At 42.2% G+C, this 66,677-nt stretch overlaps 1 protein-coding gene across 1 annotated transcript; it reads right to left on the reverse strand.

Annotated features, from left to right (window-relative positions):
- Nucleotides 1–9,686: 9,686 nt before the first annotated feature.
- LOC141139438 (uncharacterized) lies at nucleotides 9,687–60,360 on the reverse strand. The gene is made up of 11 exons (XM_073625513.1): nucleotides 60,158–60,360; nucleotides 48,305–48,355; nucleotides 42,901–42,966; nucleotides 39,384–39,458; nucleotides 30,939–31,007; nucleotides 30,764–30,846; nucleotides 27,800–27,908; nucleotides 27,520–27,637; nucleotides 21,634–21,822; nucleotides 20,926–21,116; nucleotides 9,687–13,795 (listed from the first exon to the last, which is right to left on the reverse strand). Exons 1-11 carry the CDS (start codon nucleotides 60,252–60,254, stop codon nucleotides 11,844–11,846), a joined length of 3,000 nt encoding a protein of 999 aa, XP_073481614.1. The 5' UTR covers nucleotides 60,255–60,360; the 3' UTR covers nucleotides 9,687–11,843.
- Nucleotides 60,361–66,677: the final 6,317 nt, after the last annotated feature.

The raw sequence follows: 66,677 nt of genomic DNA on the forward strand, positions 1-66,677 counted from the left end.
GTCTACCCGACTGACCCTCTTCACCAGTCTACCTGACTGACTTTCTTGAAATCTCTCAGGGCAAGGAACGGAAGAATTAAGCACACCTCTCTTCCATGGAGACCTGCTACATGTGGCAGTCTCCCCCCTTGTAGCTTCCTGCACAGTGCTATAGTACTCATACTGTCCTTCTTGCTCCCGCTGCTTCTCAGGGAAGACTCCTTTCAAACTTCTCCTGTTGTCACGATCCTCCCATGCCAGCACCTGAGCCCTGGTCCGAGGCAGAGCACCCCGCAAGACTAGTGGGTTCGCCTCAAGGGTCACTGACAGTCTCCTTAGCCCTGCATCTCCATCTTCCACCCGACTCCCCCGCCAGCATGACTCAATCATATTTAAAGGCTCACTTAGTCCACTGCCAGGACCATCTCCTGGGGATTGGCTAAGTGCCCTTGAATATGCAGAACAATCCTTCTAGCCTCTGCCCTCCAGCTTCCAGAACGTTCTCCAACAACCCAGAACCAGGGGGAGGCACCAGAGAGCTGTCTGTATGAGTCATGCAGCCCTGATCTAAAGTAAACCCATGACACAATTAAAGACTCACAGGTTTAAGCATGAGTCAGAATATACATTTCCCTGAGCTTACACTAGTAGCACACTAGAGGGTGCTATAATAGGATACATGCACACCACTACATTTAGAATTGGACTGTTCACCTGAGATCATTCTACTGAGTATGAAAAAAGTCAGTGGCAGTGGTTACGTGAAAGCACTTTTCCACCAAAAAGCAAAAGATTTGCAGTTAGGAGGCAGGAGATGCCCTGCAGCACTCAGACAGTTCTTGTTTCAGGCATTTCATTCACAACACAAATTTGTAAGCAGATAACTCATTCAGAGATAGTGAGTTATTTCATTTGGGTAATTTATTCATCTCACCCGGGCAGACCAAAAACTGACATTTAAAAGTATACTTGTCACAGACCTGGGCAATTAAAACTAAAGAAATAGAGGAAAAATGCATAAGCAGTGGTTACCTTCAGTGCAAGCTTTATGTGAAAATGATCAGTAGATTAGGCGTGGACTGTATGTGTCTGCAGTAAGTTGAAGTATGACCCAGTGTGTTCTGTGAAATAAAATCAGAATCATATTTCTCCTCTAAATAACCTAAGGAACAGAGAGTTGAGAGTAAGGCCTCTTTCACACGGGACGGATCCATGATGATCCACCCCGTGAACATCCACTTGCTCAGCGGGGATCGCTCTACCGATCCCCGCTGAGCAGGCAGTTGACAGGTCTGTCTCTGCACAATGTGCAGTGACGGACCTGTTAGAGCGCCGCTCTCCCCTATGGGGGATCGGATGATGACGGACCGTAGAGTCCGTCGTCACCCGATCCGAAAGAGGATGGAAAAGAAGGTTTTTCCTCCTTTACACTTTTTCAGATTGGAGCGGGTCGGATGTCAGCGGACATGTCACCGCTGACATCTGACGCTCCATAGAGGTCTATGGAGCGACCGTTCAGGTCCGCCTAAAAAACTGACAGGCGGACCTGAACGGATCGTTCGTGTGAAAGGGGCCTAATACTTTTAATGGCTAACTTCAGTTGACCTCACAGAGAGTTTTAAAAGCAAAGGGCCCCTTTTAGTGGTTTTCCCAGCCAGAAGAAATGTCTCTGTGCCTGCAAAGTGTCTTATTATAATTTCAATTGCAGTTAGCCATTAATGATAGTTCAATAAGAAAAAATATGCAACGCTTACTAATAACGCTCAGAGGTAAGTAAATATGTGAAAGCAACAACCATACCAAGAGACAACAAGACCGGAACTCCAGGTATTGATAATGTCTATACAATTGATCTTCCACTACATTGTGCAATTAAAGGTCACGAAAAAACAGTATTGCATCAAAAGATGAAATATCTAAAACAGGAGCAAGTCCTATATAATTAAACAAAATGTGAATAATCAGTAGCTGTTTCTAAATAGCCCATAAAATGTGTAACATGAATAAATATCAATAAATGATCCAATGAGTGTGAGAATAACTGTATCCACACACCATAAAGCCTAAAAGATCTTCAAAATCCACTGCTCCAATAATAATAAAAATAGGTACAAAATAATGTGTTTCCCTAAAAAAGACGAATGCACATAAAGTAATCAGTGCAACATCCAAAAAATAAAACAAATAAATAACTGGTGGATAATTATGTGTAGCAAGTGAAGCACAACTAAATTCATACACAGTGCAGCATAGATATACAATTAAGATTTTCAAAATCCACCACTCCAAAGATATTAAACATAAATGCGAAAGAATGATGTTAAACTATAAAATTACAGATGAAAGTGAATGCAAATAAAGCAATCAGTGTGGCATCCAAAAAAGAGTGTACAAGTGAAAAAACACAGCATAAAGTGCAACATCAGTGATAACACAGAATGTGAATAAAATGATACTGTGGCTAAAAAATAAAAAACAGTCTCTTCATTAATGATAGTTGTTAATATGCTTGATATTTTGACAAAAATTGTGATTCTGGATCTAGAAAGCAATGTGGCAACATTTTCTAGATAATTCTTTAAGGATATCACATTCCAAGAACAAAAATGTAACATATTGCAAATAATAATATAATGTAATATATTGCAGCCTACCAGTCCGTAGCCAGGTATGATTATGTCAGATTTTTGTGTCTCAAAGAGGTACATTGTTTTTCATAGGCCTGTAGTTCTTAGTAATAACACACTTAAATCTGTCCAAACAAGAGTCTAGTAGACATCACGGTTATGATAAAGTTTGAAATACGAAATTATAAATTATAATATAATAAATAACTATAAATAATTATAAAAAATATTAATATAATAATAAAATGAATTTCCTCACAATTCACTATTGCTCAATTCTGCAAGTGTTCTAATTTACTATCGCTGTTTTCTGGCTGGTCTAAAGCCACTTTTGATGTAAAGGGACACTTTTCGGTTGCCATGAACAATCTCAAGTTTCCAGGCAGAAAGAACAGTATATATGATGTAAAAATGCAGGCAGGGCATTGGACAAAGCACTTGGGACAAAAGGGATATGAAATGATTTGATACAGTAATGTAATTTGCAAGATTACAGTGTACTGTATGTGTTAAGTATTGTATACTTTTTTAATTTTGCCGATGGGCTCCGCCCCCATGCATCGCGACGGTCACAGGGAACGGAGCCCGGCACACAGGACATCGGGTGGAGGACACAGCAAGGGGACATCGCAGGATCCTGGGGACAAGGTAAGTATACTGGACCAGGATCCTGCAATGCAATCCCAAGTGTGGCTCAGGGTTACCACTAATGGGACTGAAATTTAACCCCGAGCCACACTCGGGAATACCATCAGGAAGGTTAAATGACACCTTATCATTTATTTTGTCGGCAGTAAATACCTATTTGATCTTGGCAGAAATGCAATGTTTTGTCACTTTCTGTTAATTAAACTAAAATCACAAACAATGTTATGTTTCTTACAAGCTAAATTTAAAATCCCCCCCCCCACCCCTTCTCATATAATGGGGATGAGGAGGAAGATGTTCAAAATCAAAACAGACTAGTTTGACAAGCATGACTCTCGCCACTTGATGGCAGCACAGTCCTTTGCCAAGTAAGAATCAAACTACAATGATACGCAATCTCTGTTCTATCACAAGCTTAATTGCTCTGTAAATGTTCCATTAGAAAAGTGATAAGCCTGAGGTAGAGGGGGATTACATAACATAGGTACTATAGGATGAACACACACATCTCTGTATAGTGGTAATCTTAAGGCTGGGTTCACACTGGAGAACGCAGCGGCTCACAGCAGGATTCCGGTGCGTCTCCATTCACCATTTCAGGTCCGATTTCAGCCCAAATATTTGGCTAAATTCAGACCTGAAACGTACCAAAAGACACACAGGACTCCTGTGCAATTCGCACCAGAGCTGCTGCGGAGATGTGTAAACCGGCTCCATAGAGAGCCAGTCACAATCTTCTGCATGCGAATTGGATGCAGGGAAACCCACATTCAATTCACAATAAGTGTGAACCCAGCCTTAAAAATCATGATTTGTGTTCTCAAATATTGGCATATAATAATCCAATTTATGTTTTATGATGAACTGATTCTACACTGTTTCTGTTGAGTTTTAGCCATTTAGCTAACATGTGGTAATCTAGGAACCCCTTTGCTTTGTCTGTTTGTAATGCAGGAGAGGTATCTTTTTTTTTTTTTTTCGTTGCATGTGATTGGGTATTCTTTGCAGAGTAAAGCTTACTGATCTCTAAAGCAAATGCCCTTGCAGAGTGCAACTGCATTTGTAAAGTGCACAGTCTATTTGCCTTCAGTAAATCAATCCTTATGTATCAAAGCCTTAGATCCCATGCACACTATTAGATTTTCTGCAGATTTTTGTCTTCAGATTTACCAAAGCCATATAAGATGAGGTCAAACCTTAAGAGTTTCAATTTGTATGCAATCAGGCAGGCCCTTGTACTACATGGTTTTGGTAAATCTGAAGACAAAAATCTGCAGAAAATCTAATAGTGTGTATGGGGTCTTAGGCTGCAATCACACCTGAGCGTTTCGTCTTCAGGCAGAAAGTCGCATGTTTTTACCACGATTTTGCACAGGTCAAAAGGTCACCAATGTAAAAAGCAGAAAAATGCCTGAAATCTGCCCAAAAGCTGATGTACTTTTTTGAGCTTCAGGCGTTTTTCTTCAGGTGACAAAACGCCAGGCGTTTTTCTTCAGGTGACAAAACGCTCAGATGTGAACAGGTGCCATTGAAATGAATGGGATTTTGCTTGTTGGGCGTTTTTCAGGTGTTTTTTCAGGCTTTTTTTGGGCGTCTTACGCTCTGAAAACGCTCAGGTGTGAATGCAGCTTAAGTGCAGTTAAGGTCACAAACAGAAAAATCAGCACAAGGGACAGCCAGTAGGATGTGTCCCTTATGATAATCCATTGTCTGTTCCTGAAAATCTGTTCTGTTTGTGATTTTGGCTGCACGTAGAACAATTACCAGTGAGATTCAAACCTGTCTTGGAAAGTTGTATTTCACTAATAATCATATCTGAGCACTTTCTGGAACTGACCAGGCAATTTCAGAATTTCAAACCAGTTGCCGGCCCCCTCTAGGCCACCATTCTGTAATGTTTTGTTAACATACAGGAAGCATGCATGATTTTATTCTTGTGAGTCATGTATGCAATATTCTGCAATGACTGGCTGGCTGCATAAAGAGGACAGAGGGAAGGAGTGCTATCTTGTGTAGGAGTCGGGTGGAGTACTCTGGGTCTCTGGAAGCATCTCTTTCCTGATCAGGGTGAGCAGAGGCACTGATAGAAGTGTGGAGGGTCTGGGTTAGCCAGCTAGAGACATGGGAAATGGGTCAATTACCTGGTAGGGGATAGGTAAGTGTCAGCCAGGTGCACTGTCTGTGTCACTTGAATGTTGTGTGCACATGGTTCCCACCTATCCACTATTGCAGTGACACTGTCAGTAGACTTGGTTGCCATCTACAGGTAACATTGTTAGTGTAACTGGAATGGCAGGTAAGTGGGAGCTAGGTGGACTGTCAATGTTACTAGAATGGTGTACACACAGTGCACTTGGCTTCCACCTATCTACCATTCTGTAGACTCGGGAACTATCATTTAAAGGATAAGTTCCCCTTTTAGAATAAAATAATAAACGCACATTTTTTTGCAGGTAAAAAAATGTGAATTTATTATTTTTTCCTTTTGGAACCTTTAAAGCATTGCACCAGCAATCAGCAGATTGCTGGTGCCATGCAGGTCACCTTCAGATCTGTCAGTATATCTGTTTGTTCATACATCCTGTACAGGCAAGCAGGTACACTGCTACTACACAGCACCGTGGTAGTTCATTGAGAACTACAAGCCAACTCCACACCTCACTATCTTGGAAACCAAAAATAGGGTTACCAGTGCCATGGTTCACGCCAAAACAGAAGCAGTTCTCCTAGACAGGGTCAAAAATTTTGAACGCCTTTGGAGACCTTGGGTCGACCATTTCCTCCCTCCCAACTTTGATAACGCTTTACTGTTACCCTGAATAGCCCTATGAATAACTCTGCCTACTCATAGGGTACCAGACCACTATCTCCCCCCCCCATGGTGAACTCCCTCCTTGCCCTCCACCCCCTTCTTCTCAGCTGCCCCCCTCTTTCTCCACTCCCCTCTTTTTGGCTCCCTCCTCTCTTCTTTCTTCCTCTCCTTTCTCCTCAACTTTCAGCTATTCTCCTCCGCATGCAAATCTTTCAGCTCTGATCAATCTATTGGTCTATCTTACTGGGACTGGACATTCCCCCCTACCTACAATCGCTCTCAAATGCTTATACTACAACTCAATCTTTCTTAGTTCCAAAGACTCTTAGACATTAGTCTGTGAGACAACTATGAGACAACTCCAACTGGAGTCCCCGGTAATCAATCTTGGTTCATAGGAATCATATTGGTTCCTGGATTTCACCTACCAACATCCTACTAAGTGTCCAGGAAACTTCTTCCCATACTGCTACCACAGGGAGGGGGGGCAGCAGCTGAAGCATTGGGAGCATGTTACATATTAAAAATGGGTGGAATACAGTCAGGTCCATAAATATTGGGACATTGACACAATTCTAATCTTTTTGGCTCTATAAACTACCACAATGGATTTGAAATGAAACTAACAAGATGTGCTTTAACTGCAGACTTTCAGCTTTAATTTGAGGGTATTTACATCCAAATCAGGTGAACTGTGTAGGAATTACAATAGTTTCTATATGTGCCTCCCACTTTTTAAGGGACCAAAAGTAATGGGGCAGATTAACAATCATCCATCAAACTTTCACTTTTTAATACTTGGTTGCAAATCCTTTGCAGTCAATTACAGCCTGAAGTCTGGAATGCAAAGACATCACCAGACGCTGGATTTCATCCCTGGTGATGCTCTGCCAGGCCTCTACTGCAACTTCAGTTTCTGCTTGTTCTTGGGGCATTTTCCCTTCAGTTTTGTCTTCAGCAAGTGAAATGCATGCTCAATCAGATTCAGGTCAGGTGATTGACTTGGCCATTGCATAACATTCCACTTCTTTCCCTTAAAAAACACTTTTGGTTGTTTTCGCAGTATGCTTCGGGTCATTGTCCATCTGCACTGTGAAGCACAGTCCAATGAGTTCTGAAGCATTTTGCTGAATATGAGCAGATAATATTGCCCAAAACACTTCAGAATTCATCCTGCTGCTTTTGTCAGCAGCCCCATCATCAGTAAATACAAGAGTTCCATTGGCAGCCATACATGCCCACGCCATGACACTACCACCACCATACTTCACTGATGAGGTGGTATGCTTTGGATCATGAGTAGTTCCTTTCCTTCTCCATACTCTTCTCTTCCCATCACTCTGGTACAAGTTGATCTTGGTCTCATCTGTCCATAGGATGTTGTTCCAGAACTGTGAAGGCTTTTTTAGATGTTGTTTGGCAAACTCTAATCTGGCCTTCCTGTTTTTGAGGCTCACCAATGGTTTACATCTTGTGGTGAACACTCTGTATTCACTCTTGTGAAGTCTTCTCTTGATTTTTTTACTTTGACACACATACACCTACCTCCTGGAGAGTGTTCTTAATCTGGCCAACTGTTGTGAAGGGTGTTTTCTTCACCAGGGAAAGAATTCTTCGGTCATCCACCACAGTTGTTTTCCGTGGTCTTCCGGGTCTTTTGGTGTTACTGAGCTCACCGGTGCGTTCTTTCTTTTTAAGGATGTTCCAAACAGTTGATTTGGCCACACCTAATGTTTTTGCTATCTCTCTGATGGGTTTGTTTTGTTTTTTTTCAGCCTAATGATGGCTTGCTTCACTGATAGTGACAGCTCTTTGGATCTCATATTGAGAGTTGACAGCGACAGATTCCAAATGCAAATAGCACACTTGAAATGAACTCTGGACCTTTTATCTGCTCCTTGTAAATGGGATAATGAGGGAATAACACACATCTGGCCATGGAACATCTGAGCAGCCAATTGTCCCATTACTTTTGGTCCCTTAAAAAGTGGGAGGCACATATACAAACTGTTGTAATTTCTACCCCGTTCACCTGATTTGGATGTAAATACCCTCAAATTAAAGCTGGAAGTCTGCAGTTAAAGCACATCTTGTTCGTTTCATTTCAAATCCATCGTGGTGGTGTATAGAGCCAAAAAGATTAGAATTGTGTCGATGTCCCAATATTTATGGACCTGACTGTATGTAACATGTTCCCAAACGTGAACTTATCCTTTAAGCCTACCCCACTTCCAGGCCACACCCATTATTCAGCACGACACAAATTGTCCAGTTAAACCCCTCCTGTCCACATTCTCAGGAGTTAAGATTTCCAAAAGTTCCCAGGTATGTTGATGATAAGCAGAAAGTAAAATTAGGGAAGTTACAAAGAACAGACTTGAGTAAGCTGGATTCTGACGGCAGTGGTTTACATTTATCTGACTTTAACACAGCTGCAATGTTTACTAGTTGACACTACAAGGTCACTAAAATACACTAAAGTGACTCTGTCGCTTCCAGACTAAAAAAAAAACAAAACAAAGACTGGTCCCTACAAAGAGTAAATCCTTGGCAATTGTACCAAACCTTTGCAGTGCAAGGTGGTTCCCCATATCAAATCCTACATAACTGCAGGACATAGTAGTAATGTAGGGGTTGGGTAGAGAAATCATTGACCACAGTGACCACGGTAAGAGACCAGGCATCTGACACACCAGAAACCTTTTTTTTTTTTAAGACTTTGCTGAAAGCCGTAAAGCTTGAGCACAGATGAGTTTGGTCTCACAACCAACTGCAAAGGTAGGTACTCATTGGGGTTGATTTACTAAAACTGAAGAGTGCAAAATCTGGTGCAGCTGTGCATGGTAGCCAATCAGCTTCTATCGTCAGCTTGTTCAATTAAGCTTTGACAAAAAATAAATAAAAAATGGAAGCTGATTTTGTCAGATTTTGCACTCTCCAGTTTTAGTAAATCAATCCCATAGTTTTCTATTTGTGGGCTCATTCTTTGGATTTTTTTTTTAATAAGCAGGACTACACATCAGTACATTTTTGGTTGTAATGCCACAAAAAAAGATGAACACAAACTTAATGGAGAATGCCCATTGTAGGATTCAAATCCAGGACTCAATGCTACTGACTATGAGTCACCTGTAAAGCTAGTGCCTCTAATTGGTGCTGCAGAACGGAGCAAAGGGTGCATATAGGAGGAAATGTAAGCTTCTAGAAGGTGATATGAGTGTTATTTACGAAAGGCAAATCCACTTTGCACTGAAAGTGCACTTGGAAGTGCAGTCGCTCTAAATCTAAGGGGTAGATCTGAAATGAGGGGAAGCTCTGCTGATTTTATCATCCAGTCATGTGCAAGCTAAAATGCTGTTTTTTATTTTCCTTGTATGCCCCCCTCAGATCTACAGAGACTGCACTTCCAAGTGCACTTGCAGTGCAAAGTGGATTTGCCTTTAGTAAATAACCCCCCATGTGTTATAAGGTATTTCAGCTTGCCTCAAGACGAGAAATGTGTGAAATATATTTCATTGGTAATATTGTAATCACTGCTGCTTAGAAAGAGCTCACAATGCTGTGAAATGATAATAGTCATTAACAAATGAGTAAAAAGAAAAAAATAGTCATAAAATAGATGAATTTATAGGTTGATATATTTGAAAACCATGGACATTTCTGAGGACAATTGTAAACAGAACACCTGCAAATAACAAACAATAAAAAGACTATAACTGTACTGTCATGAAAGCAATAAAGTACTATCAAAAAGCGAATGCAATTTGTAATCTTTTAGAACACCTCCCCAGATGTGGAAAATGTCAAACTAGGAAGATGATGCTGTGTTTTGCTCTCTCCCACTCCCCATTATTGGTCACTGAGATGTCCCATTAAATTACAAACCCAATAGAAAGACATGAAAGTTGGGGGGATAAAAGCGGAGTAAAGTACCATCTTCTTAGTTCATATAATAGACTGGCCTCAGTTTCAGGTTTTCTAAGTTACAAAGATTACAAAAAGCATGAACAAGACAATCTTGGACTTCTAACTTTGAGAGTACAGATTTGCTTAAAGTCCAGCCAAAACAAATCTTTCTTTTTTTTTTTTTTTTTTTAGTTTCAGATAGAGTAGGGAAGGATTAGGACCCCTGTCATGTTTTTACTACTCTCTGGGGCTGCATTACAGAGATACACTCACTTGGTGTCATAATGACGACAATTTCACCAAATAGATAGTAAGTGAAAATTCCAACAACATCAAAAGCAGAAGTAAGCTTGCTTTTCTATAGGGTAAAAGCTGTCTAGAAACCATGGCAACTTTTTAATGCTGTCTGTGTCCCTGCTATAGAATTTACCATACTTCCTGTTTGAGGAAATTGTTGCCACTGATATAATAAGGGCTTGTTCACACGGGTGGCCAGAGAGTGGTAAAAGCAGGCACAGTTTTACTATCCACCTGACCATCTACCTAAACAGGGGCATGCGGCTGTTCTATGCAGAATGTGAATGAGGCCATTCTGCAACCACCCTGCAACCATGTGCAATGCTCTAATACTTCAACTCTAAAACCACAACTAAGAAAAAGTTTTAATTGGACATATTTTAATGTGGAACTATGCTTTAAAGTGGTAGTAAACTCTCTTTTTTATGTTGTACCTACAGGTAAGCTTACAATAAGCTTACATTCAGGCCTACCTATAGGTACAGCAAATATCTCCTAAAAGTGCACGGTTTAGGAGATATTTACATTGGCAATAGCTGATGATGTCACCTGCGCATGCATAATGACGCTTTACATTAAGGGCACACAGTATGCCGTGGAATGCAGAGTACATCACTGTGGCCATTCAAATGGCTGGAGCCGAACACTGGGTGAAGATAGAAGCGCAGGAGAGCCTGTCATAATGTGCTAGTATGTAGTACATACTAGCACATTATGAGGACAAACATACAGATGACCCAATTTTTTTTTTGTGTGGCATTTTACTACCGCTTTAAAATGTAAAAAATTGCGAACAGGCAGCTCTTTCATTACAGAAGAGACATACTATAGGGTCTATTTATAAAGCAGGGGTTGTGACTTTTAAAACGATTCACTTGTGGAGAATCGATTAAGCAATCACATTTAAAATGCTTGGACATGGACTTTTGATTTTCCACTAGAGAATGTTCCCATTTTCTTCTTTGTAAATAAACCCCTATGTCTCTTCTGAAATAAAACCTTTTTACTTGACTGTCTGCCATCTTCTTCAGATTGTACACTAATTTGCACATGTGCAGCTCAGTTTACGCTCTCAGCATTGTAAACAATTGTAAACAACAAACTACTGTATACATATGTTGGAGTTAAGTTATCCAGGCCCAGCCAAATGAGATGGGCAAAGGTTGTGAAAGCATAAGGTAAAGATGCTGATGCAACTGCAAGGGGAAGTGAGAATAGTTTCAGTTTATTGAATAAAAAGGGAAAATTCTCTGTTCCCCTATAAGCAACTAATCAAATTCCAGCTGCCAATTTTCTTCTACTTCTTAGAAAATAATACTTCTGACTGCCAGATATGGGTGACATAAACATTTTGATCATAAGCTATTAAATAAATACACTCTTTCCTTATTCATTTAATTACCATAAGCACTGGTAATATTTTGTGTATCTTTTTGTCATGTTATATAATAATCCTTTCAAATAATTCTTAAATTGACTCCCATGTTTCAAGATGAAAAATATTGATATAATATGGCATGGAAAAATGTTAATTTTAATAAATAATATAAAAGAAAAATGTTGTAATGTTCATTTCACGCATTTTGTTTAGTCCAGTCTCCTATGTGATACTGAAGAATAAACGTCCAGGTCTCTGGATTTTCTTTAGAACTGACAGAGACATACATGTATTGACAGTTGGCTGTACTGCATGTGCCTTCCCAGTAACCGCTTTCATTGAGGACCAGAGGGAAGGAATCTTTCCCCTTTACACACACTCCAGCTACATCTGGAATCTGCAGCTTAAAGAAAACATCACTGTCCTTGGGTAGAACGCCCTCTAGGGGCTGCACCAGTTCATAGCTTTCAGACCAGTCTGTATACACCAATGGAAACACCGGCCATTTCACAGCCGTATTGGTACAAGTGATGAGATAGTTACACTGATGTTTGTACATGTTACTGTTCTTAGGTATAATATTTACATGTAAAACATAAGTTCCAGGCTGTGGGAGGCGGACCTTGATTTGCACATTGCCTTGTGTCTTTGTTTGGAAGACATGTCTGTGCACCATTTCTGGCATAATTTCAACATCATCTGAATGTAAAGTGGGAAAAATGCTTAAATCTCGCAATAATGCAAAACTGACAACACAACAACCATCTTCAGTATGAATCGTTGGGCTTGGATGTGAGGACTGAATAAGCCCAGCCTTCTCTGTCTCTGGATTTGGGCCCACAGGATTATGAAGACTAGAAGGGAATGGAGGCCATTTTACCTTGGAGTTTGAACATGTGATCAAATAGTTGCAAATATAGCCAGCAATTTCATCATATATCTGAAAAACATATGAGCCTGCACGTGGAAGACGCACACTGAACTCCAGTTTCTGCTTCTGTATGGTCTGAAGAATATACATAACATTGGGTGCAATTTCTAGATCATCCGATTTTAAGCTGGCCCTGAGGTTTAATGCCCGGTCTGTGGTGAAGGTAATGGTAAAGCATCCATCCTCAGTATTGATGACTGGCTCCAGATGTGAGGGCTGGTGCAGTCCAGCAGTTTCTATACCTGGGTGTGGACCTACTGGGTTGTTAAGCATTCTAGGAAATGGTGGCCATTTTACCTTTGGGTTAGAGCATCGTATTAGATAATTACAGATTAAGCCCTTATTTTCACCAAATATCTGGAAAACATAGGAACCATATAGTGGAAGGCGGATGTTAAACTCAACTTTATCCTTCCCTGTTCTCTGCATAATTTGGTTCGTTTTAGCAGGCATTTTATCAAACTTCAAGCTGCTGCTAAGCTTTAGTTCCCCATTAGTTTGGAAACTAATAGTGCAAAGTCCATCTTCCTGGTGAATGATCGGGTCCGGATGTGAAGGGTGAAGAAGGCCAGCTTTCTCTGTCTCTGGGTGGGGGCCAACAGGGTTGTGAAGTACTGCAGGATAAGGTGGCCATTTTACCTTGGTATTTTGACAAATTATTAGATAATTACACAGGTACACTGTCACATCAGTGTTCTCAAATATTTTGAGAACATAAGTGCCAGCCTGTGGAAGATGGACACTAAACTCCACCTTCGTGTCCTGAACTCTTTGCATTATATGGTTCGGAATAGATTTTACTTCATCAGATCTGAGGTTGGCTGTGAGTCTCAGCTCCTTGCCTGTGGTAAAGCTTAAAGTACAGCATCCATCTTCTGTGTAAATGATGGGATCTTTGTGTGATGAATGATGAAGACCAGACAATTCTGACAGCCAGCTTGGACCAGCTGGGCTATGAAGACACTTGGGAATCTTCATCTTGTTGTCCACCATTTTACAGTCTATTCTGTAGTCCACCACCAACTGGTAAGCTTCTTCTAAATCTGGTCTTTTGGCATAAATTTGTATAATCTGTTGCCCAGTCTTTGAAGGATAAACATCAATTCTGGCTTCATGCTCCATCAGCCTTAGCAGACCTTGATCTTCTGTTTCATTTAAGCTGAACATGTACAACATCTTGTGCCGGCTCTCAATGGTAATGGTAACTTTTCCTTTATCTAAATAGAGCAGACATAACATATATTTAGTTATCCACTTGAAAATATGAAGGCACCTGCATTGTATAATGCTGGATGCAAGATAAACAGCAAAAAATACAGTTGAAATATATATATATATATATATATATATATATATATATATATATATATATATATATTTTTTTTTTCCTCCCACAACTTATAACTGGACAGTAAAAAGGGAAGCAGCACCCTGATGGGCTCATCTCTGTGTCACACTGCTCTCTCCTTCTTCTTCCTGTATTTCCCCCTTTGAACACATGAGCACTGCAGCACAAGTGATCAGCTCCATTGCATTAAAAATACATTTAATAATGTATTTGTGAATATAGAGCTGCATTAATGTGCCCCCTTTACATCAGTATGGAGGCCAGATTGAAAGTGACTCTATCATGAAGATACTAGTTGCCTAGCTGTGTGTAACTAAAATACCTTTTAGTCAGATATGGAATAAGCCATTCAAACATGAAAATGTTGTATTTACTGGTAGTTCGAACCTGCCTGCTGTGCTGTTTTTATTTCCTTGTATTATTTATCTTGTTAGCATTTATTTGGTGGTGTTGGCTGCTCTTTAAGCTATATCCCTAAGTTTGCCATTGTTCTTGGCCCTTACACCTAAATGTAAGGCAAACAGTAAATAAACACAAATGAACCACATATACAGTGGGGAAAAGAGTTATTTGATCCCCTGCAGATGTTGTGAGTTTGCCCATTTACAAAGAAATGAAGGGTCCATAATTTTTATCATAGGTGTATTTTAAATGATAGAGACAAAATACCAACCAAAAATCCAGAAAAAACACATGATACAAATGTTATTCATTGAGTTGCAGTTCATGATGTGCCACTGTGATGGCACTGTGTACATGGTGTGGCACACGCCCAACTGAGGGAACTACATGTGAGTAACGAGTTTAAGGCTCCGTTTCCACTAGTGCGACTTTGGACACATAAAGTTGCATGACAAGTCACAGCCCATTGATTTCAATGGCAAACGTTTCCATCTATGCGACTTTGAAAAAATGCCTGGACTACTTTAATGCAACTTTTGATGCGACTTTGATCCAGAGTGTAGAGTTGGATCAAAGCTGCACTCTAAATTGCACAGCTTTCGAGTCGCACTAGTGGAAACGTAGCCTAGGGCTATAGTGAGACTTTGGAGTGTGGCTTTGATGCAACTTTAAGTGTAGCTTTGATCCAACTTTACAGTCTCTGGATCAAAGTCGCATCAAAGCATTGCAGGTACCTTTTCAAAGTCGCTGATTTTCAAAGTCACATATATGGGAACGGGTGCCATTGAAATCAATGGGCTGTGACTTGTCATACGGCTTTGGACACATAGTTGTGTGACAAGTCACGTTTCCACTATTGCAACCACAAAATTGCACAATTTAGTGTGCGACTTTGATGCGACTTTGAGTGCAGCTTTGATCCAACTTTACATTCTCTGGATCAAAGTCACATCAAAAGCTGCACCAAATAATTGCATGTACCTTTTCAAAGTTGCTGATTTTCAAATTCGCATAGATGGGAATGGGTGCCATTGAAATCAATGGGCTGTGACTTGTCATGTGACTTTGTGTCCAAAGTCACATGACAAGTTGCACTAGTGGAAACAGAGCCTTAGTGTGTTTCCTGTAATCCTGTAATATGATCATTGTAGACTGTGAGCTGAGACTCCAGAGCACTTCCAGCTACACTGTCAGTCCCCCCCCCACCCCCCGTGTCCAGCTCTCTTCTCCTGTGCGGGATCCTATGATCAGCTCCTTCCATCCTGTATACGCCCACTGGCTACACAGGAACAGTGTCCCTCCCAGGAAGTGATGTCACTAGCTTTCGGTAACCACACCCACTGGCTGATTTTAGTCTCAGAAGGAAGTAGATTCAAAGTCATGTGACGGCACTGGATTCTGAAAAATAAAGGTAGAAAAACTTGGATTTTTTCATTTTGAGACATAAGACTGAACTTAGCTCACATTAATGGTTGCAGGGTGAGAATTTAAGTGTTAAGGTGGACTTCCACTTTAAGATTTCTTGGCTATCGCTTGGCAACTTGAAGTTTCAACTCCCTGCATAAATTTTCCATAGGATTAAGGTCTGGAGACTGGCTAGGCCACTCCATGACCTTAATGTACTTCTTCTTGAGCCACTCCTATGTTGCCTTGGCGCTATGTTTTGGGTCATTGTCATGCTGAAAGACCCATCCATGACCCATCTTCAGTGTTCTGGCTGAGGGAAGAAGGTTCTCATCCAAGATTTTACAATACATGGCCCTGTCCATTGGTCCCTCAATGCGGAAAAGTCAGCCAGTACTATGCTTGACTGTGAAGATGGTGTTCATAGTCAGCATTTTTCTTCCTCCAAACACGGCGAAACAAGTTGATGCCAAAGAGCTTAATTTTGATCTCATCTGACCACAGCACTTTCTCCCAATCTTTCTCTGAATCATTTAGATGTTCATTGGCAAACATCAGATGGGCCAGTACATGTGCCTTTCTGAGGAAGGGGACCTTGCGGGCGCTGCATTTTCTCATGATCATGCTTACCCGATGATGCGAGATCACCAAGCTTCTTGCTGATGGTCTTGTAGCCCATTCCAGCCTTGTGCAGGTCTACAATCTTGTCCTTGACATCCTTTGACAGCTCTTTGGTCTTGCCCATGATGGTGAGGTTTGAATAGCAGAAAGAGATTCTGTGGACAGGTGTCTTATATACACATAACTAATTGTCCTTAGGAGCACCTTCTTAAATTGACAGGACTAATCTGTGTACCACATAAGCACATTAGCCAGTCTTTGGGAGCCGGACTTATTGTTGGTTGGTAGGGGATCAAATACTTATTTTACTCACTGAACTGCAACTCAATTTATAACATTTGTATCATGTTTTTTTTACTGGATTTTTGGTTGATATTCTGTCTCTATCATTTTAAAAACACCTATGATAAAATTTATAGACCCTTCATTTTTTTGGGAAGTGGGCAAACAAAATCTGCAGGGGAAAAATAATTACTTTCCCCACTGTATAGAATCTATTTCACCTGTCAAATGATTTTCTGTATTTCTGTCCATCAAGTCCTGCGAATTACATAACTCTGGCAGATAGTAGGACTAGGCTGCTGACTGGACTTTTCTCTACAGTTAAAGAGGAAGTAAAGTCTCTTAAAAAAAAAAAATACACTCTGCAAGGCAAAGGCATAATGAGCTAGTATGCATAGCATAGCCCTCGTTTGCCTCCTCCGACGGCGCCATCTATCCTGGAGTGACTTCCGGGTATCGCGGCTCCAGCGCTGTGACTGGCCGGAGCCGCAATGACGTTACTCCAGCACATGCGCGCTGGTGCCGCCACTAACGGCATGATCGCCATTAGAAATGACACGCTCAGTGAGCCTGCGCCCGATGTCTACAGCAAATGCGCCGTAGACATCGGTGTCGCTATTCCTGCAAATATCTCCTAAACCTTTTAGGTTTGGGAGATATTTCTTGCACCTACAGGGCACCTACAGGTAAGCCTTAATCTAGGCTTACCTGTAGGTTAAAGAGGTTGTAATGGGTTTACAACCACTTTAAGAACTAAAGCTTGATCACCTCCCTCACCCCAGTCTTTGATTGGACAGTGACTGAAGAGCAGCAGCCACCCATCCCTTTGTCACTTTGCTGTCTCTTCCTGTCAGCACATGTGCATTTAGCACACCCGATTGGCTCCAAGTGCTGTTCCTCCCTTCCCAAGTCAGAGTTCTTTTATATAATGAATTAGTACAGGAGGCTGACACCAAGAAAAATTCAGATACATTCATATAAAACATCACAGCTTCACCTCAAAGCTACACCTCAAAGTTGTAGAACGTCTTTAGTTCAACACATTTGACTAAATATCAGTACAATGCATACCTCTCAACAACCAATACAGCAAAAGTAATAAACATAACAGAAAGGGTATAATGCACTCCACAAATGTTTAATTAACTACTTTTCGACCAACCGCCACAGTTGTACTGTGGCAGGTTGGCACGGCTGCGCGAATCGGCATCATTGTACGTCAGCCACTTCAGGAAGCTATAGAGGGCGTGTGGGAGCCAATGCGCGTGGCCGGCAGCCTTGATGTCTGCCGGCCACCTGCAATCACTCCACAGAGAGCCAGAATGGGGATCTGTCAATGTAAACAGACATATCCCCGTTCTGACGGGGGGGGGAGATCTGCTGTTCCTAGTGATCAGGAACAGTGATCTCTCTCCTCCTCCAGTCAGTACACTCCCCCCACAGTTAGAAACACCTCCCTAAGGAACACTTAACCCCTTGATCGCCCCTAGTGTTAATCCCATCCCTGCTAGTAACATTTATACAGTAATCAGTTGTTTTTTTTTTAGCTCTGATCGCTGTATAAATGTCACTGGTCCCAAAAAAGTGTCCACCACAATGTCGCAGTCCTGCTAAAAATCACAGATCACCACCGTTACTAGTAAAAAAAAAATGATAATAAAAATGCCATAAATATATCACCTATTTTGTACATTTACTTTTGCGCAAACCAATCAATATACGATTATTGCGATTTTTTTCCCAAAAATATGTAGAATACATATTGGCCTAAACTGATGAAGAAATTCGTTTTTTTAATTTATTTTTTGGATATTTATTATAGCAAAAAGTCAATAATATTGTTTTTTTTTCAAAAATTGTTGGTCTTTTTTTGTTTATAACGTAAAAAATATAAACCGCAGAGGTGATCAAATACCAACAAAAGAAAGCTCTATTTGTTTGGGAAAAAAGAACATAAATTCTGTTTGTGTAAAACGTTGCATGACTGCGCAATTGTCAGTTAAAGCAATGCAGTGCCATATCGCAAAAAATGGCCTGGTCAGGAAGGGGATAAATTCTTCTGGTCTGTAAGTGGTTAATCACTACATTAGATAAAAGAATCTACATAAATAACTCAAAAAAAAAAATAACCCCCACCATAAAACTGACACCCAGACGAAGCTCTCCCTTAAACGAAATGCATAGATGCAAGACAGTGGCCCAGACTCCCCTACTATGCAGTTTATTGCTGTCTTTGTGGGAGCTTTTTACTGCTAGTCCCAAGGTCCTCTAGTGAGTATGCATAACTGTGGATTACCCCTGGCCATGTGTGTTTTTCAAACAAAAGATCTGCTGTTTTTTACGGTGGGGGTTTTGCATTATGCTGTTTTGGGGTCATGTATGCCGATTTTTGTATATTATGAAATCAATAATTTAAAGTCCATACATGGAACTGTCTGCTGTTTTTCTTTGAAGTGCACAAATTCAGGTACTAAAACCAGTTGCATTAAAATGCACTTACGTTTCTTAATGAATGCATAACTGCATTAATCTGTGTTTTAGTATTTGCTAGGAGGCATTAAAGTGAACCTGCAACCATGATAAAAAGGGTATACACAAGCCTCACCTATTCCTAAAAAGGTTGAGCTTCGCTCCAACCCTCCCACCCCTAAGCCTCTTTGGTGGTCAAGGAAATGCCCATTACATTAAAGGACCAATTGTGGGACTAAGAAACATAAAGGGGTTAGGCCAAACTTGACCCTCAGTAGAAATTTTGATATTTACATACAAGTTCAGCTATCTCTTTATCTACTGCTATTTTTGACACGTGATTTTCCCTCAGACCACCTTTTATCATATGTTTAGCTTGAATCACACAGGTTTGTTGTAGGTTTTATTTTGAAGTGAACTTTGAACTTTGCAGTCAATAGAGCTGCCTAAGAGCAGACTTTTCACAAGATATAACAAGAGACACCCAGCAAATTAAATTCAAAATACTAACTACAACATACAAAGCCATTCACAACTCTGCCTCCAGCTACATCACCAATCTTGTCTCCAAATATCACCCAAACCAGCCTCTTCACTCCTCAAAAGACCCCCTGCTCTCAAGCTATCTTGTCTCTTCTTCCCATGCTCCTCTCCAGGAGTTCCCAGATCCTCTCTCATCTTCTGGAACTCGCTACCTCAATCTGTCCAGCTATCTCCATCTCTGGCTGCCATCAGGCGATCCCTGAAAACTCAACTCTTCAGGGAAGCCTATCATGCCTCTAACTAATCTTTTACCATTTCCTTTGGCTCATTCCCACAGTTACAAATGGTTGAACAACTTGCCCCACCCTATTATACTGTAAGCTCTTCTGAGTAGGGCCCTCTTAACCCACCCTCTTGTATTTTATTGTATTATAACTGCATTGTCTCCTTTTTATATTGTAAATCGCTGCGTAAACTGTTGGCGCTATATAAATCCTGTATAATGATAATAATAATCTTTGACTCTCTTAAAGTGGAACTTTACCCATAACAACGTGATAAAAAAAAATATTTAAAACCTTTAGCAAGGAACATACATTCCACATTAATCAAATACCAAAATTAGTGTGTGCTGCAAATTGCCTCTAGCATTGCTCCTGTTTCTTCTTGCTGGAGGCTGCCATTTTGCTAAAGCCCAGAACCCCTGAGCTGCAGTAAATCTTTAGGCTGTCAGCAGATCGGCCTTTACATTTCGGCGAAGTGTCAAAAAATATAGAACAATCGAGCATGTACCGAGCAGGGTGAGACAGTGTATTACTGGATTTTAAATAGTATAGGGACTTTTTTTTAATGTTTTACATACCCTGTTTCCCCGAAAATAAGACCTAGCATGATTGCCGGTGATGGCTGCAATATAAGCCCTACCCTCCAAATAAGCCCCAGTTAAAGTCCTTGTAGGTCTTAATTTCAGGGTAGGGTTTATTTTCGGGGAAACAGGGTAGGGCTTATTTGGGGGGTAGGGCTTACATTGCAGCCATCACCGACAATCTCGCTAGGTCTTATTTTCGGGGAAACAGGGTAGATATACCTGCAAAAGGGGCCAACCTAAAGTGATCTAGCAGGACCTAATTTTCTGACTTAAGTTCCACTTTAAACTAGTTTCACTTTTTTAATGGGGACCTGATTGACATTCTCCTGTCCAGTCAGAGTGGTCTCATATGTTTACTCATGTGTGTTTCATCTTCCCCTTGAGCCCATGTCACTCGCGAGATCCACAATACTCTAACCACTGACAGGTCTGACATTTTATAGTAAAATCATAAAAACCTAAAAACTTACCTGTTTCTATAACAGCTATTTCAGGCTGAGCGGAAATCAGCCCTAGGTTATAAAAATGACTTTTGTGGTGCACAATCTGTTGAAAGTCTACGCGGGTCACTTTTGGATCCAGTAGTTGACAGTCTGCTTGTTCTGGATAATGTTCCCCAATGAAGAGAGCCGGATGAGTCAGGAAATAAAACTCATTGTACCTTCATGAAGGCAACAGAGAAGAGTGACATACATTAGATAATATAAATGAACTAACAGTGGTCAATTGATACAAATATTGCCCCAGTAAGAGAAAAACGTATTTAACATAGTCACAACAGAATCAGTGCATGGGCCTGTGTCAACAGACTTTTGTTTGGGTCATAACTACTTCACTACCCATAAAGTTCTTTGTGAATCCAAACACAGATTGAAGCAAGTACAATGCAGAAAGAGGTCAACTGCAGGTCATACTGACCAATCATGTACAGCATATGGTCATTTTTCGAACACCCAAACAAGATAATCTTTTTGTTGGCTTGAATGCACTCACAGATACCAAATAATCTTTGTCTGATCATGGGTTAGATAACAAGAAAAATGTTTACACTACATTCACAGAGCTTCAACGTAAGGATAGGGATTTTTATTTAAGCCGTGTGACTGTAATGTCAAATCTCATCTTAGAATCACCTTTAATATTTTGACATGAATCCTATAAATACACTGAATGCTTACTGGAAAGTGAACTTGCTTATGCTCTCCTCAACATGACCAGCGCCCCATGTTGTGTCCAGCAGATGCCATCTTCCTTCTAAATACACCATGTTCCATGTGTGGTCTGAATCCCAAGATATTGCTTGCCCTGCCTTGTATGAGGTTCCTTTGGAAAAGCCGTTGATTGTCTTGCATTGAATAGCAGCAAGGCTAAAACAGAGAAAATTTACTTATTAGACACCCATAAAAACATCAGTTATGTCTACATGCACATTTCACTCTCATATCAAATCATTTTATAACCTGTCTGTTTAAGGAAAACTTCTGGTAGATTTTTTTTTCTCGTTTTTAAATGAGAAAAGGTTGGGATTTTTCTGGTCACCCCACTGGGATGATTTTCCCTAACTGTGGGGTTGATTTACTAAAGCTAGAGAGTGCAAAATCTGGTGCAGCTCTGCAGAGAAACCAGTCAGCTTCCAGTTTTTTTTTTTTTTTTTGTCAAAGCTTAATTAAACAAGCTGAAGTTAGAAGCTGATTGGCTACCATGCACAGCAGCACCAGATTTTGCACTTTCCGGTTTTAGTAAATTAACCCCTGTGTGTTTCAGCCGCTCCTCTGTGACATCAGATCAAGAAACGAGTGGAAGGATGGACAAGGACACAAAGAAGGTTCTGACCATAAACAATTTTTTTTTTCCAATAAAAGTTTTTATTTAGCATAGAAATCATTATAACAAAGCACATGACATAATCAATACAATCTTACTAGGCATCTTATTTTACCGCTTATTCAGTTTGTGTTTAATTCACACCATGTATTCAGCCCTAGTTATCATTTTAATCAGTTACAATCATTAACTAGTCCATAAAAACTGGGTCCATCAATATTCACAGTCTTTTAATTTATATGATCCTTTGTTACAATGTTAAGTATTTTTGTAAGTGTCTTATATATTAGTATTAGTAAATCAATATAGATAATTAATAAAATAACCAGAGAAAAAGAAGAGAGAAAGGAGAGAGAGGGGGAGGGGTAAGGGTATGGGGATGGGAGGTTTTGGCTTGTAGCTGCTTATCTGAAAGATAGATAATATCATTCAATCCAGACTATCTCTGGTGTATTCTCTGTCAGGCCCTGAGAGTAGGTGTAAGACCAAGTCATCCTTATTTAACCATTCTGCATCTTGGCAAAATCATCTGAGTATTTAAAGATGAACCAAGATTTCCATAGTTTATGAAATTTGTCTGTTATTTCTGATGCCATTGCCACTGTCTCCTCCATCCTATAGAGTGAATCAACCTGAGAGAGCCATTCTGTTAATTTAAGAGTGTGTGTTGATTTCCAATGTCTTGGAATTATGGTTTTTGCTGCGTTTAGCATGTGGCGTACTACTGATTTTTTGTACCTACTCAATGAGTAATTGGATAGATGTAACAGACAGCATTCTGGTGAGAATTCTAGTTCAGTCTCTGTTATAGCATGAATCTGTGCACACACCTCGTCCCAGAAGTTACGTATGTGCGAACATTCCCACCATATGTGCAGGCATGGTACCCGTCTCAGCCCCGCATCTCCAACAGACATCGGTAGCCTCTGGGTACCATGCATGCAACCTGGCTGGGGTAAAGTACCAGTTTGTCAGAACCTTATATGAGGTTTCCTGAGTACCTGCGCTAATGGAACACTTGTGTGCCAAGATACATGCATTCTCCCACTGCTCATCCGTAAAAGATTTTTTGAGAGCAGTTTCCCACTCTTTTTTATGTCTGCTCGGTTGTCTGTTTTGATTGGTCTGTAACCAACCATACATCAGAGAGGTTGCTTTACTCACCTGCTCTCCAGTGATGAATAATTGTTCAAACCTAGTTTGTTCTCTCAAAAATTGCTGTCTGTTAGCAGTGCAATGTACGTAGACCATAAACAATTTTTACAACTCCCCCATTCCCAAATGGGGACAGAGACAACGACAAAAACTTAGAAGTGGTTCTAGCCCTTCCACACTCTATCCAAAAGAAAAAGTTTGGTTGGGGTTTAAGCCAATCATACTTGAATAACTTCTGACTAGAGAAAAATTTGTTTTGCTTCATTACGGATTTTTTTGTTAAGTTAATAATTTTGTTTCGTCATATTTGTTATGTTAGAATGATTTGTTTTTGGAATTTGTTTCGTATATTCAGATTTCTTTCATATATTTGTTCTTTTCAAATTGATTTGAAATTCAAATTTCAGAAGACGGACATATTCTATTTTATTCTATTCTAATCTAATCTATTTTATTCTATTCTTTTATTTTCCATTCTATTTTATTCCTTTATTTTCTATTCTATTTGTTTAGTTATATTCTATTATTTTCAATTGTGTTTTATTCTATTGTATTATATTTTTTTCTATTATTTCTATTCTATTCTTTTATTTTCTATTCTATTCTTTTATATTATATTCTATTTTACCCTATTCTATTCTTTTCTATTTTATTAATTTTATTTTCTATTCTATTTTATTCCCTTTTATTCTATTCTATTATTTTCTATTCTATAAATCAGCCTATGTAGAAATCGCTATCGTATTTCACTTTTCTACCTTATTGTATTCATTGCAATATGTTTCCATTTCAAATAAATTTTCGAATTTGAATTCATTTTCAAATTCAAATTCATTTTGTAATTTAAATTCAGTTGATTCGATTCATTATAATTTATTTTGGATTTGTTGAAATTTGTTACTTTTGTGATTGGGAAGTTCAGATGCATCAGAATCTCGGAATAATGAAAATTTAATTCGAATTTCAATTTGTAAAGAAACAAATTAGACATGTCTGCTTCTGACCTACTTATGCCAAATCCACAGCATCAGTATCCATCCAGGGCATACAAAGCATGAAAAGGTTCGATAAAGCATACCTAACTGTACTGCCAAATACTGTATCTGTCTCTTTACCAGATTTAATTTAAACCTGGAGGGTTATGACAAGAGGTAATAAGTATGTGCCCTCATTTATATTTAAAGGAAATGTATAGTGATTGTTGTGTACAGAGAACTGGATTACTCAAAGAGTAGAGGTTCCACACTTAGCAAGGTCAGTGTTCACTTCGAAAAAAGTATATGTTTATTTAACATAGTAATTAAAGTGAAGCGATTTTTACTTTGAATATCCAATCAGGTGAAAGGCAAAAAAACAACAGCACAGGACTGTTGCTTGCATAGGATTAGACGAATAAAGTGAACACAGCTATACCTCATTTACTGAGCTTAGTAAATATTTACTTTACAAATTTAGCTTACATAGTGAGACTGGTTTACCCAATGAGTTGCGAATCTTCACTCGGTGACTTGACTGAAAATTACCTTCAATTATCCAATCATGTTATAAGTAAATTCCTGTTTTTGTATTTCATCTGTACATGATTGGATAATTGAAGTGAATACTCACTGCAATTAAAGGAATTAACTCAAATTAAAGATGTATGTAGTCTGGAGTAGTAAACAAACATATTCACCTTGATATTGCAGTAAAGCTGTGATGCTGCAGCTATCCCCCATCGGCTCTAAGACTGAGAACTGAGGGATCACAAACCACTGATTGCTTAGTTCTCAGTCTTCTCGCAGTGGAGAGCAGTGACTGTCAGTCACTGCTCTCCACTCTGCCCCTCCATTGGGCACCGTAGCCTTGAGCTGGGGACGGGGTGGGTGCAGCTGGCTTTGGCTCTCAGTCACGGGCTGAGAGGCAGCAATTAATCAGGCAGCTGAGTGGATCCTGAAAAAATTGTCAGTATACTTCCAGAGTGTGTAGCAGCCCTGTGATGTCAGCCATTACTGGGCTTTAGCCTGCTGTGGCTAATTCTAGGTCACAGGAGAACAAAAGTAAGTGCACTCCTGTGGCCCAGAGAAGAAAAGTATGGCCAAAAAAGCTGTGGTCATACTTCTCTTTTAACCCTATGAAGAGTCTCAGCTCATTTAGTAAATTAGCCTCATTAAGTTCAGGCATATTTTTATTGATAGTTTTTCCTTTCTAAGCAGGCAAAAAGTAAAATGATTTCCTTTTTACTGCCTGCATCTACAGCTGTTGTGAAAATAGGCCTGATAGCAGAATTGCTAGTACAATAATCACCCCCTCACTCTCTACTAGCACAGACTGGACCTGGATGCAAATCTAGCACCCTCTAGTGTTCTATATGTAAATAGTTTAGTTGTTAGAGTAGGAGAATTGGCTTGGCTGAGAGCCAGGCCTAGGTTGTGAATCTGGGTCAGGTTCAGTGACTCAGGGGCTGGATGACTCATCTGGCAGCTCTCTCTGGCACTTCCCCCTGGTCTAGAAGTTGGTAGGAACTTTCAGAACTGGAGGGTGGGAGTGAAAAGGGGCTGCCGTTTTTATGAGGTCCTCAATCAATTCCCAGCAAAAAGGGGCTGGAAGGGGACAGGCCACCTCATAAATAGGTATGAGCCATGCCAGCTGGGGCAGTCCATGGAAGATGGAGATGGAGTGCTAAGGAGGCTGTCGGAGGCCCTCGCAGGGCACCCCCTATTTCAAGAAAAGAAGAATGACCCCTGGACGTCGTTCATCTATGGTGTCCTACTACGATGAATGGAGTGGCGACCTCAGACTGGACTCTGACCAGACCATGCCCCCAATGTGTTTCACTCCGCCCCCCCCGGAGCTTAGTCATTCACCTCTGCATCATCTTAACTAGTTGAGTCATTTTTTTCCATCATTAATCAAATATGTAAAATTTTGGTAACTTCTGTGGGGGCGGAGTGAAATGCATTTGGGGTGTGGCCTTGTCGGAGTCCAGGCTGAGGTTGCCACTCCATTCATCGTAGTAGGACACTATAAATGTGCAATTTCCAGGGTCACCCTTCTTTCCTTGAACTCTTGTAGGAGCCAAAATGGGCTCCATCCTCTCTCAGCACTCTAGCTACATGCCCCCTCCCTATCGAGCCTGAGCGGCACACACACTTTTCCCAGGTCGCAGGGTGCCCTCCAGTCTAGGGGGGTGACATCAGGTCTGGGGCTCAGGTGTTGGAAGGATCCTGCCATAACACACAGGAAACCCTTCCTGGAAGCACGAAAGCAGGGAAAGAGGACAGCGGGAGCAGGTCAGAACATCCAGGAGTTCTCAGAGAGTCAGCCAGATGAGCTGGTGCGTGTCAGTCTGGAGGACTGTGGAGAGAATGTCAGTTTAGAGGACTGTGGAGAGAATTTATCCTGGAGGGCTAGTGAAAAGGGCCTCTACAGCCAGGTGGGTTGGCAGTGCCTGAAGAGGTGGTGCTGGGATCAGTGGCCACAGAAAGGAAGTACTAGGAAAGTGTGAGCTGTGTTACCCTGTGTTTTTCAGCGATACGGGCTGCGAGTCCCTGACCGTAATGGGCCCTTGCTACAAAATTACTACAGGGTGACATAGCTAGGTTCTGCAAGCAGATGAGTGCTAGAAGAAGAAGAGGAGCTGTATATAGGACTGTATATAGGAGGAGTTGTCCCTGAAGTTTGTTTGAAGTCAAGTGGGCATTCCATAAACTCCCATCCCTATCCAAGTATTATCTCTCAATAAACAAAAAAAAGAAAGTCACAGGCTGTTCTTAGACTCTGGAGTGCCTGTGGAAATTCAGTGTGACTCGTTGTGCAGGGTGGGGGATTCCAGTTACTTACAGCCCTGAAGGGGATGCACTACACAAACAATCATGAAGGCATTGCTGGGCTTTCTTATTAGGCAATACTAATCCTTTAAGGCAGTAATAACTTTAAAATGTCATCCTGCAACAGAAAAAAATGTTTTGAGCTTATAAATATCTAAAGTTGTATATAGTTAAGCATACCTTTTAAAAGACCAATGAAGGTAATTTACATATTAACATAAGGAATACACATACAGTAGATCTAACAAAGATGGTCACATAGTTAGTATACATCACCTGCACATGCGTTCAAACAGTGAGCAGTACCCAGAAGAGGTCCCTTTCCTGGTTTGTAGGACAACATCTGGGTCAGGTGATACCAGAGCTTTATTCTTTAATCCTGCTGTGTCATACTCTGAGAGAATCAGAGAGAAGAGATATATGTCAGACACACATTTTATGTATGGATTCAAGCTTAACAATTTTGGTAAATGTTATTTATTAAATAAGAAAAATTCTATAGCTATCACGATTCATTTCCAATGGAAAATGAAGTATTTTTTTCCCTCCCACGTACCAATATGATGGCAGATCCAAATCCAAAAAACTCTTGTTTTCTCCAGCTCTGTGTTAGCTTCAAGGGTAAGTTCTTTCACTAATTGTTCAAGTGTCCCATTGGCATTGACCTAGTGTCAGACGTAGACAACATAAGTAAAAGAATTAACTAATATGGGTTAATTTACTAAGAGCAAAAAAGTTGTTCACTTTGCAAGGGAATTGTCCCTTACCTTAGTGAATGCAGTGAAAATGTCATCTTGCAAAGAATACCTAATCACGTGCAAAGAAAATAAAAAAAGGACAGTAGGGTTAATGTACTAAAAACAAATCCACTGTTCACTTTGCACTCTGCAAGATAATTTTTCCAGCGTTTAGTGATTGTGGTCAAGCTACACTTTGTAAGAATACCCGATCATGTGCAAGGAAAAATAAAATGTTTTGCTTGCACATGATTGGATGATAGAAGTCAGCAGAGCATCACCTCCCTTGCAGAGTGCAATTTATCTTGCAAAGTGAAGTCTATTTGCCTTTAGTAAATTAATCCCATGTTTTTTCTTACACTTGACTAAAAGATGGAAACCAGCAGATTAGACATTCACTAACTTAAGGTAAAATTTCCTAGCATAGTGGAGATGAGCAGAGCCATTATTAAAAAAAAAGGGCAAAATTAACCCCCTAGGCAGACACTTAATAATATAATAACATAATTCACTTAAAGTGGATGTAAACCCTCACATATACCCAGTGAAGTGAACAGCCTCAGATGATACACAGAGATGAAACAAATCCTCCTTTTTACGTTTTACGTTTTACATGTATATCTGCTGTCTTCAGCTTGCTATATTCTTTAGAAAGTGAACAAATTGTTTGATATTTTTTCTTCCTGTTCAGCACTGGGTGTGGATTCTTGGCATACACTGTGTGACAGCTGATTGGAGGAAAGGCACATCCCCCCTTCACATAGGCAAAGGAAGGAAGGAATGTGCAGAGCTGTGCTGTGACTAGACCAGCTCTCTGCTAATCTATTTATAGCACCCACCCCGACACAAGTTTCAGGCTGGTTTTATGTCGGTTGTCGGAGAACTTGTCAGAAGTTATCATGCTGATAAAAGAGTAACGAAACAGCAGAAAGACATGGGTTTTAGGGCTACGAACAGAGATAAGAAAACACTAAAAATATATGTGCTTAGATCAAATTTCATGAATCAGGTTTACATCCACTTTAAAGTATATCTTAAGGTAAAACTATTGTTTTCATTTTGGGTAAAGTTGGGAGGGTTAGATTTTCAAGTTTTTATTACTGTTTAAAGTAGAATTATCGGCAAAACTTTTATTTTTTTTTTGGATAGAGTAAGAGAGGGTAATAATTTAGATTAAAAACAAACACGGAATCCACTTTCCTGGGTTGCCAATAGCAACAAATGTTACTGATAATCACCAATTCGTCAGTGAGACGGGATACCTCCAAAGCTCAAAAAAGTCAAAATGTAAAGAAAAGAGCAATGGAACAAAGTGATGTCCCAGAGGAGAGCTGTAAGGAGGATCAGCCACGGAATGTCAAATTGAAAAATAGCTTTATTGAGTTTACAAGTGTAAAATATGACCACTACAAATATTGAATAAACATAGCAGTGGAACCATCCCCCCAGTGTACCCAATAATAAAAACACATACAGAAAAAAATGACAATGTTGTCACAATATGACGCCAACCACAGGGCCCCACTCATACACACACATGCAAGGACCAGCTATGAAGGGAATGATGCTGCTAGCAAAGAAAAAGGGGCAGTGCTTTCTCTTGATCCTGAGTAATCAGTAGTCGCTAACTACACATACTGCATGTCCATGTATCAGACTTGTGTAGTTATAGTGTAGAGAGTACCAGTGGTAGTATGACTGAGTGGGCATGAGACAAATTGAGCCGGACATAAGAGGATAAACTGGCTGTATGGCATACTATGTATGCATGCGTGAACTACACAGTTCCTTGTACCAGTATGGCATGTCAAAACAATGCTCAATGATGGAATAAGTTCACTGGGTATTAACAGAATGTTGAGGGGGGAACAGAGAGGGTTGTGAATGTAAGTTGCCTGGAGGCTCTCACCACTACAAGATCATGGCTAAGAGAGCCGTAGTAATTAGAGTCCGTTCTCCTCGAGATTCAGCCTGTAGTTAGACGCTGGTATCAGCTGATGGATAGACACTGGTGTGGTTCGTCAGCGTGTAGCAGTCTGATGTTTAATGTCCATCCTCTAAACATCTGATCGGAAGTGAAGTAAGGTGGCTACGGAGGCCCACAGGTGGATGTGAAGCAAGCGCGTCCAGTCATTCTGATTGGAAGTGGCAGTTTGATGTTAGCTTGCACACTTGCTGGAACGCATGATGGAACATGGTGGATCGTGGGGCTGGGTTGGCGCTGCCTACGTTGTAATAACCCCTGTAAGATTTTTTTTTCCACCATCTGTGTCCCATTGCAGAGATTTCCCTTCACTTCCTGTCCTATAGCCAAACAGTAAGTGAGAGTAAATCCCAGTAAATTAAGGGAATTTTTTGAGGACCCCCACCCTATTGGAAGATTTCCCCTCTATTACTTTTCTGGGGACAACCCAAAATGTGGGTTTTTCTTTTATTTTCACTTTCAATAATGATGGTAAATTGAAAGGGTGAATCTCCCTAATGGGGGCACAGGCAGCAATAAAAACTGACAGGGGTTGTAATCCATCTCGACTCAAAAAAAGGGTTTGCCCTTACTTATACTTTAACTGAGCACTGTCTGGTAGTCAATTCCGCAACTGCCATTTGAAAATGTTTATACCCAGAAATTAAATTACAAATTATTTGCAAAACATATTTTTTGTGCATTTCATTTTTAAACTGATCCATATGGTGATATCCCCAACTTTTTGTTTTACCTATTTCTACTTTCATATGTCCATAAATGTACTTTGCAATAAAAATATGAATCTATTGATTTGTACCTTTGCAGCATGAACGTCCAGCTTTTCAAAGTTTTTCAGATCCACCTGCAAAGACTTGAGATTATTTTTATCCCAGGGGTAACCTATTTACAAAAAGAACATTATATAATTATCACATGAGAAACCATGACATATGTTACTGACTATGCTTATATATGTAAAATGTTTTTCTTACTGTATGTTGTAGAATGTTTTTCTTGCTTCTGCTTGTGTTGAGAGGTATTCTTATTCTTCAGACTCAGTGCTGTATAAGAAATGCATGTTATATTAGAAGTTGATTTTAATGTCATAATATGACATTTATTATTATATTATATGCACACATCAAACAAAAGTGAAATATTTCTCTGGCTTATGTCTGACAGCCATCAAAAGTATATACTTAGCTAAAGAAAAAAAATCCAGTTTCCTTAAACACTGATACACAATAAGTTATTACTGCTTAAGCCAAAATTAGCCATTTATCTTCAATAAAATTCACTCTGTCCTGAGGTCAAACCATAGGCAGGTCTGGCATTGATTATTGCATCCCCAGGGTTTAATGCACTGAGAATTTCATTGCTATTTAAATATTTTCTCAGAGTGCTATCCATGCAAAGGGATGTCAAAGAATGCGGGTTTCTAGGGACCTTTTCACGCAGGCTGTCCGATCAGGTTTTACTACAGAATACTTTATTAATCCCAAAGGGAAATCGGGAACTTGTTACAACAAAGACACACTTAACAAAGACAACACAAGATCACAACAATAAACTGAACAAGATGCAAAAGCATAACAAAATTACCAATAACAGCCATTAACACCAAATAACAAAATGAAAACTATACTACAAATTAAACATCTATACAATTAAAATACAACATAGAATAAATAACACAAATTAAAATAACTGACAGTTAAACTACCAAATACAAATAATACACCACTTTCTCTAACACCACCCAAATAATAATCAACACAATACCAACATACTATAAAAACAACACAAAATCCTGATCATAAACCAGAATTAAATCTTCACCTACAGCCCTCACAGAAAAGAATTATATACTGTATCTTGATCGCCACAGGCAAAAATGATTTCCTGTGTCTCTGTGGTGCATTGTTGGTATAACAATCTGTCACTGATGGTACTCCGCAGACTGACCAGTGTATTGTGAAGTGGGTGGGAGGAGTTGTCCAAGATTGAACATAATTTGAACAACATTCTCCTCTCCAACACTGTTGTAAAAGACTCCACCTCCAATCCAACGACATCACTGGCCTTGTGAATCAGTTTGTTGAGTCTGTTGGTGTTGGACACCCTAAGCCTGCTTACCCAGCATACCACTGCATACAGGAGAGCGATGGCCACCATAGACTCAGAAAATATCTTCAGCTTCGTCCGGCAGATGTTAAAGGACCACAGTCTCCTCAAAAAGTAGAGGCGGCTCTGGCCATTCCTATAGAGCACCTCAGTGTTCTTGCTCCAGTCCAGCTTATTAGCTATGTGCACCTTCAGATACTTGTAACTCTCTACTATCGTCACATCTACTCCTTGGATGGAGATTGGGGTCACTGGTGGCTTCCTCTTTCTGAAATCCACAAACAGCTCCTTTGTCTTTGTCACATTTTGGTTCAGATGATTAGCCTCACACCATGTGACAAAGTTCTCCACCACAGCTCTGTACTCAGTCTCTTCCCCATTCCGGATACATCCCACTACCGCAGAGTCATCAGAAAACTTCTGAAGATGGCAAGACTCTGTCTGGCAGCTAAAACCAGTGGTGTAGTCAGTAAAAAGAAAGGGAGAGAGAACTGTCCCCTGTGGAACCCCAATATTGCTGATCACCCTATCTGTATCATCAGTACCAGCCAGCAGTATAAACTAGCATTATAAGTACCAGCCAGAAGTACCCGCCAGCAGTACCCACCATCCATACCAGTCATCAGTACCAGTCAGCAGTATAAACCAGCAGTACCAGTACCAGCCAGAAGTACCCGCCAGCAGTACCAGTACCCACCATCCATACCAGTCATCAGTACCAGCCAGCAGTATAAACCAGCAGTACCAGTACCAGCCAGCGGTACCAGCCACCAGTATCAGTACCAGCCAGCAGTACCAGTACCCACCAGCAGTACTAACCAGCAGTGCCAGTCAGCAGTACCCACCAGCAGTACCAGTACCCGCCAGCAGTACTAGCCTGCAATACCAGTCAGCAGTACCAACCAGCAGTACCAGCATCTGTCAGCAGTACCAGCCAGCTGCAGGAATCCTGAGGAAGAAGTGAAGATTGAGGTCAGTTGAGGAGCAGGTAAACCGCTGTGCATCAGTGTGAAAGCAGCCTTAGGCCCCATTCACATGATCGGTCCAATCGGGTCCGTCTGTCTTTTTTTCAGGTGGACTCAAACTGACTCTCCGTTCACGTCTATAGAGCGGCAGATGTAAACGGACTCGTAGTAGATGATAGGCTCAGCAATGGCATGTAATGCCAATCTGCTGCTAACAAAGCAAACAGAATATTGGCATGCATTAAAAAGGGGATCAACTCCAGAGATAAAACGATAATTATCCCACTCTACAAGACTCTGGTCCAGCTGCACCTAGAGTATGCTGTCCAGTTCTGGGCACCAGTGTGTACTCCAGATGTACTGGAAATGGAGCGAGTACAAAGAAGGGCAACAAAGCTTATAAAGGGTCTGGAGGATATTAGATATGAGGAAAGGTTGTGAGCACTGAACTTATTCTCTCTGGAGAAGAGACGCTTGAGAGGGGATATGATTTCAATATACATATACCATATTGGTGACCCCACAATAGGGATAAAACTTTTTCGCAGAAGGGAGTTTAACAAGACTCGTGGCCACTCATTAAAATTAGAAGAAAAGAAGTTTAACCTTAAACTACGTAGAGGGTTCTTTACTGTAAGAGCGGCAAGGATGTGGAATTCCCTCCTCCCAAGAAACTATTAGATAAGCACCTGAACGACCGCAACATACAGGGATATACAATGTAATACTGACATATAATCACACACACAGGTTGGACTTGATGGATTTGTGTCTTTTTTCAACCTCACCTACTATGTAACTATGTAACCCATACCTCCGAACCGTCCCAGATTCCGTGGGACCTTCCTGCGATTTGTAATCCCGGGGTCCAACGGATGTGGGGCTGGAGTCCTGGAACCCAGGGCTGGAACAAGTTCCAGCCCTGGGCTCCACTCCAGTGGTATCTGCAATGGGTGCAATGTGTGTTCTCACACACAGCACCAAGTGAGGATTTTTGGGAGAATATCTGGTCAGAAATCTCTGCTCTTCCCCCCCTCCTCAATACAGTCACCAATTGTTAGGATCGCCGGCGTCCCAGCAATTGATGACATCATTTGCAGGCCACTTCTCAGCTCCGCCCCCCTTTCGGCTCTCGATCCTGCCTCTCAGCGGTCCCCATCTGAGCTCTCTGCGCTCCCCATCATGTCTCTCAGGAGCCCCAATCCCATCTGCCAGTGGCCCAGATCCCTGCCGCATCTCAACTGCACTGATTCTGACTGTCAGTGCTCCTGAAAGGTAAGAGGAACTGAACTTTCTCACACGGAAGCACTCCACGTGCTTCTGTGTGTTAGCGCCAAGCACTCAGGGGGGACATGGCCCACATTTGCTGGTGGGTGCCCTGGGTCCTGGCGCCACAACTGCCTGCATTGCTGGCAGGTGTCTGCATTGCATTGAGGTGTCTTTCCCTGCCTTTCAGGACTGTAGCATGGAGCCTAGTGAAGTGCTTTGAAATTCCTCCTCGGCTCCATGCTACAGTCCTGACACACAGCACTGTGCCTAAAAAAGCACAGGGATTCACATTAATCTGCATTTCTGAGAGCTGGATGGGGCACTAGAGGAGGGATGAGTTTGTGAGAGAGCTGGGGGGGCATTAGTAAGAGGGGGGATTGGTCAGAAAGCTGGGGGGGCATTAGAAAGAGAGGAGGGGGGATTAGTCAGAGAGCTGGGAGGCATTAGTAAAAGAGGAGTAGGAGGATTGGTCAGAGAGCTGGGGGGGGGGGGGGGCATTAGTAAGAGAGGAGGGGGGATTTGTCAGAGAACTGGGGGGCATTAGTAAGAGAGGAGGGGGGTTGATCAGAGAGCTGGGGGGCATTAGTAAGGGAGGAAGGGGGGAATTGGTCAGAGAGCTGGGGGGCATTAGTAAGAGAGGGGTGATTGGTCAAAGAGCTGGGGGGGGGCATTAGTAAGAGAGGAGGGGGGAATTGGTCAGAGAGCTGGGGGGCATTAGTAAGAGAGGAGGTGGGAATTGGTCAGAGAGCTGGGGAGGGGGCATTAGTAATAGAGAGGGGGAATTGGTCAGAGAGCAGGGGGGGCATTAGTAAGAGAGGAGGGGGATTGGTCAGAGAGCTGGGAGGCATTAGTAAGAAAGAAGGGGAATTGGTGAGAGAGCTGGGGGGGGCATTAGTAAGAGAGGAGGGGGAATTGGTGAAAGAGCTGTAGGACATTAGTAAGAGAGGAGGGGGGAATTTGTGAGGGAGCTGGGAGGTCATTAGTACGAGAGGGCTGGGGGGCATTAGTAACAAAGAAGGGGAGATTGCTGAGAGAATTGGGGGGCATTAGTAAGAGGGGAGGGGGGAATTGGTGAAAGAGCTGGGGGGGCATTAGTAAGAAAGAAGGGAAAATTGGTGAGAGAGTTGGGGGGGCATTAGTAAGAGAGAGGGGGATTGGTCAGAGAGCTGGGGGGGGGCATTAGTAAGAGAGGAGGGTGGGATTTGTGAGAGAGCTGGGGGGGCATTAGTAAGAAAGAAGGGGAAATTGGTGAGAGAGCTGTGGGGGGGCATTAGTAAGAAAGAAGGGGAAATTGGTGAGAGAGCTGGGGAGCATTAGTGAGAGAGTTGGGGGGCATTGGTGAGAGAGCTGGGGGGCATTAGTGAGAGCTGGGGGCAATGGTGAGAGAGCTGGGGGCATTAGTGAGAACTAGGGGCATTAGGGAGAGATGGGGGCATTGGTGAGATAGCTGGGTTTTGTTTAACCACACCCCTTAGGCCCCTCCCACCATTAAGACTTTGGCCACACCCACATTTTGCCATTACACGCGTTCCCAGCTCACTTACTCCCTGAATTGTCCCTCATTCTGAAGTTCAAAAGTTGGGAGGTATGTGTAACCTACTATGTGTCCGTTTACACCCGCCTAGATGCAATCCTTCTGTCTGGGCGGATCTGAGGACCCTTAGGGTAGAGCGGGTTGCATCCGTGTCTGCTCTACATATGCAGAGTGGACACAGACCTGCCATCCCCCCTTTACGCTCATTGTGGCCCGCGACCGGTTAGCAAGTCGGTAAAGTGGCCCTTGCTCCTCAAAAGGTTGGGCACCCCTGCTGTAGAGGATGAGGATGATCCTTTCCTCGAAAAAGTTGAGTACTGTGGATCATGACTTTGCAAACTGGTGGGGGAACCCAGCTGCTATTGCTGTACATACGGTAAAAATGATGGAGACTGCTGTTGGTGAATTAAATTGGGCTGTACAGGCTTACTGGAGGACATGGACAGAGAAATCTGATGATGATCGTAAAACTGAGAAGCTATTTGCTGCTGAGTGAGAGAGCCCAGTTGCTGTTGCTGACTATAAGGAGTACTAAATCAAAACAGCTGTTTTACAGTGAAATTGGGCTGCACGGGCTGACTGTAAGGACACTGGGACCAAGAATTCAGATACTGGCCATCAATCTGATAGCCTAATTGCTGCTGAGAATACTGAGACTGTATAGATGTTTGCTGCTGCCAGCAAACCTATCAGTTTTTGAGGCAGACCTGACCCGAAACTCCATGCAAATATATGAAGAGGGACAGGCAGATTACATGAATGTGTGTCTGTTTACATCTGCCTGCCTCATAGTCCATCCAGATCTGGAATCAGAGGTGGCTCGATGTAAAGGGATTGGAAGTAGTCTGATGTAAAGTCTGTTTACATCCAGCAGCCCTGACCCAGAGTCCCTAGAAACACTTCTGAATGTCTGAACTTTGTAAACTTTCTGAACTATGAATTACGCACAGGACTATAAATACCGCCTCAACCACTGTCCACCATGCATATATATATATTTATTACCAAAAGTATTGGGATGTCTGCCCTTGCATGCACATGAACTTTAATGGCATCCCAGTCTTAGTCCGTAGGGTTCAATGTCTATTTCATCCCAAAGGTGTTCTTTTGGGTTGAGGTCAGGACTCTGTGCAGGCCAGTCAAGTTCCTCCAACCCAAACTCACTCATTCTTGTCTTTATGGACTTTGTTTGTGCACTGGTGCACAGTCATGTTGGAACAGGAAGGAGCCATCCCCAAATTATTCCCACAAAGTTGGGAGCATGAAATTGTCCAAAATGTCTTGTTATGGACTCCTTAAGAGTTCCCTTCACTAGAACTAAGGGGCCAAGCCCAACCCCTGAAAAAAAACCCCACACCATAATCCCCCCTCCACCAAATTAATTGGACCAGTGCAAGGTCCATCCCAGATAGCAAGGATAACTTGCCACAAATTTGTGGCAGTCTTGAATTGTATGTCTGTTAACTTGCTGTACATTTTCATTGGCATGTTGTACACTTGCAGAGCACTTGAAGCACAAGTTCTAGTTGACACTTTTCTAATTTGTAGCAAATTTGCATAGGAAGTCTCTAGCAAGAGCATAGTTGCAGTGGTGAGTCTACAGCAAGAGCTCTGCAAGTCTACAGCATGAAAATTCAGCCACAGTGATCCCTGTAGTGGGATGACTATTGCACAACATAACTGAACCAAAATTTGCATAAGAATTGCAGAATGTTTGCAAAGAGAGTTCATCTGGAGTTATGCAATGCGGACTTGCTGCAATTGTGCAACAAACTTGTAAAGCTTGGCTAGTCTAGCAATAGCTTAGCAAGTCATTTTCAAACTTGCAGCTCAATTGCTTTCTATCTGGGATAAAGACATGGAAGAGCAAGTTTGGGGTGGAGGAACTTCACTGGCCGGCACAGAGTTCTGGCCTCAACCCAATAGAACACCTTTGGGATGATTTAGAGCGGAGACTGCGAGCCAGGCCTTCTCTTCCACATCAGTGCCTGACCTCATAAATGCGCTTCTGGAAGAATGGTCAAACATTCCCATAGACCTGCTCCTAAACCTTGTGGACAGCCTCCCCAGACGAGTTCAAGCTCTTATAGCTGCAAAGGGTGGGCCAACTCAATATTGAACCCTACGGACTAAGACTGGGATGTCATTAAAGTTCATGTGCGTGTAAAGGCAGGGGTCCCAATACTTTTGGTAATATACAGTAATATATATATATATATATATATATATATATATATATATATATATATATACACAGTATATATTATATCAACCCCCAGAGGTAATAAAGGAAATTCCAGAGGTCAGGTGAACACTTAATTGCAGGGTAGGATTCTTTATATGTAGTGAAGTGAACAGATGGGCGCCAGTCTCTCTGGAACAGTTTAGAGAGTGTATTCAGGCTCAAGCTGAGCTCTCTCAAGAGAAATAGTTAGGGTCACAGGATACCCCAAAAACTGTTTCCACTCATTCAGAAAGGACCTTTAAGCTGGGACGAACATTTTGTATATTAGGACAGACTGAATAGCAGCAAAAACCCTACTTATAGCCATACAAAAAAAGAACCTTTAAGCTGGAAGGGCACCATGTATTTTTTTCAGCTTTAAGCAACTGCAGCTCTACACTCACTTGATGAGCCACTAGACTTCTTGCAGTGTTCAGGCATCACCTTGCTCTTTGGAACGCAGAAAAAAAAATTCTCTCTGGTGCTCCAATGCAGAATTCAGCTTCACTCCACCTGGACAGCACATCCAGCTCAGCAGTGCAAGCTTTAGCCCACATTCACACTTTAGCATTTTTCTCCTCATTTCCGTACTGCTTGTTTAGAATTCATAAATATTTGAGTGTGCAAAGCCTGGGTACAGATTTACTTTAAAGTGTGATAGTGTGAGGCCCTGCCACTATGGAAATTGATATAGGAATGACACAAAGTTTAATGCAGAGTGCAAGTCCTTGACATGTTTATTGTGAGAGGAGAAAACTGTGTTTTCAGCTTTCTCTGGGTTTTGTAATCCCAGATTGGGGTCTAGAGCTTGAAAGCTTGTGAGTATTTAGTGTTTCTTTGTTACTTTGTATCTCTATCTATTAAACGGTTTTGCACCAGGGGCCGGTGCCCTCTGTCTCTTTCTTTGTATCTTGCAGCTGTCAGTTTTTTGCCGCTGGTGGATGGGGCAGCATGGCACAGTGCACACCACACCAAGTTAACACCTTCCTTGGCAATCCATAGAAAATTTAAAGATTATCTAAAACACCGCAAGACCATATCCATTTTTTGTGGAACTTCTATTATAACAAACTTTGCCTTTTTGCTTTTATCTCAAAGACTTCCTGGACTTTAGCGCTAGTATGTTGCATTATCCACCATTTAATTAAAAAATGTCCACGACAGGTGTCAGAAATAGGACAAGTGCAGCAATATCATCACTGGAATCCCAAGATAAATATAAATTTGATAGAAAATCACTAGGATAGAAAACATGATGAAAAGCTAATATGTGCACAACCAACAATAATGCTAAATGAATTGCAATAAGTAAGTAACTTACTTAAATCTGGGACTGGTTTATTTCCTTGACTCTGTATTTCTTGATCGGTAATTGTCATCTCATTCTCAACTTTAACTGTAATAAAAATAAAATTTATTACAAGTAGCTTCAAACTTTATTAGTTAAACTGTGTGTGCGTCTACATACAGTATATACCAGTGCACATCAACCGTTTAGGCCTCACGGACCACTAAACTTACAATTTGGAATCCTGTGGACAGCAAAACATAAATTTTACATGCCTTATACACATAATGCTCTGGCTCTCTGCCCCCCTCCCCCTGGATTATATTGCTGCTTTATACACACAATGCCCTGGCTCTCTGCCCCCCTCCCCCTGAATCACATTGCTGCCTTATACACACAATGCCCTGGCTCTCTCCCCCCCCCCCCCCGATCACATTGTTGCTTTATACACACAATGCTCTGGCTCTCTGCCCCCTCCCCCTGGATCACATTGCTGCTTTATACACACAATGCTCTGGTTCTCTGCCCCCTCCCCCTGGATCACATTGCTGCTTTATACACACAATGCTCTATTTCTCTGCCCCCTCCCCCTGGATCACATTGCTGCTTTATACACACAATGCTCTGGCTCTCTGTCCCCCTCCCCTGGATCACATTGCTGCTTTATACACACAATGCTCTGGTTCTCTGCCCCCTCCCCCTGGATCACATTGCTGCCTTATACACACAATGCCCTGGCTCTCTGCCCCCTCCCCTTGGATCACATTGCTGCCTTATACACACAATGCTCTGGCTCTCTGCCCCCCTCCCCCTGGATCACATTGCTGCTTTATACACACAATGCTCTGGTTCTCTGCCCCCTCCCCCTGGATCACATTGCTGCTTTATACACACAATGCTCTGGTTCTCTGCCCCCTCCCCCTGGATCACATTGCTGCTTTATACACACAATGCTCTATTTCTCTGCCCCCTCCCCCTGGATCACATTGCTGCTTTATACACACAATGCTCTGGCTCTCTGTCCCCCTCCCCTGGATCACATTGCTGCTTTATACACACAATGCTCTGGTTCTCTGCCCCCTCCCCCTGGATCACATTGCTGCTTTATACACACAATGCTCTGGTTCTCTGCCCCCTCCTACTGGATCACATTGCTGCTTTATACACACAATGCTCTGGTTCTCTGCCCCCTCCCCCTGGATCACATTGCTGCTTTATGCACACAATACTCTGGCTCTCTGCCCCCCTCCCCTTGGATCACATTGCTGTCTTATACACACAATGCTCCGGTTCTCTGCTCCCTGCACTCTGCATTACACTGCTGCCCTACACAGACTCATCATTGGATCTCACCTCCTTATCCAGCCATGTGCTCAAGCTCTGTGTGCCCTCCCACAGTCTATGATCAGTGCTGCCATTAGAGGTCTCCTCCTTTTTCACCTCCCGTGCTCTGCACTACTCCTGGCGCCTCCCTCTGAGTTCCCAGTATCCGGATTTACAGAGGAGGCATCAGGTATCAATGTGCGCTGACAGTATTGATTGTCAGTGCGCTTTGAGAACAACACTAGAAATAACATTGGGCAGTATACATCTGCCACAATGTTGAATTGCAGCAGGACCCCTGAGGACCACCAAAATTTTCTCATGGACCCCTGGTTGGCGGCTGCTGGTATATAATGTATAGACTACATATACAGTATATATATACTATACTAGTCCACAGAGCAATGGAAGAGGATGGCCTGGTCTGATGAATTGATGAAGAATGGTTTGAGAAATACAACAATTCATTTGAGGTGTAGAATTGGCCTCCAAATTCTCCAGGTCTCAATCCTATTGAGTATCTGTGGGATGTGCTGGTAAAGCAAGTCCAGATCATGGAGGCCTCATCTTGCAATTTACAGGACTTGAAGGATCTGCTACTAATGGCTTGGTGCAAGATACCACAACATACCTCCAGAGGTCTAGTGGCGTCCATGCCTCTCCTTGACCCCTCAACAGATTATGGTGGGTGGTCATAATAATATGGCTGAACAGTAGTGTTCTATATATATATATATAGATCTATATATTTATATTATATACAGTATATTCTAAAAGCTTAGCTTTATAGGTAATCATTTTCCAATGTAATGTATTTTGTGGACAAAACAATAGCGAGGTCTTGCTCTTTGTTAGTCAATCAAGTAAAGTGAAAACTTTACCCTGAAAAATACACCGTTGCAAATACACTTTTTAAAAGCTTTCACTTCAAAAACTTTCCCAAATAATAGTATTACTTAAATTCCAAATGTTCTCCTTTGTGAGCAGAGTAAGTTGTACTCAGTTCCAAGTTGTATGTGTTTAGTCATAATTAATGTTATTTACTGTTTAGTTACTCTCATTAACCTTTGAGACTTTATAGCAGTGAAATGTCAGGAATGCGGTGCAGCTGAAATCTGAACCTGCGGCATGGACAATCATTAACCTAGACTTCACCTGTTTGTTTTTAGCAACCACATTGTAAGGTGCTGCTGGAATAGGGATACTTTGAGTCACCAGTGAGCTTCATGTTACAAAACAAGTCAGAGGATTAAAGCAGGTTATTTTATAAACCTTGAAAGTCAAGTTTAGATGTTGTTTGGGGGTGGTGTTATATCTGATCTTTATAGGGAGTGTATAGTCTTTAGTTATAATTTGGATGCACATTAAAGGGATCAGATACTGTAAATATAAATACCGTGCTTTAATATATAAAAATGTTTTCTATCTATAGTTTGTAATTATATATTATGACAAGCAGTCATAAAAAGGCAAAGAAATGGTACTGTCCAACCAGGGTGGTAGGATTCCAGAGGAAGTTTGCATTTGACAAGAGTTGGATCCCTGTCTATGAAGGCTTTGGAATGTAGTCAGGGAAGGAATGGGTGGGTTCCCTGACCCCCTGTCTGCTCCAGTTTGTCTATGGCCAAATCCACAGGTAGCTTGAGAGAGAGAGAGAGCTTGACCTGGGTATGTAGACGTAACCGTACTGTAATATTCATACATTCCTATAAAAAAGGCTGTCTATCATTAACCCCAAAGCCGGATGGCCTTTCCATTGGAGTAAATTGAGATGTGGTGCACATGCTAAAAACCAGATATAGGAGCAAGTCATTAGACTTCTGTCAAGCAGGAGCAGCTACACATGGATCGGTCCCCGTTGGACCGGCCAAATTTCAAACCACCTGTATAAGTCATTTTGCCTATTTGTGTTTCTGTTCAAATTGCTTTAATGATTGTAGGGCTAACATATATTATTACCCTAGATTTAGCTTTTACAAAGCACCCTCTCCTGCAAATTGTGCAGGATGGAATTTCTTGCCATTTTTATCCTTATATTGATAACCACATTTGTCTGAGATTTCTCACAATATGGTAGAGTGTTTAATCTGTTAGTTACTGTTTTTGTATCTAGTGAATAAACCACCTCACTATGCCAATTCTAACAATTAACATTTCTTACTTAGCAATGGTTCTGTAGATAATATCTGCATCTTACAAACAGTAAGGTTTTATTGAATCTCAGTACCTTTTGTAGTAGATGGTAACTTGGCATTGGTGTTTTCGGTAGCAGTTGCTGAATCCACTATGTCACCTAAGAGGGATATTATATTACTATTAGGACAGCCTTAAAGTGCATTCATTTTTCAGATAACGATGTTTAGTATGTTTTATACCCAATAAAGTTTAACGGAAAACACCAGTTTTGTTAATAAAATGATATAACATGTAATTGGCACACAGTTTGTTGTGTATTGTTAAGCAATTATTAGGTACCTTTCTATTTCAATCATCGATTTGTTGGGATTTAAGTTCAAGTTTGGGGAGGTGCAGAGTTCACCCTGAACTCTTGCTGTTCATGAATCAGGCAAACTAAATGGTCTGCCCGAACTACCTGCTGCTACTGCATTCATTTAGTGGCGTTATTACTATCGCAGCTAATTGACAATTTCCTGCTCTGGGAGCCATAAACATCATTGGTGCCTAAGGCTTGTTTTATATCATCAATTTTCCCATTGGAATCCCATGTGACGTCAGTGAATAAAGATGGTCAATGTCAGACAGCTGGCATTCATCAGCTGACCAGCCTACTGTCAATAGTCAGAGTGGCAGAAAAAGATCACCATGCATGGGTTGTCATTAAGTAAGAGCTCAAGGATCTGTCCAAACACAAGTTCAAACTGAATTTTGGTTGTTTGGGCATTTAGAGGTGGTAGGAGTCAAACATCATGCATAGTAGCAGTATTATTTTCGCTATTACCCTTGACAGGGCAATAGCTGCCAATGGTTATTAAGAAGGCCAGTGGAAGCAGGCAACACTGAGTCCTTAACAGACACTGAAGTCCCTGGCCCATTCACTTACATTGTCGAGAATCCCCAGCTCTGTAAGTATAAGGGCGGGGATATTTAAAAAAAATGGCATGGGTTTCTCCCCAAATCCTCACTAGTTCCGATCACACTGGAGAGCCCAGGAATGGCGGTGGTGGGAGAAGGGCCCACTTTTGCCCTTTAAAAGTGATTGGGTGCCTATAGTGCCACGCAGATCCCTTCTACAGGAAAATCAATTTCCGACTGCAAATTTTGATACTGGGACAGGGCCACAGTTGCAGCCATGATTCTGGCATCACCTGCCTTTACATGCACATGAACTTTAATGGCATCCCAGTCTTAGTCCGTAGGGTTCAATATTGAGTTGGCCCACCCTTTGCAGCTATAACAGCTTCAACTTTTCAGGGCAGGCTGTCCACAAGGTTTAGGAGTGTGTCTATGGGAATGTTTGGCCAATCTTCCAAAAGCGCACTTGTGAGGCCAGGCACTGATGTTGGACGAGAAGGCCTGGCTCGCAGTCTCTGCTCTAATTCATCCCAAAGGTATTCTATCAGGTTGAGGTCAGGACTCTGTACAGGCCAGTCTAGTTCCTCCACCCCAACCACACCCATCCATGTCCTTTTGGACCTTGCTTTGTACACTGGTCCAAATCATTTGGTGGAGGGGGGGATTATGGTGTGGGGTTGTCTTTAAGGGGTTGGGCTTGGCCCCTTAGTTACAGTGAAGGGAACTCTTAAGGCGTTAGCATACCAAGACATTTTGGTCAATTTCATGCTACCAACGTTGTGGAAACAGTTCGGGGATGGCCCTTTCCTGTTCCAACGTGACTGCGCACCAGTGCACAAAGCAAGGTCTGTAAAGACATGGATGAGCGAGTTTGGGGTGGAGGAACTTGACTGGCCTGCACAGAGTCCTGACCTCAACCCGATAGAACACCTTTAGGATGAATTTGAGCGGAGACTGTGAGCCAGACCTCACAAATGAGCTTCTGGAAGAATGGTCAAACATTCCCATAGACACACTCCTAAACCTTATGGACAGCCTTCCCAGAAGAGTTGTAGCTGCAATGAGTGGGCCAACTCAATATTGAACCCTACAGATTAACGCCACGTACACACGGTTGGATTTTCTGACGGGAAATGTTGGATGTGAGCTTGTTGTCGGAAAGTCCGACCGTGTGTATGCTCCATCGAACATTTGCTGTTGGACAAATGTTTGATAACAGGTTCTCAAATTTTGTGCCAACAAAACTTTGTTGTCGGAAAGTCCGATCGTGTGTACACAAGTCCGTCACACAAAAGTTCATGCATGCTCGTAATCAAGCAGAAGGAGTCGCACTGGCTATTGAACTTCCTTTTTCTCGGCTTGTCGCACGTCTTGTCACCGTGTTCCCACATTCGTAATTGTTGGCCAACATTTGTGTGACCGTGTGCATGCAAGACAAGTTTGAGCCAAGAACCTTTGAACAAAACTCCACGGTTTTGTTGGCGGAAAGTCCGATCGTGTGTACGCGGAATTAGACTGGGATGCCATTAAAGTTCATGTGTGTGTGTAAAGGCAGGAGCAGTGATTAAATAATCACTGCTCCTGACTGAATATAATTTTTTATTTTTTTGTTTGGTACAAGTTCCCCAGGGTAGTGCCCACACCCCCATGACATTCTTTTGACAACCCCTTGCTTATAAGCCTAGAAAATAGCCATTTTTAATTTGACAGATTTGCCTCCTATCAGTTACAGTGGGGTTCAGGTTTGGCATCTGAACTCCTTTGAAGTTTGCTGAACCCTGCTTTAACCAAACCCATGGCAGTTCAGCTCATCCATAGTCATTGTATTTGTGTCATTCATTGTAAATGATCACTGGATCTTCATCACTGGATGATGCGATAGACACTAAATTTACACCATGAGACTTTTTTCTTTTTTTTTAATAACAGTGTGTGTGCCTATTTACTACTTAATTTTTTGTGAATTTGTAACCAGTGGTACTATGTAGCTCTTATGTCCTGTATACACGGTTGGACATTGATCAGACATTCCGACAACAAAATCCATGGATTTTTTCCGACGGATGTTGGCTCAAACTTGTTTTGCATACACACGGTCGCACAAAGTTGTCGGAAAATCCGATCGTTCTGAACGCGGTGACGTAAAACACGTACGTCGGGACTATAAACGGGGCAGTAGCCAATAGCTTTCGTCTCATAATTTATTCTGAGCATGCGTGGCACCTTGTGCATCGGATTTGTGTACACACGATCGGAATTTCCGATAACGGATTTTGTTGTCGGAAAATTTTATAGCAAGCTCTCAAACTTTGTGTGTCGGAAATTCCTATGGAAAATGTGTGATGGAGCCTAAACACGGTTGGAATTTCCAACAACAAGGTCCTATCACACATTTTCCATCGGAAAATCCTATCGCATGTACAGGGCATAACTCATTCATAACCAGGGTGCTAGATATCTAGGGGCTCCCTTATTTTAAATCCTCCCTCACAAACCCTCACAATAACAGGGCCAGGGTTGTAGGGAAAGGCCCTTGTCCCCATGAACATCGGGACATGATGCCTTGCCAAGGAGGACCCTGACAGGGTACACTCCCCATGTTTACCAGGAGGCCCACTATGGTTCAGGATGGAGGGGCTGCATGATTGTCAGAAGTAGGCCAGGTATAAGAAATGTCCTTTAGCAGCAATGTCACTTTTGCTGTAATATGTGCTACAGGAATGCCACTTTACAGGTAGGTTTAAGACATTCCCAAGTATGTTATTTAAAGAAGTTGTGTTTTTTAATGTTTCATTTTATGTCGTTTAAAAAAAAACCTGCTTTCTGCTGAACTATAGTTTTATAATTTTTTTTCGCATTTGCATTTGCATTGGTGCATGTCCTTCCTGTTGGTGTCCAGCTACCCATGCCCTTTTTTGACAGTCCCTTGTCTATTAGCCTTGAAAGTGGCCAGATTTGATTTTCAGGATCTACCTCTCACTGACTTCAATGGGATTTGTAATTTGCAGATTTTACATTGAGTTTGTCAAACAGCCCACAAATAGAACCCAAGAATATGTGCCCATCCCTGGTAGATAGGATTCCCCACAATGCTCACCCCTCCTGCTCTTGTTCTAAGCTCACTACTTATTCCAGAAGTCTGAATAGAAACTAACTTCATACATTAGACATCCTCAGTAACATTCTGCATTTTAAAGACTTTTTTAACATAACATTGGGACTGATTATGTGATTACAGAAGACTGCAAGTTAGCACTAACTTTTAGCGAATGTATCTCAGTAGTTAACTACTTCCTGCCCAGCCTATAGTACAATGACAGCCGAGCAAAAGCACTGCAATGCTGAGTGGACGTCATATGACGTCCTCCAGGCTCTTGCCTCCTGCTTTCATTCATTGTCTCCTGCTTTCATCTTTTTCACCTCTCCATAACAGTACAGTGTTACTATGGTAAAGCTACACTGCTCTGGTCACAGTATGTAAAAAAAACAAAAAAACAAAAACAAAATAGTAAAAAAAGAACAAAGTAAAAAAATATATATATATATTATTTTCTTTTTTTTTTTACATACTGTCCCCAGTCAGTATACCTGATCACTGACAAACCAGTCATATGGTGATGCTATACTGCTCTGATGACAAAAAAAAAACAAATTTTGACAAAAAATTACAACTTCAGAAAACTCACCATTGCCCTTATTAAATACCTTGGGGTGTCTAATTTCCAAAAAGGGCCATTTGGGGGATATACACTGATTTGGGTTATTTTTACCAAAGAAATGTAGCAGAATAGATTTTGACTCACATTAGGAAGAAAAGTTATTTATTTTCAAAATTTTATAACAGAAACAAAGATAATGTGCTTTAAATACCACTAAATGAAAGCTCTCTCTGTCTAAAAAAGAATGATAAAAATTTCATTTGGGTACAGTGTTACATAACTGGCATTCAAAGTGTGACAGTGCTGAAATCTGAAAATTGCAAAGGTGGAGGTATATAGGGTGCTTCTATAGGAATGGAACCTCTGGATATCCTGATTCTCTAGGCTACCTTCCAAAGGGATTAAGAACAATTGCAGGATGCACAGAGGGCACTTGATCAGCACTCAGAGATACAAACAAACTCGAGAGATATAAATAGAAAGAGAGGTGCCAGAAGCAAGATGGCCAACCAACTTCCAGGATTGGAGCACATGTACCGGAACTGATGTCAGAAAGGGGTGGCTACATGTTTCAGAGCATGTGAAGGTCCTTTATCAAACCTGAGCCCCAGGACAGGACAGGCTAATGCCTTTCAGTGTCAATTTAAGTTCTGTTATAGTCATGATACATTATAAAAACTGGTGCAGCTGAACTGGAAGTTTTTTTCATGTTTAAATTTAAAAAATACATGTTTTCTAAATATATAAATACATATTAATGTATGAATGCCTTTACTATCCACTGAGGCAGTCTTATTTGACAGAGGAATGGAAACACAGATGGAGCTTAGTCTCTAAGTCAGGAAACGTCAATAACAAAGAGGAACAAAATCAGTGATTTCTGACCAGTAAAGGTTCACTCAAACTTGCAGGAATATAAGTCACCAACAGATAACTTACCTGAGTCCCTTTGTTTTCCTCCATCTTCTTCTTTTTCTTTCTTTTTTAAACCTATAAACACAACAAAATAATGTTTTAATATAAGACTTCAAGAGTTGTATGAGCTGTAACTTTCTGCATGTTCTAAATTGTAAAAAACTAGCGTTTTAAGCTCCTGTTCTTTCATAAATTACAGAAACCAGGCCAAACCAATATAGATCATGGGTTCTAAGCTTTAAAATCTGAGAACCCAAGTAAGAAATATTTTACCATACTGGGACCTAAGAAGGAAAATGCCATGTCCATATTAAAAAAAAAAAAGAACACACAAGCAATAATTAATTTACACTACACAAAAATGGCAAGGGCCCCAGTTTATAAATACCCTTTGATGTCAGGTGCACATGGAAGAGCTTTGCACAGCACAAACAAAAGTTTTCTCAGCACACTTATTAGCTGGCACTGTCTAAAAATATGCGTTGAAAACAGGTTTTAGTTGCACACATTTACAAATATATGTGCAAGCCTCTGCATTTTACCTCTGAATTCATAATACATCATGTTGGAGGTGGTGGGGTGGGACTGTGCATTAGAACCTTTGCAGAACAACCTTGCCTAAACTAGTGGTATAAAACTAGTTAGCCAACCACACCTACTATCTTACGGGCGGATTGTTCCTCAAACGACTTACCCTTTCACAGTTGAAACCATGGGCATCCGCAAGGGGGCAAGGGGGGGTTGCAAGTGCCCCCCCTGGAATCAGCAAGCTGTCCGCACATGGACATTGGTGTCCATGAGCGGTCCTTGCAGGGTCCGCCGCTGACTTTGTTCTGAGTCTGCTCTGCTGACTGTGGCTGCTCTCTGACATCTGACTCACTGTCTGAGAGACTGTCCCTCCCTCACCCCTGATCATCCCATGCCGCAGCGCTGCAGAGACAGCAGTTCGGCAGAGGCATCTGTCGGCATCTGGTGCCTCTTCTATAGTTCCAGCTGGAATTTCAGGTGTGCTATTGATATCACTCTGTCTCCTGGTCACTCCGAGTCCTGGTAGCCTGCGGCCTGTGGGATTCACAGCAGTGCTGCAAGATCAGTGTCACTGGGCACAATATGAGACAGTAGCAATTGTATGGCCACAATAGGAGTTATATGGATGCAATAAGAGTTTTATGGACACAATAGCATCTTTATACAATTGTGCCCATATAGTTGCACAATAGCACCTATATGGGCACAACAGCATCTGTAAGGGCACCGTAGCAGCTTTATGGGCACAACAGCATCTATAAGAGCACAATAGCAGCTATATGGGCACAACAACAGCTATATGGGCACAACAGCACAAAGATGCTATTGTGCCCATATAGAATTTAAAATCTCTACTAGCTTAAGCCAATGCTGCACCATGCAGCACCAAGTGTATTTTTTTTGTAATTGATCGATTGCCTAAATGTATGTTTATTTATACCTTCACTTGCTGTGGTCACAGCATATTTTGCATGGTTTTACATGTGGCTCAGATCGCCATGGCAAAACCAGGTACACTCTCCCCCCCAAAAAGCGCCAAATGTGGCAGTGGAAGGGGAAGGGTTAGCACGCTTTATGTTATAATGACTAAGCCCCCCCTCCATGACAAAAGGGGCAGGGCATGGGTGACCTTAAAATGATGCCCCCCCCCCAAAAAAAGTTTTGCGGATGCCCATGGTTGAAACACTGGGGTTGATTTACCAAAACTGGAGAGTGCAAATCTGGTGCAGCTCTGCCTGGTAGCCAATCAGCTTCTAACTTAAGCTTGTTCACTTAAAGGGGTTGTAAACCCTCATGTTTTTTCACCCTAATGCCTCCTATGCATTAAGATGACAAAACTTCTGTCACTGACCGGCCCCCCAGCCCCCTCGTTTTACTCACCTGAGCCCGTTCGTTCCCTCAGAGGAAACGTGCTCTACCTCTCTGTCCGGGGTTCTCGGCTCTTGATTGGATAGATTGATAGCAGCGCAGCCATTGGCTCCCGCTGCTGTCAATCAAATCCAATGACGCGGGCACCGGGGAGGCGGGGCCGAGTCCGGCATTCTGTGTCTATGGACGCAAATGCTGGACTTGGGAGCTCGCCCGCAAAGTAACCCCCAGGGAGAGCACTTCTCCTAGGGGGTTTGCCGATGCGAGGAGGAGCAACGAGCCTATGGGGGACCCCAGAAGACGATGATCAGGGCCACACTGTGCAAAACTAACTGCACAGTGGAGGTAAGTATATGTTTGTTATTTAAAAAAAAAAAAAAGAGTTTACAATTCCTTTAAGCTTTGCCAAAAATCTTGGAAGCTGATTTCTATGCAGAGCTGCACCGATTTTGCACTCTCCAGTTTTAGTAAACCAACTCCACTGTTTTTTTGAAGCTTTCTATCTTACTTTTTTTTGTTTTTGTTTTCATGCTGTGAGTGTTTTGTTACAAATGTGTCTTTTAACTTGTTAAATGTAAGACTTTCATTACTAAGAACATAGAATAGACTGCATTAGGAACTTTTCTAAATTTCCTAAAGTAAAGTAAAGCTAAAACAAATAAGATCTTGTCTTATGCCGCGTACACACGGTCAGACTTTTCGACCGGACTTGTCCGACGGACGCCGACGGACCAAATCCGGCGGACAATCCGATCGTGTATGGGCTTCACCGGACCTTCAGCGGACTTTTCCAGTCACAAATCTGACGGACTTTAGATTTGAAACATGCTTCAAATCTTTACGTCGTAACTCCGCCGGACCCAGAAATCCGCTCGTCTGTATGCTAGTCCGACGTACAAAAACCCACGCTAGGGCAGCTATTGGCTACTGGCTTTCAACTTCCTTATTTTAGTCCGGTGTACGACATCAAGTACGAATCCGTTGAACCTTTGTGTGATCGTGTGTAGGCAAGTCCGGTCGTTAGAAAGTCTGTTGAAAGTCCGCAAAAAGTCAGTCGAAAGTCTGTCGAAAAGTCTGTTGGACAGGCTGTCGGACTTTTGTAGCTGAAAAGTCCAACCGTGTGTACGCGAAGCGGCATTAGTAGTAGACATTTTCAACTATTCCTTCCTCACCTCATAGTCTTGCCTAGGTAAATCCCTCTGAACCAGTTCCTTATACTTGTCTGTGCTTTCATTCATAGTCAGTGTGCTGTCACTCACCAATGATCTGCTAATTTGCACTTGGACACAAAATCAAGTGGCAAACCATTCCAAACTTGTCCGCAGTTCAATTTAAGCTTGACCCATCTATATGTCAGGAGTTTTCATGTATTATAATACACAGTATGTGGAATAAAAACTGTCAGCTTTGTCCAATTTAACTTTTTACTGTTCCAAAATCCAACCAGCACTACAAAATGGCCACAGAGGATGATAATTTTGCTGCAATGGGCAACAGAAATAGTACCTATTTTACCCTCTCCTAATAGCATCCTTACATATGAAGTCCAGGGATCGTATTTAACTGGACAATACAAATAACAGTGGCTTGCAATAACTCATAGCAACACATTGGAAATCAGTTTTAAAGAGCCTGCTCAAAGCAGGTTTCAGACTGGATGTCAGGGAACGCTACCCACTATTGCTTGTAGCACCATGTTATTACATATGTCCTTGACATATGTCCTATCTTTTAGTAATCACCTGGGCAATAAATTCCTTAGTGATCAGATAATGCTACTCCTCCCTTTTGAAAAATTAAAAGTAAGCAGCTACAAAAACTGTTCTCACCCGGCCGTTTTCCTCACCAGGCAGCTAAACTGTTCTCACCCGGCCGGTTTCCTCACCAGGCAGCTAGAAAAACTGTTCTCACCCAGCCAGTTCCTTCACCGGGCAGCTACAAAAACTGTCCTTACCTGGCTGGTTTCTTCACAGGACAGCTACAAAAACTGTCCTCACCCAGTCGGTTTCTTCACCAGTCTTTGGTCCCCTGCTTGGTTATTCTAACTGTGGGCAGCTGGCTGGCTGTGGCTGCTTGTCGAGCTGTACTATCTGAATGGTCCTGCAGCTTTCTGGGTCCTGTATTGTGTGTCAAAAAAGACTGCAGGGTAAGTCCTGCTTTAAATATGGAGAGAAATATGGAGAGCACAGCATGGTCAATTTTCTAGCTGTGCTGTGGACTGAGCCTTCTCTCCTCTATTGATCAGACTTCTGCTGACACAACCCCCTGTACAGGCATTCACTGGGAAGATCAGTGTGCTGGTGTTTCTCCTCCCCCAGCTCTCTAAGATCCTTATGCAGCTCAGAACAGAGGGTATGTGATAATTTGAAAAAAAGAAAATAAAAAAAAAGATATTTATAATGATATATATATATACTGTACACACAATTTTTTTTCCTTTTATCTCTATATTACACTGAATGGTAAGGTGAGGCAATGTTAAATGAATGATAAAAAATTTTTTCATGCCAATATTGATCCATAGCTCTTCTGTGGAAGCCCCCTGTAGCCACAGTGAAAATAGACACTTCATTGCCAATGAACAGTTTTGGCAATTGGGCAAAATTTCAATAAAGTTAGTGAGTCTCACTGATGGTAAGCCCTATCCCTTTCCTGAGTAGCCCTGTTCCCTGCACCTGCTGTTCAATAGCCACTGTGGAAATGTGATGAGAAATGTTTCAACTGCCATTTCTGTTAACAGAAGACAGGAACAGCAGTTTTCATAAAACTAAGAAAATTCAATTTCTAATGAAGCATTAGAATACTGTCGATGATTTCAACGAAGCTAATGCATAACTTTAGAAAATTTGTTTTCCCTTTCTTTTAATTTCATCTTGTATTTCATATCTAATGCCCTGTACACACGACCGGTTTTGCCGTCGGAATAAACTCCAAAGGTTTCTCCAACGGAACTCCGACGGAATTCCGCTCAAGCGGTCTTGCCTACAGACGGTCACACCGTCAAGAACGCAGTGACGTACAACACGTACGACGGGACTAGAAAAAGGAAGTTCAATAGCCAGTAGCCAATAGCTTCTGTCTCATACTTGCTTCAGAGCATGCGTTATTTTTGGTCCGTCGGAACTGCATACAGACGAGCGGGTTTCCCGATAGGAATTGGTTCCATCGTAAATATTTAGAACATGTTCCATTTCTAGGTCCGTCAGAATTTTTGAAAAAAAAAAAGGTCCGATGAGGCATACACATGATCGGAATAGACTGTGAAAAGCTTCCGTTGGACTTTTTCTGTCGGACATTCCGCTCATGTGTACGCGGCATAAGACAAATTCTGAGTCCTAAACACTCTAAACATATTCACTGATCTTACCAGGCCATTCAAGAATAATTATTTTTATTGTTTATTTCATTTCAAAATTACTTTAGAAATAATTAATACCTTACCATTATTATTTATGTATTTACCAGTCATTGCCTCAAACCCCTACCAACCTCCCTTTCTGTACCCCTAATATAAAATACGACACAGTAAGCTACTCTTCAGTTATTACTTTATAATGTACACTTTAATAAGTCTTTCTGATTCTTTGTAAACTGCCATGTTTATCCAACCTGTCATACTTTGATATTTGCTAAGTAGTCATTATGTAAACTGTTATAAACTTACAATAAATTTTGATTGTGAAAAAAAATAAAATAAGAATACTGTAGCTGCTCACTTATATTGTGGGATCATCGGATTTTGCCCAACTGCAGTATAGCCACAAAGGACTACATGCAACACTGTGCCAGACTATACTTGCCATTGCATACTATTTGATTTAAAACAAAAGTAGACTCACCTCAACTCATTAATGATAAACAGTACAGTAGCACAATGACAGAGTTGCTGGAGTGTTAAACTTCCATAGAGGGATTCACATTGAAACAATGAAATGCCAACAAAAATAACCTAAATGTACTGATGCATTTTGTCTTGTCTGGAGTCAGAATTTCAAGATTTTTATTTTATTTTTTAAAGCTTTTTTTTTTCAGGTAGAATGTAAAATTCTGGTTAATTTCAACATATCTTGTCTACTTTTTAAAAACATTTGTACATTCAACAGTCCTAATTTATTTACAGAGCAAAAAAATAAAAGTCTCAGGGTGGGGATGCAGTTCTGGTTGGGTGATCACAGCCAACATATGGCCTATGAAGCACTAGTTATAAATTACTCCCAATCTTCCAAGAGTTATATTTAGTTACTTTATAAGTGCAAATATAGCTGCACAGTACAACACACTCTAATGTGACAGATGGAGATTCACAGTGATTTGGTGTTAAGGAATGTACAATCTGTAACAATAGTGCCTGTCAAAGTATAAGTCAATAAGAATGTCGCCATAGAAGACTGTTACAGCTTGTATGCTCATTGAAGACAGCCAACTCATTTTTTTCCCAAAGGTAATAATATCTGGGCAGTATTTCCTTATGAAATCCTATAATCAATATTGCTTTTGATATTCCATGCCTTTATATCAGCATCATGCTCCTTAACCCTTTAGAAATAAGTGTTTGCTGCAGTGGTTTACCTTAAAGCCCAACTCCTGGAAACGTAACGTTTTACTTTGCAGTGGGGCTGTGCCCAAAACTGCAAGGGTTGATTTCTCATTTAGGGTTAGGGGACATAGACGATTTTCTGTGCTTCCAAACTGGTTCACATAGCATTTTCTAAAGGTCTAAGGTCCTGACTTTATCAAGACAATTGCAGTCCTGCACTGGATATGATGATGCAGAGGGACAGTCCACTGATAGTGAGTGGGCAAGCTCCATCTGCCAGAGGAGCAGAGGATCAGGCAAGTAAAGTGCTTTTACTCTCACCTAAGCCAAAATAAGTAGTTATTCTGCACATCACCACTGCAGAGAGGGTTTTTAGATTTCCTGGAGTTGGGCTTTAACTGCTCCGTGTTCTGAAATAAATGCAATAAAGTGGTTATTAAGCCTAAACATTTTTTTTACTCTAATGCATTCTTTGTATTAAAGTGGTTGTTAACCCACTATACTATGATCATGCCATCCTCTCTGTCAGTGGTGGCTGTTGCTCAATAATTTGGGGGAGCGACAAACCAAACCCCCCCCGCATGCGTGGGAGACGGACATGAAGGGGGGGAACACTAGGAACACCAGCAACACACCACCCCCCCATGTGGAAGATGGATGGACGGGAGGGCGGAAGACCTCCTTACCTTAGGAGGCAGATGTCCCGCCCGGGATGACACTCCGATCTCCGCTCCTCCTCCCTCCCCTGTCCGAGCCGGGGAGTGCTGGATGAGGCTGAGCTGCTGCGGGTGAGCCATCCCTGGAGACAGTGGTGGCTGGTGGGTCAGTCGGTCGGGCTTCCCCTGTGTTTCCTCCGCCGGTGCATCTCCTCCCTCTTCCTCCCTCCTCCTCCTAAGTCAATAGGATCGCTTCTCCTTTCGGCCAATTAGGAAACGGGTCTCAAGATGTGCCACTGCTGCCCTCTGTTATTTAGTGCTATCTGTACTTGTGCCTGTGTTATATAAACAAAATACGATTATACCGTTTATCAGAGTGGCTCCCGAAGCCCACATGACTCCTTGGCTTTCTCCTCTGCCTGGCTGACAGCTATAGTGGGCAGGGTCAAGCACTGCCGCTGACGTCAGCTGGGGAGGAGAGAAAGCCAAGGAGTCACGTGAGCGCTGGGAGACACTCTGATATAAAATATAATGAGCATTTTTTTAATATAACACAGGCACAGGGGCACATAGCATTATATAACAGATGGGATGGGATGATTGTGGTGTAGATATGATTGCAGTGGGGGGGAGGATCGTGGAGTGGACAGAGCTGAAAGGCAGGGAGGGGAGGGGGGAGGAGGAAACGGACACAGGAGAGCAGGGCTGCGGATGACAGAGACACATAAGCTGACCACGATGTCAGGGCTCAGCAGCCATGATAAACCGTGGTCTGTTTACAGGGGGGAGTGTATTGTCAGGCAGGATCAGCCAGGCATTTCAGGTGTTACAGGGGGCCAAATTACACAGCACAAGCACTATGCTGTATAAAATGTTGTAAGGGAACAGGATATCTTTTTTTTTTAGGGTAACAAAGGCTTTAAGGTAAACATGTTAAGGTAGTAATATCCCTCCTCACCTCTTCCCCCTGGTATACTTACCTGAACCTTCATTCAATCCAGCACCATGCCCATCTGCAGCAGCTCTCTCCCCTCACTTCCTGGTCTCACAGGCTTTGCTAAAGGGAAGCAGGAGCCATTAGCTCCCGCTGCTGTCAATCAAAGTCAGTGACAAGGGAGCGAGGGGCGAGCTGAGCCCTATTGTCTGTGTCTATGGACACAGGCATCAGGGCTCTGGAGCGAGCCTGCACGAGTGCCCCCAAAGTAAGCAGCATGCAACAGAAAGGAGGAGCTAGAAGCGTCAGCAGGAGGACCTGAGAAGAGGAGGTTTAGATAAGTATTAACCTGTTTTTTATTTTTGTTAAAAAATGTTTTTGCATTTCCAATCATTTAGAAGTAAAAATGTAGTCTTCTTTCTTTTTTGTTTTAGGGAAAGTAAGGGAAAAAACCCTATTAATATTTAATTGTGTCTATGTGCCACTTTAGGAAGATCTACCTTTGCTTCCTGTCCCAAAGACATGACAGGAAGTGAGTGGAAATCTTTTTAAAAGTCTATAGGGTTGATTAATTAGTAAAGAAAAATGCTCACATGCCAGTGGTGCTCTGTTTACTTCAAATACTCAATCATGGACATTAAAATAGACATTATCTTTGCACATGGCTGACTGATTGACATGGACAAGTTTTGTAAGGGCTAAGGACATTCACTTCCTTTAGTTAATCTACCATTAGCGGGCAGGTGGCTTATTGAAGACAATGTATTGTTTTCAATAATTGTTGGATAAAGACATTGAGCCTCTAAAAGCTCCATCTATTGGATATTCTACAAATCTTAAAATTGATTACATTAACAAACATATGGAAGGGTAAGCTTGTAAAAATGCTGGGCGTGTAAAAAACAAACTCTTTTTGAATATTGGACATAGAAGGTGCACCCAGAAAATTAAATCTAGAGGCATTGTACATACGTAGGGATTAATCATCGGGAACCCTCTGTGTTGCAGGAGAATAGGCTGTAACAACTGTTGCAGATTTTATTGATAAATATTGTTCATTGTAACAATATCATTGTTCCAATGTAGTTTAATCAATGCTTTGATCTACACGTTAGCTCTAGTAACCTCATAAGTGAAAAATAATATTTATTTTTTAAAAACCCCATATTTTTGTTTAACATTTTATACACACTTAGGTAATCCTATCTCTAATTAATACCATCCTCTCCTTTTACCTTTGGCTATTTTTTTTTTTGCAATTTTTGTATGCATCTTTTGATTGCCTCATTTGCCTTCTATATGTACGTATTACCTCTGTATCAGAATTTTTCAGAAAGTTTCTGCCTAATCCAGTGGCGGCTGGTGCTCCATTTTTTTTGGAGGGGGGTGGTGGTAAAGAAACCTCCTCCTCCTCCTCAGCTTCAAGGTGGCTTCTCCTGCGTCTCCGCCTCCTTTGCGTCCCCAACCCACCCTTTTTTTAAGCCAATTAGAGCCTCTGCCTTTAATAATGTGCTTCTGAAAAAAAAAAAAAAAACCCTTGGAATCCATGCATCCAGCACCCTGCATGTAAATTAGGAGCCGTGCGCATGGATTAGGAAAGCGCCACCCCTTATGGATGGGCCGCTACTGGCCTAATCAATCAGCCTATCACTGAAATTGATGAAACTGCAATGGTCTATGAGGGGTATACAGATGCGGGTGCTGAAGTGGTTTAGATAAGTGTTGTAATAATAATTTAAAATAGGTGCCACATACTATGGCAATTGCATTTTACTGGATTTTTCCATAATATGTTTTATTCTCACTGGTTGCAGAATATGTTGTATTTCTGTGCACAACGTACATTTAATGGGGAATACCAAATTCAATTTCTCTTCTTGGGAGAATAAAACTGTCATTTCACTGTTGATGTACTTTTCTCAATGCATAGAATTTGTAGATAACATACTGGCTAACAAAAAGGTAATTGCAAAGGGCAGTGATATTGTACAAGGGGCAGTAATCCTAATCCATGGAAACAAATAAGATTTCACCATTAGTCATCTACGAGCAGTCACAATAATCAAAGACAATGCTGACTGGTTAATATGGACTGCATATTTTCAAGTGCACTGTTAACATTGATCTTTGGCTTGATGGAGATAGGGCTGCCACCTGTCCAGGATTCACCCGGACAGTTCGGGTTTTGAATCATGTGTCAGGGTTTCAGTCCACCTGAAACCCGGGCACATTATTCAGACCAGGCTGTGGCTCCCCGAGTAACCAAGATAGTCATACACAGATCTGTTGCCGCTGTTTTGGGGCAGGTTTGGCATCACTGAAGGGTGGGGTGATGATGTCAGCAAGGGCAATTTGGGCACACCCACTGGCGTACTCTGTGCGCTACATTACTACTCTCCTTGGGGCACCCAAATGTGTCCCAGGTCTTTTTTAATACTATAGTGTTTACTGCAAAAAAAATTGCCCTGTGCCACAAAAGTGTTCGGGTTTGGCTTAAAGAAAACGTGGCAACCCTTGATGAAGAATAGAATATATATTTATAGTTGTTAGTTCGAATCCCAACCACAGCACTACCTGCGCTGAGTTTGCATGTTCTCCTTGTGCCTGCGTGGGTTTCCAGCTTCCTCCTACACTCCAAAGACATGCTGGTGGGTTAATTGGATTGGTCCTAATATGTGTATATAAGCATTTCATTTTGACACTTTTAAATCTGTTTCAAAATCAAATGCATATTTACACATATTAGATGGTAAGCTTCTCGAGGGCAGGTACTGATGTGAATGTACAATATAATACAGCATTAAAGTACTGCATATATTGTCCACGCTATAAAAATTCCTGTAATTAAATAAATAAATTAAATAATCTCTCTATTGTATATTACAGTATTGGGTTACTTTTGGTTTCTCCTGCTTCCATTATCTAAATAAAACCCTTTAACTTTGCCCGCCAATGACCAGATCAATATAACTAAATAGCTGTCATACCAGTATGTACAGTATAAGGGCCCATTCACACCAGAAACTGCACATAACTGCGTGTTTTTAACTGCAGGTTTAAATGCATTTGAATGTGTTCTGTGCTGCATTTATGGTGCATTTTCCTTTACACTTTTGGGCTTGGCTTTCTTGGCTTAAAGGGGCGCAGTGCGGTGCGTTTGAAGTTCATTTAAAGTGTGTTCCCTGCACTTGCAGTGCAGAAAAATGCAGCATGCTCTACTTTTTTTAACTACAGTGAACTGCACTGCAATGATGTGGACTATGTTCATAAGATTACCTTGATTTTGGGCTGTCAGTGCAGTTGGAGTGCAGTTAAAAAATGGCTTGGTTCACACCTATACAGTTTGCTTTTGATCTGTTTCTGCAGTGCTTTTTGCGGTGCATTTTGCGTTTTTTCATGCATGTTTTTGATGCATTTATGATGCGTTTTGCATTTTTTCATGCTTTTTTTGGCCAATTTGTTGTTGGATGGATCAAAAAATGCAAGTTGCAAAAAAATTGTGGCAAAATCGCTGTAAAATCACAGCAAAATTGCAGCAAAAATGCATTTCATGCTTTTCTGCAGCTTCTCCTTTGAAGTCTATTAAACTAAAAACTCACCGTTTTGCTTTTAAAAAAGTCCCTGACCCTTTTCAAAAACACAGCAGCTGAAAAAAAGCTTAGATGCGAATTTGTCCCAAAGGAAACCATGTTTAATGGACTGTAGTGCATTTCTGCAAAAAGCATTAAATAACGCCTAGGTGTGAACCGAGCCTAAATGAAGAAGACCTGTACAGTATGTAGAGGGGATCTACGGAAGTAACACAGGTTGCATTAGACAACATACTACAAACCAGTATGTAGACAAGTACTCACATAGGCAATACACACACAGGTAGATGGGCAGCAATGGAAAGCACACGATTCCCAGTAATATCTTCTGCCATGAAGAGAGACGATGGTGCAGTGCCATAGTGCATGTCAGCCAGCATGAAATTGTCTACACTCGGTTTCCTGGTTTCTAACTCAAGTTATTTACAGCACGAACTTTAAACTTCATTGTGAGTTAAACTTCATAGATATGAAATACATATGACGTAAAGTCAACACAGCCCTTTTTAGTCGTCAGCTTGGGTGTGCTCATTTGACCTTTAGTTTCACTGATTAACTCGTAGACCAAACTCCTCTTTTTAGTGTGTAATTATCTTATAACAAGATAAAAAAAATCATTTTTTTATTACTACAAATTAAATAAGATCTGAACTTTTACTATGTTGAATGTTTCTATATTGTTTAATATCCATTGTCCTGACTTGAGCAAAAGGATATTCATGTAAGCACTGTACATCCTTTATAATAAATGCAGAGCAGGAGTGACATCAGTGCAAAGGTCACTTGATAACACTTCTACTAAACAAAACCTTTAGAAAAATACCCATTTATGTACCATGCTTACATAACGTATGAACATGACTTCATACTGAATCTGAACCCCATTGAAGTCAATGTTAATGTCAAGGTAAAAAACAGTAATAGTCATGTTTTAGGCTAATAAGCAAAGGACTGTCAAACAAATGGCATGGGGGGAGGGCTGGACACTGGCCTGGGGGGGGGGGGGCATGTACCAAAGCAAAAATTAAAGAGTGAATTTCCAATAGGCAAGGAGCAATTTTTTAAAAAATTGAAAAATTCCTTTAATCGCTTGACCTCCGGAAGGCTTTACCCTCTTCATGATCAGGCCATTTTGTTCTATTTAGCACTGTGCTACTTTAACTGGTAATTGCGCGGTCATGCAATACTGTACCAAAATGACATTTATATCATTTTTTCACATAAAACTATGCAACACTATACCTATATGTCCTTTTTTTCACACCAATAGAGTTTCCTTTTGGTGGTATTTGATCACCACTGGGTTTTCTTTTTATTATTATTTAACCGCTTGCCCCCCCGCTTTAGCCCCTGGGAGGGCATACATTGATGTCCTCCCAGAATCCCGCTCCCGCACGCCCCCTGGGGTGTGCACCTGGGTATATCTCTGGACCCGGCGCATCACGGATCATGTTAAATGGCCACTGGTAGCGGCTGTTTACCACGTGATCGCTCCGTCAAATGACGGAGTGATCACTTGTAAACAAACCGGTGTCACGTCTGGTTCCTCTCTCCCCTCTCTGTACCGATCGGTACAGTGTGAGCGGAGAGGGGAGAGATCGGTGGCAGCAGCGCTGTGGGCTGGATCTGTAGTGCCCACAATGCTGATATGTGCCCATTCCAGCACTCAGCCATCCATACTCAGCATACTCATCCATCCATCCATGCTCAGCCATCCATACTCAGCATACTCATCTATCCATCCATGCTCAGCATACTCATTCATCCATGCTCAGCCATCCATGCTCAGCATACTCATGAGCTTCGAGTTCAAGTCGAACCCATGTTCGACTCGAACATGGCATGTTCAACCGTTCGTCGAATTGCGACAGATATGGGCCATTCGCGACAAATTCAGCGGCGCGTCATGGCCCATAATTCACTGCGGCATCGCAGTGCATTGCTGGCTGATGATTGGCCAAGCATGCACTATGACCCACATGCTTGGCCAATCACAGCGCCGTCTGTACAGAGAGCCGTAATTGGCCAAAGCCAGGGTGGCTTTGACCAATTATGGCTCAGGGGGTTTAGTACACGCCCCACACTATATAAGGCCGCCTGCACTTCGGCCCTGTGTAGTGTGTTCCGGCGATGAGAGAGAGATAGAAAGAGACAGTATAATTTGATTTAAGTTAGAGAGAGTAGGCAGGCGAGTCAGTTAGCTGCACTTACAGTGTATTGTGTATATGTATATGCACCCTAGGTGTTTTTTATATATATATATATATATATATATATATATATATATATACTGTATTCAGTTTAGCTAGATCTGTTCCTGTTATGCTCTTCCTACAGACAGGCAGGCAGTTGTTTTTACAGTATTTACAGCTACCTGAAGAAAATTGCTGGTGATCCTATTAGTACCGCAGGCAGGCAGCTGCAGTATTTACAGTTAGTGTAGTGCGTGCTCTGCTCAGTGTGCACCTAAAGCTACCTAAAGAAAATTGGTGGTGTTATTCTGATCCTATTAGTACCGCAGGCAGCTGCAGTATTTACAGTTAGTGTAGTATGTCCTCCGCACAGTGTGCACCTAAACCTACCTGAAGAAAATTGGTGGTGCTCTTCTGATCCTATTAGTACCACAGGCAGGCAGCTGCAGTATTTACAGTTAGTGTACTGCGTCCTCTGCACAGTGTGCACCTAAATCTACCTGAAGACAATTGCTGTTGTTCTGATCCTATTAATACCACTGGCAGGCAGCTGCAGTATTTACAGTTAGTGTAGTTCATCCTCTGCAGAGTGTGCACCTAAAGCTACTTGAAGTCAATTGCTGTTGTTCTGAGCCTATTAATACCACAGGCAGGCAGCTGCAGTATTTACAGTTAGTGTAGTGCGTCCTCTGCACAGTGTGCACCTAAAGCTACCTGAAGACAATTGCTGTTGTTCTGATCCTATTAATACCACAGGCAGGCAGATGCAGCATTTACAGTTAGTGTACTGTGTCCTCTGCACAGTGTGCACCTAAAGCTACCTGAAGAAAATTGGTGGTGTTCTTCTGATCCTATTAGTACCACAGGCAGGCAGCTGCAGTATTTACAGTTAGTGTACTGCATCCTCTGCACAGTGTGCACCTAAAGCTACCTGAAGAAAATTGGTGGAGTTCTTCTGATCCTATTAGTACCACAGGCAGGAAGCTGCAGTATTTACAGTTAGTGTACTGTGTCCTCTGCACAGTGTGCACCTAAAGCTACCCGAAGACAATTGCTGTTCTGATCCTATTAATATCACAGGCAGGCAGCTGCAGTATTTACAGTTAGTGTACTGTGTCCTCTGCACAGTGTGCACCTAAAGCTACCTGAAAAAAATTGGTGGTGTTCTTCTGATCCTATTAGTACCACAGGCAGGCAGCTGCAGTATTTACAGTTAGTGTACTGCATCCTCTGCACAGTGTGCACCTAAAGCTATCTGAAGACAATTGCTGTTGTTCTGATCCTATTAATACCACAGGCAGGCAGCTGCAGTATTTACAGTTAGTGTACTGCATCCTCTGCACAGTGTGCACCTAAAGCTATCTGAAGACAATTGCTGTTGTTCTGATCCTAGTAATACCACAGGCAGGCAGCTGCAGTATTTACAGTTAGCGTAGTGCGTCCTCTGCACAGTGTGCACCTAAAGCTACCTGAAGACAATTGCTGTTGTTCTGATCCTATTAATACCACAGGCAGGCAGCTGCAGTACCTACCTGAAGAAAATTGGTCGTGTTCTCATACTAATAATACTACAGGCAGGCAGTTGATTCTGCTAGCTGCAGTATCAGTATATATTTACATCCCAGCTTTGTGCAGCTACATCTCACTGCAGGCCATTAGTATGTCTGGAAGGCCAACCAGAAGAGGCAGACAGTCACAAGCCAATAAAAGAGGGCAAGCAGGCTCTGTGTCTAGAGGCAACAGTGCTGGTCGTGGAGACGGTGCATCCTCTTTAGCACATGGCCGTGGAACACGCTTGTCCTTTTTTTGGCTGGCCATGTTGAGCCGCAACATGCCGAAGACTTGGTAGAGTGGATGACCAAGCTGTCCTCATCCTCTTCATCCTCTCTCACCCAGGCTCAGGGTACTTTGTCTGGCAAAGCAGTTGCCAACGCAGCCTCTTCCCTCGGCTCAATGGCATCAGCCACCCCTTCCCTAGCCCCACCTTGTCCTCCTGAGGAGTCCCCCGAACTGTTTGACCACAGTGTTGGGTACATGCTCCAGGAGAATGCCCAGCATTTTGAAGGCTCCGATGATGGTACCCAGCTAGAGGAAGGCAGTAACGTGAGCACAGAGAGAGGGGGTGCCCAAGAAGGACAGCAATCTGGCAGTCATGTTCTCCCAGCTGCAGCATACTGCCAGGTTTGCTCCAGTGATGAGGAGGGAGGGGATGATGCGGTCACTGACTCCACGTGGGTGCCTGATAGGAGGGAGGAGGAGGAGGAGGCAGATCACCAACGAGGCAGGAGGGCCTCCAGGGGCCAGCTTAAGGGCAGCACACTGACTGCATCACACAGCAGAGCTCCGCATGTGCAGGGTGCTGCTGTCTCTGCGCGTTATTCCAAAAGTTCTTTGGTGTGGGCCTTTTTTGAGACACGTGCATCAGATCGCACTGCTGCTATTTGCAACATATGTCTCAAGCATATCTCGCATGGCCAAAACATCACCCGCTTGGGCACCACATGCTTGACCAGACATATGTCGACCTGCCATGCAGTTCGTTGGCAAGCATACCTAAAAGACCCACACCAAAGAACAAAGAGGACCTCTCCTTGCTCCTCATCAGCTGGGATCTTCAACTCCACTATACCTTCAGTCCTCTCTGAGACCTGCACTGAGAGGAATGAAGGTGTAGAATTTGGTGTGACACAGCCAAGTACTTGCGGACAATCTGCTATCGGTACACCGACGTCAGATTGTACTAGGCAAATTTCCCTGCCCCAGCTGCTGCACCACCGAAAGAAGTTCGCTCCCAGCCATCCACATGCCCAGTGGCTTGGCAAAATTGCTAGCACTTCAACTGCTGCCTTTTCAGTTGGTAGACTCTGCCCCTTTCCGTGAGTTTGTGGAATGTACGGTTCCTCAGTGGCAGGTTCCCAAACACCACTTTTTCTCGGAAGGTGGTTGCGGCTCTCTACAAGCCTGTGGAAGGCAATGTCTTGGCCTCGCTGGACAGGGCGGTCAGGTGCATTTTACCACTGACTCATGGTCCAGCAGGCATGGACAGGGACGTTACCTATCTTTCATGGCACATTAGGTGATTCTGCTGGCAGCTGGGAAGGATGCAGGACAAGGTGCAGTAGTGTTGGAGGTTGTTCTGCCACCATGCCTCCAAAATGCTACTACTGGTGATTCTGATACACCTCTCTCCTCCACCCCCTCCTCTTCTTCTTCCTCCATGGCCTCTTCCTGTGCTTTGTCCTCGGAACCAGCAGTGCTCCGTAGGCATTCAAGGGGCTACGCAAGTACGCAGGCCAAAAGATGCCATGCGGTGCTTGAGGTGGTGTGCTTGGTGGACAGGAGCCACACTGGGGCAGAGATTCTGTCAGCTCTGCAGGAGCAGGCTCAGAGGTGGTTGACGCCATGCCAGCTTAAGGCAGGAATGGTGGTTTGCAACAATGGCACCAACCTCCTCTCCACCCTCCGACAGGGACAACTGACCCAGGTGCCCTGTTTGGCTCACGTCCTTAACTTGGTGGTGCAGCGGTTCTTTGGCAGGTACCCGGGCTTACAGGATGTCCTGAGGCAGGCCAGGAAAGTCTGTGTGCATTTCTGCCGGTCATATAATGCCAGTGCTCGGCTGGCTGACCTCCAAAAGGAATTTAACCTGCCCAAGAACCGCCTAATCTGTGACATGCCCACCAGGTGGAACTCAACGTTGGCCATGCTGCAGTGGCTGCACACGCAGCAGAGGGCCATCAATGAGTACCTGTGCGACTATGAAACCAGGACAGAGTCAGGGAGCTTTGTTTTTTTTCCCCATGCCACTGGACCATGATCAGGGATGCATGCACTGTCCTGTCACCATTTGAGGAGGCCACGAGGATGGTGAGCAGTAACAGTGCATGCATCAGTGACACTGTCCCTCTTGTCCACCTGTTGGAGCACACGCTGCGTGGAATAATGGACAGGGCACTTGAGGCAGAACAGAGGCAGGAAGAGGAGGACTTCTTTAGCTCCAAGCCCTCTTTATCCAGACAGTGTTCTTGTGTGCCCGCCGATCACACAGGAAGAGGAGGAGGAGGATTGTGTCAGCATGGAGGTGGAGCCTGGCACTCAGCATCAGCAGCAGTCTTCAAGGGATCATTTTCAGTCCTAAGAAACCCATGGACTTGTACGTGGCTGGGAGGAGGTGGCTGCAGATCCGGACCGAATGCCTCAGCAAACCTACGCTGCGTTCAGACAATTTTTTAGTCCGCAGCCCCAAGGTATGATCGGTTCCAGCAACCATCGCCAGTGTCTGTTTTACATGGTGCAGGAATACCTAGGGGCAAGATCTGACTTTTCCCACCGAAAATCCTCTGGGTTACTGGGTCTTGAGGATGGATCACTGGCCAGAGCTTGCACAGTATGCAATTGAGCTACTGGCCTGTCCTGCATCCAGCGTTCTTTCGGAAAGCACATTCAGTGCTGCTGGAGGCTTTGTAACCGATCACAGGCTATGCCTGTCCACCGACTCGGTCGATTGACTGACCTTCATAAAAATGAATCAGTCTTGGATCACCACCAGCTACCAAGCACCTGATGCTGATGTAACCGAATAATTTTTTTTG

The sequence above is a fragment of the Aquarana catesbeiana genome, linkage group LG04 (genome assembly GCF_042186555.1).
Source record: "Aquarana catesbeiana isolate 2022-GZ linkage group LG04, ASM4218655v1, whole genome shotgun sequence".
Lineage (NCBI taxonomy): Eukaryota > Metazoa > Chordata > Amphibia > Anura > Ranidae > Aquarana > Aquarana catesbeiana.

Excerpts from the sequence above, each read along its gene's own strand:
- LOC141139438 (XM_073625513.1), bottom strand. The coding sequence starts at position 60,254 with ATGGCACTGCACCATCGTCTCTCTTCATGGCAGAAGATATTACTGGGA. Across the intron at positions 31,008-39,383 it reads TAAACCAGTCCCAGATTTAA|CACTGAGTCTGAAGAATAAG; the intron begins GTAAGTTACTTA and ends TTTCTTATACAG. Across the intron at positions 21,823-27,519 it reads CTGTTTGAACGCATGTGCAG|CCTTGCTGCTATTCAATGCA; the intron begins GTGATGTATACT and ends TCTCTGTTTTAG.